Source organism: Cucurbita pepo, chromosome 8 (genome assembly GCF_057944985.1).
Source record: "Cucurbita pepo subsp. pepo isolate OVF chromosome 8, ASM5794498v1, whole genome shotgun sequence".
NCBI classification, from domain to species: domain Eukaryota; kingdom Viridiplantae; phylum Streptophyta; class Magnoliopsida; order Cucurbitales; family Cucurbitaceae; genus Cucurbita; species Cucurbita pepo.
Genome location: NC_141805.1, coordinates 5,246,140 through 5,318,228, shown reverse-complemented (window position 1 = coordinate 5,318,228; position 72,089 = coordinate 5,246,140). Strand labels below are relative to the sequence as shown.

At 37.2% G+C, this 72,089-nt stretch overlaps 3 protein-coding genes across 4 annotated transcripts; 1 reads left to right on the top strand and 2 right to left on the bottom strand.

The window, feature by feature from the left end:
• Nucleotides 1-30,127: 30,127 nt before the first annotated feature.
• LOC111784019 (CDPK-related kinase 7) lies at nucleotides 30,128-33,800 on the top strand. The gene is made up of 11 exons (XM_023664844.2): nucleotides 30,128-30,986; nucleotides 31,266-31,396; nucleotides 31,508-31,549; nucleotides 31,666-31,774; nucleotides 31,867-31,945; nucleotides 32,194-32,490; nucleotides 32,586-32,698; nucleotides 32,821-32,928; nucleotides 33,004-33,066; nucleotides 33,143-33,310; nucleotides 33,392-33,800. Exons 1-11 carry the CDS (start codon nucleotides 30,513-30,515, stop codon nucleotides 33,527-33,529), a joined length of 1,722 nt encoding a protein of 573 aa, XP_023520612.2. The 5' UTR covers nucleotides 30,128-30,512; the 3' UTR covers nucleotides 33,530-33,800.
• A 2,650-nt stretch (nucleotides 33,801-36,450) lies between these two features.
• Nucleotides 36,451-61,756, bottom strand: LOC111784017 (putative LRR receptor-like serine/threonine-protein kinase At1g56140). Of its 2 annotated transcripts, XM_023664836.2 has the most exons (24): nucleotides 61,429-61,756; nucleotides 61,121-61,349; nucleotides 60,815-60,886; nucleotides 60,633-60,704; nucleotides 60,458-60,529; nucleotides 60,100-60,171; nucleotides 54,570-54,641; nucleotides 54,392-54,463; nucleotides 44,970-45,041; nucleotides 44,774-44,845; nucleotides 44,603-44,674; nucleotides 43,596-43,667; nucleotides 43,446-43,511; nucleotides 43,217-43,285; nucleotides 43,048-43,092; nucleotides 42,869-42,933; nucleotides 42,266-42,654; nucleotides 41,792-41,987; nucleotides 41,525-41,704; nucleotides 41,187-41,305; nucleotides 40,710-40,920; nucleotides 40,389-40,620; nucleotides 40,145-40,295; nucleotides 36,451-36,992 (listed from the first exon to the last, which is right to left on the bottom strand). In XM_023664836.2, the coding sequence occupies exons 1-24, from the start codon at nucleotides 61,568-61,570 to the stop codon at nucleotides 36,669-36,671; spliced, it is 3,138 nt and encodes a 1,045-aa protein (XP_023520604.2). In that variant the 5' UTR covers nucleotides 61,571-61,756; the 3' UTR covers nucleotides 36,451-36,668. The 2 variants fall into 2 exon arrangements, with proteins under 2 accessions (XP_023520604.2, XP_023520602.2); XM_023664834.2 differs by having other exon boundaries at nucleotides 60,633-60,886; nucleotides 61,117-61,349; nucleotides 61,429-61,752.
• A 934-nt stretch (nucleotides 61,757-62,690) lies between these two features.
• Nucleotides 62,691-66,215, bottom strand: LOC111784024 (cytochrome c). Its single transcript, XM_023664846.2, has 3 exons — nucleotides 66,029-66,215; nucleotides 65,029-65,162; nucleotides 62,691-63,094 (listed from the first exon to the last, which is right to left on the bottom strand). The coding sequence occupies exons 1-3, from the start codon at nucleotides 66,138-66,140 to the stop codon at nucleotides 63,002-63,004; spliced, it is 339 nt and encodes a 112-aa protein (XP_023520614.1). The 5' UTR covers nucleotides 66,141-66,215; the 3' UTR covers nucleotides 62,691-63,001.
• Nucleotides 66,216-72,089: the final 5,874 nt, after the last annotated feature.

Below are 72,089 nucleotides of genomic sequence, written 5' to 3'. Positions count from 1 at the left end.
TGTAATCTATTCGGACTTTGAATAGCATCTTTGTAGTTGTTGGGAACTTCATCAATCACAGAAAAAGTATATGCTATCGTATCATCAAACCTTGCAAGTTTTCGAGTTTCTCTTAGTGGTCTATTCCTGGCGATAGACTCAGGTTCCTCCCCTCTCTCATTTACAAGATTTTGCTCCCCTGTTCTAAGACATCAGAGTCATTATCTACCTGCTCAATAGGTTCTTCAGGAGGAGCAACCATATCAAGAGAACACCTCATTATTCATCAAGGCATTTGAAACATCTTCAAATTCAAGATTAATGATTCCATGTAGTAGGGTGGTTACTAAAAAACTCGTAGGACTCCGACAAAGAATTCAATAGCAACAACGCCTTGTCTTCGTCATCAATAATAACATCCAGATTGAGCAAATCGGTGATGATTTTGTTAAAATCATCCAAATGCTCAGCCATTGAGATACCTTTCTTATAATCAAAGCGGAAAAGTTTCTTCTTCAAATGGAGTTTATTTTCCACACTCTTCTGCATATATTTCGCCTCAAGCTTATCCTATAGTTCTCTTGCCATGATCACCTTCATAAATGGATATTTCTAATCCTTACCAAGACAGGATCGAATAATTCCAAAAGCTTGTCTATTTAATTTCCTTCATTCTTCTTCTATCATATCTTCAGGTATCTCCTCTTCAAGAGAAGCATCAAGGACTTGCATAGCCAGCAAATTGCTAACTTCGCCGGGCCAAACACCAAAATTATTGGTTCCATCAAATTTCTCTACTTCAAGATTAGAACTCAAAATTCTCGATCCACGTCGTGATTTAATTCCAGATGACTCTGCCATTTGTAATAAGTAATCTGGATGAAAGTAGAAAAACACAATTCATGAAAATTGATTTTCAAGAAAATAAGCACGATTGTGAGTACGTCTAGTGGTCGATAAGGTCAAAACTTTCATAATACCCCAAAATACCACAATATAGCTCTGATACCACTTGTTGTGCGCCAAATGCTACAACTACAAAACTATATACCGATTGTTGTAGCGAAGGCGGAATGAATGTACTCACAACCACAATGAACGAAAATTACACAAAGAGACACCAAGATATTTACGTGGTTCGAAGAGAAGAAGATTCCCTACATCCACGGGTAGCAACCAATCACTAATAATCAAAGTATTACAAGTGAATACCTCACTCTCACACTACAAAGTCTCTCACCAAAATGTCACTCAAGAATACAATGTGACACACAAAACTCAATCAAACTTCGATATCAAATTTCCATATCATCAACCTCCTAGACAAACCCATTATATAGGGACAATTGTTTGAATCATCAAATGTTATGGAATTAAATATAGATTAATATTAAAATGGTTACAAAATTAATAACCAAATTAATAATATTCTTATTTAATCAAAGTTATAAATTGACGAGAGTTAAGAACTAAATTAAATAAAAAACTTGTAAGAGGACATCCCCAAAGGGGTTTTGAAGGATGTCCTGTACGCCCATAAAGCATCATCAAGCTTCACAGGCTAGTCTCCTGTTGGTTGTACCACTTTTTGTAAGATATTTTTTATTTCTTTGTTGGAGACCTCTCATTGGTTTGTGGATATAAGGTGTTACCACCCTATGTCTTAGATTGTACTTCTCTAAAAAGCTATTCATCAATCTATTTACAAAGTGTAATCCTTCATCACTGATTAATGTCCTTGGCACACCGAACTGAGTGAATATGTTCTTTTTAGAAACTGGAGTAAGGTCTTCCCATTGTTGTCTACAACTACTAGAATATATAAATTCCCATGAGAGGGTGGAAATGGTCTATAAATTCAATGCCTCATACATCAAAAAGCTCTACTTCTAAAATGAAAATTAGGGGTAACTCATGGATCCTAATCATGAATTAAATAAGTTTCATCGCATTGGGAGACTTAGTGTAATTACCCTACTTTTTCTTTTTAAAATAAGACGGCTACTACATGTATGTCGGGACCATTAAGTATGGAAAATCATTAAAAACATTTTACTACAAAAGTTTCCATGGACTTAAAAAGGTTCATAAATTCCTTTCAAACATGGTAATGACATAATTTAATAAGAAAAGAAAACATCCCTTATCAATTTCAGAAATAAAAATTATAACCTAAGTGTGGAAAATTAACAATTAAGGATTGATTCCTTGGCCTCTTCAACTAATGTTGTCACTCGTAGGCACTCGTAGGCATTGTCTTTACCTTAAAAAATTTAAATGTAGGTTGAGTATTTGTAAATACTCATCAAGTGAACCTTATTGGGGTCAAAAAAAAGAAAAAAAAGAAAAAAAAAATGTAATTACATGTGACGTGATTCATGGTGAAACCTATTTTTCGTCACTATTCCTTGAACTCTATTTTTTTCTGAGTAGTATTGGATGTATAGTACTTCTCTACGCATAGTTCATACATACGTGCATGAACCCACTAGATGAGTTAGTATACATACCCTTGTGGATTAGCGCATTAGCACATGCTTACAGTTCTAGAAGCCAACCTGTATTTAATATTTTTCCAATTAGTCTGTCAATTTTTGCCTAATTGGTCTTACAACGTTTTGTAGAAAGAAATCAAGGTCGGGTTAATAAAAAATTTTCAAAAACTTAATAAAAATATAATAAAAAATATATATAATTTAAAAGATTAGAAAAATTTTCTACTAACCTAGAGTCGTTACTATATGTATGATGCAACATTTTATACAGAAATATTCATTTAAAACGACTTTATAAAACAATGTCTAAACTTACGTGTTTAAAGAAAAGGTCTTAAAACATACCAAGAAAATATTAAAATAAACATAAGCAAATAAAAAAACAACAATGCCCTATTCTAATTTAAGATCTACGAAATTAAATTGACTACCTTATGTATGTGTCATGGTCTTTAATTGCGATGTCGCCGTCAACTGTACTGGGTGTCTTGTCTTTGCCTGAAATATAAAAGTAACACATGACTTGAGTATTTTAAGAAATAATCAGCAAGTGACTCCACTGTTAGGGTCAACAATAAGGCAAACACATACAATAATGATTAGGGACCTATCATTTAAAACCATCGTACTGTGGCCCTCCAGTCCAGATAAATTGGATGTGTAGTACTTTCCTATACATATGACCCACAGGTGCAAACATGGATCCACAAGGCAGGCTCGTACAACCCCTAGGCCTGCATACTCAGGCTAGTTTGTTGTAGCCGGATGTCCAGATGTACAACAAACCCTCGAATATCATGCAAGCATGATGATGATGTTTATGCGTCCGTACTCATCATCATAAAATGGGAAATAATCCGATGTAAATGAATATACAATATGCATGAGGTCCCTATACTTTTCATCTTAAATCATTCATGTGACATAACCCCCACACGTCTTTTACATATTACACTAAGTGACATGTATGCATAAGTTCTCGTACATTCATCATCTATACCATCATTTGGGGTTGTGTATTAGAAAATTATCCAAATAATGCAACATGACATCTCATACATGCACATCATCGTAACATGAAGTAGTATCGTCATAATACGTTATATCATCATCACACTTCTCATGTTATCATATCATAATGCATCATCATTCCAATGTATCATAACATCATAGTACATTATATCGTCGTAATATCGTACTGTCATCGTAACATATCATAATATCATATCAAATCACATCATCATAATATCATATAAACATACATGACACGTGTGAGGGCCATTGGATACGTGTCATCATACATAAGACAAGTCTTCTAACCTAACTGATAGTAGGGGCCACTTACTTGGTTAACCTTAGCCGATATTCTCTTTCCAACTTAGTGTTCTTTCGTCCAGTAAGTTTTTTTTCACTTATACCGAGGCTTTACCTATTTGAATATTTGCTCAATCACTTTAATGATTCAATTTCTTAACTTAATTTAACTTGAATCGACAAATGTGAGTTATATTGACCTTAAATCTGTTTTATAAGGTCAAATTCAGCTCCGGGAGGGTACAAAAACATGAAGTCGATATGAAAATTATTTAAACCGAGCCAAATAACAGCTTTTCAACTGCTGGAGGCGCTGGACTGAGTCGAAGCCGAGCCGAGTCACTGGAGCGGAAGGAACCACTAGGAGCAGGAGTGCGTGGCGGTCGTGGAAGTAGGTCGGGTCGTCCTGTCATGCGCAAGAGCACATTGCTGGGTCACGTAGTGTTGATGGGTCCTACAACGTATTACGCCACGAGTTGGTTCAGGGTTTGTACGTGGGCCGAGGATTATTCGGCCTTCGGTTGTGTCTGCTGGGACAAATGGACAGTTGGGCTGTTAGATGGGTATCTGACCCGGGTTCGAATCGATCATCTCGTTTGCCTGATTATCATACATTTCTTTGCCTCTTTTCTCTCTCTTCGTGAGGGATCCTGATGTCGCCTTCTCGTCGTTCCCACGTCCAAATCCTGGTTACCTCCAGTCTCTGTCCACTTCTTCTTCACACCCACAACATCATAGTACCCTAATGTACTTGAAATTGTGAGTTTTTCGATGTTATATCTTTGCCCGCGACGCGAATACCTCATAGACCAAATAAATTTTTTTTAAGCTTATTGTTCTATTCTCACCGATGATGGTTGTGTTACTCATTTGCGTGCCTCACTCTTCCTTTGTGTTGAATTCGAGTTTTCGAGAAAACTGGCGTTTGTGTTTGACTAGGTAAAATCGTTCATCTTTCGTCGTCTTCTCTCGGTGTCTCATGCTCTCCGATGGCATGGTAGTATTGAGTGGGTAGGGTGGGTTTGAGGGAAGTTTTAAAGGGGGAGTAGGGGCTTGGCCGGGGGACATTTCGTGATCCTCGCGAGAAATCTTAAGATATTTGTCACACACCTACCTTCTATAGGAGAGTTTTGAAGACAATCATGTTCATTATGCAATCTCTACTCTACATCTTAATCATAGTCTGAGGGTAAAACTTATTTTTTATTATTATTAATTTTTATGTAATCATGTATAAGAATGTCTGGTTTTCTCCTCTTACATCATAATTAATTGCATAATGTTTGTGTTAATCAACTTTGTCTTTAAGCTTCGTACTTTACATTGTGATTAAGAACACAGGACAAAAGTAAATAAAATAAAAAATATAATATAATATAATAGTAAAATGTTTGTGTACATTAAAAGCTAACCCATCACAATCATAGTTAAAACAAATCCCAATTACACTTTGGTGCTATCCAAATTTAATATATATAGGGGACAAGATTGGGATACATTTACTAATAAAACACAAAAGACCTCAACTATAAAGACAGATTGATGCCTTAGGCCGACTCTCTCGATGACCACGCAGTTTTTGAATTGTAAGGACTAGGACTCGATGACTCTAAAAAGACGGGCAAATTTTTTTGTGAAATAAAACAAAAGAAATTTCAAACACAATATACATTATATTATTATTATATCAAAATAGTTGTCCTACATTCGTAGTTAAAACACAAAATAAAGAATAGACACAAAATATTTAAAATAAAAGGATGTGGAGGACAAAGGGTGAGGTTTGTCTATGGAACCTGCTCCAGAGTACACTCTCATCAACTTTTTATTATTACCTGAAAATATGGAGTGAGTACAAAAATTCAATGAGTAGCCTATTTGAAGGCTTTTAATCGCATTTTTGATATGCTAATGTACCACACTTTTTCTTTTCTTATTTGGGTTTTTGTTGTAAGTACTTGGGCCAGATAGTTCTATTCTTGACTAGTGGCTTCTTATCATGATTTATGGTGAGGAGCTTGGTCCTTGGATTCTGAAACCTTGGTTTCAATCTAAGGGCCTTAATGCTATGGCTCTTGGTCTTTGTCCTTAGAACTTAGATCTTGATCTATATTTTAGTCCTTGATCGTTGTTTTATTCTTAGTTACTTTCTAGGTTCTTATTTTGTTCTTTGTTCGTTTTTTAAAGGTGTCATCTAGATGGTCACCTAGTAGTTGTTGTAGTAGGTAAACACCCCAACTGCCTGCAAAATCAATCTAACAACCTTGCATCATGTCTTCAAGTATCTAATTGAGCCTCTCTAGTTGACTATAAGCCAGAATGTGGAAAAGTTGTACAATCTCAACTTTGTCCTTGTCTGATACAAAGTGTATGGATGTCATCGATCCGTCAATGATTACCCAGATGACAGGATATCCTTTCCTAGTATCCGGTAACCCTAATATAAAATCTATTGCTACATTATCCAATTTCCACTACCGTATGTGTAACAACTGGAAATAAAAATTACCCATTTCCCCACTAATTCTCTGGGCTCTTCAAATAAAAAATAATAATTTAGATATTAAAACATCCTCCTCCTCATAAATCTCAACAAACCTCTAAACTTACAATAAATGGTTTATCGTTAAGATATTGTAGTGTTAGGCATATTTATATCTCAGAATAAAATTTAGGAATTAGAATTACGAGATGAATTAGGTGAACATCTTTAACGGAGTTAAACGCCTTGGCATAAATAGGAACAGAAGCAAGCTAATTTGGAGTTAGATACAACCTCGGCGAAAGTAATATACTCTCTTGTACTAACTAGGACTTATCTTGGTTTCTTAGCTTCTTGTATTGTGAGCTATAAGTTATGGGTTCATATTCTATCCTAGCATAGATTATAGTTATCTCAACTTGAATTTTGAGATTTTAAATCTCCCATGGTTACTAAAAATAAACCACCAAAAAAGCAAATAAAATAAAATATTAAAATACAGTAAAATGTAATTTGAAATAAAGACAAACAACACCGCTATTAAATAGAAAAATGGAAAAATCGATTTGGAATACAAATACAAAACGATAGACAAAGGGAAATGCTCCTCTACCTTGATCGATAGCCTACAAACACCTGAAAAGAAAGGAGAAATGAGTAAGTATAAAAATATTCGGTAAGCAACCAATTTTTAGGTTCTCATTGCATCCTTAACCTAGTAAATTACCACGACACTTTCTCTAAGTTCTAAGAAGTTTGGGCATAGTTTAACTATCTAGACTTCTAGGAAGGCCTTTCGAGCGATTCCCTTATATGTCACATACCCTGTCAAGGCCTAGTGTCGTTACCACCTACACCAGGGGCAACCATCATGTGTCTTTTACCTGTGTAGTCCTTGGTTTCCTTTTAGAATTGGTTTACAGCATCGATACGTCAACCTTGACTCGTCCCTACACTCAATAGAAGCACTCACCTTTGACAACTATTTATGTCGTCTCAAGTCTCTCTCTTAGATGGTTTACGGAGTCACGACATAAGCTTTGACCCGTCTCTACACTCAGTAGAAGTACTCACCTTGAAAACTACCCGTGTAGTCTCAAGTCTCTCTCTGAAATAAGTTCACAGAGTCACGGTGTCTGCCTTGACCAGTTTCTGCATTCAATATAATTACTCACCCTAAGTCATCTATCTATGTAGTCCCTAGTCTCTTCCAAGACTAGTTTACGAATTCGCGACAACAACCTTGATCCATTTCTACACTCAATAGAAGTACTCATTCTAAGCTAACTACCCCTCTAGTCCCAAGTCCCTCTTCAAAACCGATTTAATTAGATCACGGCGGCATCCTTATCCCGACTTACACACAATAGTAACTCAAGTGACCTTGGGATTCCGTTAAGCTTCCTTAATCATACTTAGATGTTTTGGAAGTTTATTAAGTCCTTAGTGGCATCTAGGTGGTTTAGTCCAGATCTCATATTTCCGGGACGTTCGAAGTTAGCGCCTTCATGTTATTCCAATCTCTAGGTGTATTCAAGTTTAGAACTTTGATCACCGCTCACGGTCCTAGGGTGCTTGGTCTACTAGAACGTTTTGACCTAGGTCAAAGTGAAAATTACTCTAGCTTTGGTTCCAAATCTTAGCTTGGTTTACTCATGCATGCTTTGTTAGGGAGATATTCCTATCGATTACCTAAAGCATGAAAAATATAATCTATTCACTTCATACATATTTATTAGGAAGATATTCCTATCATACACCTAATCATGGAAATCATACACTCAAGCTAGCTCCACATGGAGATAACATTCATCAATCGCCAAAAGCACAAATCACAATATCTCATCCTCCATTCTTTCACCGCAGAAAACATAGAAATCGACATGCATAAATTTCCAACCTGAGGGCATTTCGGTAAGTTTTCATACCATACATAAAAAAATATAACAAATGGTGGTCGAACATGAGAGAAAAGAGGGACTCACTTGGCTCACGCATAGGCCAGAGAAGCAGACACACTTGGATCCATGTGCGCGTGTTTCGCATGTAGGCGGGAGGGTTGGACGCAAGCCAGTCAGCGAGTTGGGTCAACCATTTGGTTTGAGTCGAGAGTTTATGGGTCACATGAAATGATGAGCCTTTAATTTTGGGTTCATGTAGGCATGTGTGATTTCTTACCAAATTTCATATTACTGAAACGTTGCCGAATCATATTTTAACACGTGACATTATCTTGACCAACAATGCAGCACCTCCCCTCACCTGACTCGTGTCCTCCAACAATTTGTCTCCCTCACACATTTTGTGTCACCGTTGTACTTTTTTAACCTTGTGGTTTCATGATTTGCTCATGACCAGCCTTCAGGAAAACTCAAGCCTCATATTCATTTTTCATCCAACTTTATGGCTTCATCAGACCTTAGGCAAGGTTTTTCTTTGTCCACTAAACATAACTTGTGCCAAACTTATTCAGCCACATACACATCCTTTACGTGCATGTTCAATCATCTGCGACACAACTGACTCGTCTCTACACGAGGCCAATTCATTTGGCTTATCCTTGGCTCTACTCGAGGCCAAGGTCTCTCCATGCAACATCGTTTCTCACCATCTAATCTTGGTTTCCAATTAACATGGCTCATATGTCTTGACGTTATCCTAAGTCACGGGGTGTCATCGACCATCATAGCTCACTCAGTCATGCCATCAAGAATGGGCACACGTATCGTTCATAATATCGAAACATCTAAAACATTCATCCATCTAGATTTTGTCGAGGTATTAGACCCTCTCATGTCCATGTCATGTCGTTTATGGACCCCATACCAGATAGCAGGTGTATGATCCAACCTCCGACACATGGACTGGAACGCAGTACCGACACACCCGTGTCGCCTAGTATTGTCCTTGAAAAACTCATTTCAAAGGAAGTCACCTAAGACACTCATCTCGCAACGCTCGTCCTCACTATGCCACACGTATGTGTCACAGAGTAGCTCGCTTAGGCCACAGGATCCAGGGGTGGTAAAGAGATAACATTAGTCTCTCTCATAGTAAATTTTGAGGTATTTCCAATCTTCCTAGACGTCATTTTGGCAAATTGTCATATGGTGCCGTGTGTCACCGTCATGCTCGTCCAGGGCATGTTGCCCATGGACGCATGCCCATGACAAGCCAACCCTTGTCATGTCTTTTCATTCTAGTGTTTTTCCTTTTGTAATTCTAGGGCGTATGACGCCTCAAAAATATCATGTCTAGGCCTGCCAGACTTAAAATGGCTCAGAATGTACTATAGGGGGATATGACTAGTTGTCAACTTCTCCCTACCCAAGGTTATATATGCTAAGCCGTTGTTATCTTTCTCTTGCTTGCCTATATAACGTCTCTTTCCAAAATCTCTCTTTCTAAAATCTCTCTCTCTCCTCGTTGTCTAAAACCTTCTTTTAAAACCGAGGCTAGAGGCTCGATCATACGTCTTTGGCCGTAGGCGACGCAAGAACAAATTGGCTTAAGCTCACTTGTCGCTGGAAAGTGAGTGCCGCACAATCGCTAGTCCACTGCCTTCGAAAGCGCGATTGTGTCAAATGGTATCAGAGCTTTGTTAGCTCCATAACGTCATAAAGACCAAGATCATGTCGACGTCAAAGTCGACACCCAAAGCACAAGCCGACCGGCTTACGCTAATAGAGGAGGAAATGCTGTTCCTCAAAGAAGTCCCTGACACGCTCCGGTTCCTAGAAAAGCGGGTGACCAAACTGAGCGAGAAAGTCGTAGAAGTCGATGCAATGGGCAACCACCTGGATGGGTTGCCAATCGCAGAACTGATGTTTCGAGTGACCTCGCTCGAAGAAAGAGTTGCTCCTACGAGCAGCCCAAAACCGTCTGGTAGACCGGATAGCTCTGTCGCACACAAAGAGGGACGTGGCGAAGAGTTCGACGTACTACAAAATACAATGATGAGTTTGTTCAATGGATTAGCCGATGAATTCAGAACAACAATCGATGACCTCCAAGACAGGATGGCCGCCATGAGCACTCGAATTGAAGTGACCAAGAAAGTCGTGGAGGGCGTCACGGCTGGGCAAACTAATGCAGGATCCAACAAACTAAGGTTCCCAGACCCTAGAGCCTTCAAAGGGAATCGGGACGCCAAAGAGTTGGAAAACTTCATCTTTGATGTCGAACAGTACTTCAAGGCCACGACGGCTTGTACCGACGACAAGAAGGTGACCGTAGCCGCGATGTATCTCATAGACGACGCCAAACTGTGGTGGCGTACGAAGGTGCAAGACATCGAGGATGGATTGTGCACCATCGACTCATGGGAGGACCTCAAGAGAGAGTTGAGGGAACAATTCCTCCCCGAAAACGCAGGACATATAGCAATGGAGAAAATAGTAGTCCTGAAACACACTGGAAACATACGGGACTACGTCAGACAGTTCTCAACCCTGATGCTAGATATCAGGGGCACAACAGAGAAGGACAAGGTGTTCTTCTTTATAAATGGGCTACAGCCGTGGGCCAAGACAAAGATACATGAGAATAGGGTCCAAACCCTAGCTGCCGCAATGGCCTGCGCCGAGAGACTCGTAGACTGTGGGAATGAAGCAGGATCCCAAAGAAGAATGACACCAGCCCCAAACAATGGGGGCAAAACATACAGGCCACCAGGTCATCGAAATGGAAGCCCCAACAGACCGAGTGGATGGACGGATAGACCTCCTCAGAACAACCAAGCGGGGACATCTCGAGGGCCTTACCATCAAAAGAACCACCCGACGACGCCTTTGCAATGCATACTGTGTAAAGGCCCCCACAAGGTATCCTACTGTCCTCATCGGGCCTCTCTCACTGCGCTCCAAGTGTCCATTCAAGAGAGCAATGAGGCAAGGGTCGAGACTATGCTAGACAAGAAAGAAGATCACGACAACCCCCAAATGGGCGCACTCAAATTCTTGTCAACCCTCCAACGGAAAGTTGAACCGAAGGAGATAAAGAGAAAGGGCTCATGTTCGTAGAAGCAACCATAAATTCTCGACCGAGCAAGAGCACTCTGATACTGTGGAGCAACCCACAACTTCATTGCCGATCAAGAAGTCCGAAGATTGGGACTCACCATAGGAAAGGACCCGGGGAAGATGAAAGCTGTCAACTCCGAGGCCTTGCCTATTGTGGGAGTTTCCAAAGGAGTCCCCTTCAAAATAGGGGATTGGACTGGAGAGCTAGACCTTGTCGTGGTTCGCATGGACGACTTCAACGTGGTACTTGGGATGGAGTTCCTCCTAGAACACAAGGTCATCCCAATGCCACTGGCCAAATGCTTGGTGATCACCGACCGCAACCACACAGTAATACCTGCAAGCATCAAGCAACCGGGTAATCTTCTAATGATCTCGGCCATACAGCTGAAAAGGGGACTCGCGCGAGAGGAACCTACGTTCATGGCCATACCACTAATGGAAGAAGCAACCACCGAAGAGACTGTCCCAGAGGAAATCAAGGAAGTACTAAACAGCTATACCGATATAATGCCAGAGAGTCTACCCCAAACACTACCACCTCGTCGAGGCATTGACCATGAAATCGAACTTCTCCCCGGGGTTAAACCGCCAGCAAAGAACGCATACCGGATGGCTCCGCCCGAGCTAGCCGAATTGAGGAAACAACTGGATGAGTTGCTGAAGGCGGGATTCATTCATCCGGCAAAGGCACCTTATGGAGCCCCCGTACTGTTCCAGAAGAAGAAGGATGAGACGTTGCGTCTGTGCATAGACTATAGAGCCTTAAACAAGGTGACTGTACGTAACAAATATCCTCTGCCAATAATATCCGACTTGTTCGACCAACTTCACGGGGCCAAGTACTTCACGAAGTTGGACTTGTGATCAGGGTATTATCAAGTACATATTGCCGAAGGGGACGAGCCCAAGACGACGTGCGTGAGAAGATATGGGGCCTTTGAATTCCTGGTAATGCCCTTTGGCTTGACGAATGCCCCAGCTACTTTCTGCACGTTGATGAACCAGGTTTTCTACGAATACCTAGATCAGTTCACATAGTATACCTCGACAACATCGTTGTTTACAGCACAACCCTCGAGGAACACAAAGTGCACTTGAAGCTGGTGTTTGACAAGCTACGGCAGAACCAACTGTATGTGAAGAAAGAGAAATGTGCCTTTGCACAAACATGCATCAACTTCCTTGGACATGTCATCAGATGTGGACAAATTAGTATGGATAGCGACAAGATAAAAACTATCCAAGACTGGAAGGTTTCTACTTCCGTATCTGAGTTGCGGTCCTTCTTAGGATTAGCCAACTGTTGAGTTATGGAGTCTGCTCCCTGTATTTATAGCTTGGTCAATGGCTATATCCGGTAAAGCTATATTTGGTAAAGCCATATATGGTAAAGCTATATCCGGTAAAGCTATATATGGTACATAGCTATATATAGTAGATGGTTAAATCTGGTAAAGCTATATTTAGTAGACTGAACCATATATATATCCCGTCCAGTAAAGCTTTGAAATGTACTTTTCTATTCTCTGTACTCTCTCTCTTGTTGTACATACCTGAAGTCATCAATACAAAATCCTTTTAGCCAGAGTTCTCCTTGCAATTTTTCTTTATCCTTTTTCTTTGTGTTCATCTAGATCGAGCGTGTGCGTTGTTGTGCGATCCTAACAACTGGTATCGATCCTAACAACTGGTATCAGAGCAAGGCAAAATTCACCACGATCTGTGAAGATGGAAAGTTCAAAGATTGAAATTGAGAAGTTCGATGGATCCGATTTCGGTTTCTGGAAGATGTAGATTGAAGATTATCTGTACCAGAAAGATCTTCACGAACCTCTGTTGGGGGTGAAGCCGGATACCATGACCACGAAATAGTGGAAGCTCAAGGATCGACAATCCTTAGGGATGATCCAGTTGACGCTATCCAGAAACGTGGCGTTTAACATCATCAAGGAGAAGACAACGTCAGATCTGATGAAGGCGCTGTCAAATATGTATGAAAAACCGTTGGCTATGAACAAGATGTATTTGATGCGTAGATTGTTCAATCTACAGATGTCTGAAGGTGGACGTGTTGCGGATCATATAAATGAATTCAATATGATCATAAGTCAACTGGGTTCGGTGGAAATTAATTTCGAAGATGAAATTAAAGCGTTGATTTTGATGTCATCCTTACCCGAGTCATGGGATACTGTTGTTGCCGCAATCAGCAGTTTCCGAGGATCTGATAAACTGAAGTTTGATGAAATTCGAGATGTAGTTCTCAGCGAAAGTATTCGTAAACGGGAAACTGGAGATTCATCAGGCAATGCTCTCAGTGTTGATCGAAGGGGAAGAAGCAAATCAAAGAGCTCAAACAAACATGGGCGTTCAAAATCAAAGAACCGAGGAAAATATCCAAACAAACCCAACGTAACGTGTTGGAGCTGTGGGGGAAAAGGACACTTTCGGACAGATTGTACAAAGCTAAAGAAGAAGCAGAATCATAAATCTGAAGATGATGATGATTCTATATACACAACAGAAGATGCTGAGAACGTTTTAATCCTTAGTATGGATAGCTCAGCTGAATCCTGGATTTTGGATTCAGGTGCATCGTTCCATTCGTCTCCAAGTAAGGAATTGTTTCGAAATTTCAAATCAGGAAATTTTGGGAAGGTGTATCTTGCCGACAATAAAACCTTGGAGATTGAAGGAAAGGGAGATGTCTCCATACAAACTCCAGCAGGAAATCAATGGACATTACAAGATGTCAGATACATTCCTGGTCTCAAGAAGAACCTGATCTCTATTGGTCAGTTGGATAGCACAGGCTATGCAGCAGAGTTTGGAAAGAGTTCCTGGAAGATTGTGAAGGGCGCCATGGTTGTTGCGCGTGGCACAAAATCCGGAACCTTATACACTACTGCAGAGTGTATAAACATGACTGCTGCTGCTGAGAGTGCTTTCAATTCAAGTCTATGGCACAATAGACTTGGACATATGAGCGTCAAAGGAATGAAGATGCTGACTGCGAAAGGAGCTTTAGAAGGCTTAAAATCTGTTGATATGGGTCTTTGTGAGAGCTGCGTTATGGGCAAACAGAAACAAGTTAGTTTCACAAAGGCTGCCAGAGAACCGAAGAAAGTGCGGTTGGAAATGGTCCATACAGACGTCTGGGGACCATCTCCAGTTTCATCACTTGGTGGATCAAGGTACTACGTCACCTTCATCGATGAGTTCAGCAGGAAGGTATGGGTTTACTTTCTGAAACACAAGTCAGATGTGTTTACCACCTTCAAGAAGTGGAAAGCTGAAGTTGAAAATCAGACCGGCTTGAAGATCAAATGCCTGAGGTCTGACAATGGAGGAGAGTACAACAAATCAGAGTTTATAACATTTTGTGCAGCTGAGGGAATTAGATTAATAAGAACAATTCCCGGTAAGGCAAGACAAAATGGTATTGCAGAAAGGATGAACAGAACCTTGAATGAGCGAGCAAGAAGCATGAGGATTCATTCTGGATTGCCAAAGACATTCTGGGCTGATGCTGTGAACACAACAGCATATTTGATTAATAGAGGGCCGTCAGAACCCTTGAAGTTCAAATTGCCCTATGGGCAGGAAAAGAACTCAAGTACTCTCACTTGAGAACCTTTGGCTGTACTGCGTATGTTCATGTTGATCCAGAGAAGAGAGATAAGCTTGATGCTAAGGCTGTGAAATGCTACTTCATAGGCTATGGCTCTAACATGTTCGGGTATAGGTTTTGGGATGAGAAAAATATGAAGATCCTAAGACACTGTGATGTGACCTTTGATGAAAATGTCATGTACAAGGACAGAGAGAAGATACACTCTGAGACTACGAAACAAGTGGGAGTTGAATTTGAGTGGCAAGAAAATTCACACAGTGATGGTACAACAGAAGCTCAAGAAACTCCTGATCCTATTGCTGAAGAACCAGACGTGGCTGATCCTATTGCTGAAGAACCAGACGTGGAGCAAGTTGCACCTGAGCAGGTGTTGAGAAGATCATCCAGAACTACCAGAGCACCAGATAGATATTCAACCTCATTACATTATCTGTTGCTGACTGACGAAGGAGAACCAGAGTCCTTTGATGAGGCCCTACAAGTGGAAGATTCAACTAAGTGGGAGCAAGCCATGGATGATGAGATGAGCTCACTTGAAAGGAATAATACGTGGGTGCTGACTGAGTTACCTACAGGAAAGAGAGCTTTGTTGAACAAATGGGTGTTCAAAATCAAGGTTGAACCAGATGGCAGAAGGAGGTTTAAGGCTCGGTTAGTAGTTAAAGGATATTCACAAAGAAAAGGCATTGATTATGCTGAGATCTTTTCTCCAGTTGTGAAATTAACTACTATCCGAATTCTACTGAGTATTGTTGCATCGGAGAATTTGCACCTTGAGCAAATGGATGTAAAAACGGCATTTTTACATGGAGATCTAGATGAGGAGATCTATATGCAATAACCCGAAGGATTTGCAGCTCCAAGCAAGGAGCACATGGTGTGTAAGCTCAATAAGAGCTTGTATGGACTGAAACAAGCACCGAGACAATGGTACAAGAAGTTTGACTCCTTCATGAGCAAGAGTGGTTTCCACAGAAGTGAAAAGGATCAGTGTTGCTATCTCAAGAAATACACTGATTCTTATGTGTTTCTACTCTTGTATGTGGATGATATACTAATTGCTGGATCAAGTATGAGGGAGATAAACCACCTGAAGGCAAGCTTGTCTTCAGTATTTGAGATGAAAGATTTAGGTGCAGCGAAGCAGATTCTTGGGATGAGGATTTCTCGAGATAGATCTGCTGGCACATTAAATCTATCCCAAGAGCAGTACATTGAGAAGGTGTTGTCCAAATTCAAGATGAATAATGCTAAACCCAGGACTACCCCTTGGCAAATCATATTAAATTGTCAAAGGGGCAATCTCCCAAGACAGTTGAGGAACGTGAGCACATGGCATCAGTTCCGTACGCTTCTGCAGTTGGGAGTTTGATGTATGCTATGGTCTGCACTAGACCTGACATAACACATGTAGTGGGAGTTGTTAGCAAGTACATGGCAAATCCAGGGAAGGAACATTGGGAAGCTGTGAAGTGGCTTCTGAGATATCTGAGAGGTACATCCAATACTACACTTTGTTATGGCAATGGCAAAGTAGTTCTGCAAGGTTTTGTGGATGCTGATTTGAATGGAGATGTAGACTCCAGCAAGAGCACATCTGGGTATATCTACACTATAGATGGAACAGCAGTGAGTTGGATGTCCAAGCTTCAGAAATGCGTTGCTCTTTCATCTATTGAAGCTGAGTACGTGGCCATAGCTGAAGCTGGAAAGGAGATGATATGGATGACAGACTATCTAAAAGAATTAGGCCGGAAGCAGTGCAAGAAGATCCTTTATACAGATAGTCAGAGTGCCATACAGTTGGTGAAAAACCCAGTCTATCATTCAAGGACAAAACACATTAGAAGACGGTACCATTTCACTCGCAGGTTAGTGGAAGAAGGCGATATGTATTTGGAGAAGATAGAGGGTGCAAAGAATCCAGCAGACATGTTGACAAAATGTGTTGATGTTGGAAAATTAAAGCTATGCAAAGCCCTAATTGGTATGGTGTAGGATCAGTCTCCAAGTGGGAGAATTGTTGAGTTATGGAGTCTGCTCCCTGTATTTATAGCTTGGTCAATGGCTATTTCCGGTAAAGCTATATTTGGTAAAGCCATATATGGTAAAGCTATATTCGGTAAAGCTATATATGGTACATAGCTATATATAGTAGATGGTTAAATCTGGTAAAGCTATATTTAGTAGACTGAACCATATATATATCCCGTCCAGTAAAGCTTTGAAATGTACTTTTCTATTCTCTGTACTCTCTCTCTTGTTGTACATACCTGAAGTCATCAATACAAAATCCTTTTAGCCAGAGTTCTCCTTGCAATTTTTCTTTATCCTTTTTCTTTGTGTTCATCTAGATCGAGCGTGTGCGTTGTTGTGCGATCCTAACAACTGGTATCGATCCTAACACCAACTACTATAGGCGGTTCGTCGAAGGGTTTTCACGACGAGCCGCCCCATTGACAGAGCTGTTGAAGACAGACCACTCTTGGTCGTGGTCGAATGATTGTCAAATGGCCTTTGAAAATCTGAAATCAACCATGACGAGGAGTCCTGTCCTCAGGTTGGTAGATGTCACAAAGCCATTTGAAATAGAAACCGATGCTTCCGACTTTGCTCTAGGTGGGGTCCTTATTCAAGAAGGCCACCCCATCGCTTACGAAAGTCGAAAGCTCAACGATGCCGAACGAAGATACACTGTCTCCGAGAAAGAAATGTTGGCTGTAGTCCATTGCCTTCGAGTCTGGAGACAGTATCTCTTGGGATCACAGTTCATAGTGAAGACGGATAACAGCGCCACTTGCCACTTTTTTGATCAACCAAAATTAACAGCAAAACAAGCCCGGTGGCAGGAGTCAGTCTCACAATTCCATTGCCTGAACCGGAGCGGCCGAATTCGACTTCAAGTTCGAACACAAAGCAGGAAAGAGTAATCAAGCAGCCGACGCACTGAGTCGGAAGGGCGAACATGCGGCCCTGTGCATGTTAGCCCATATTCATTCAAGTAAGATCGATGGATCGATGTGCGACATCATCAAGGAACATTTACTCAAAGACCCATCGGCCAAAGCCGTCGTCGAACTAGCTAAAGCTGGAAAAACACGACAGTTTTGGGTTGAGGGAGACCTTCTGTTGACCAAAGGAAACAGATTGTATGTCCCAAGAACGGGGGAACTGAAGAAGAAGCTCATTCAGGAATGTCACGATACCTTATGGGCCGAATACCCTGGGTGGCAAAGAACGTACGCCCTAATAAAGAAGGGGTACTTCTGGCCAAACATGCGAGACGACATCATGCAATACACCAAGACGTGCCTCATCTGTCAACAAGACAAAGTCGAGAAAGCCAAAGTCTCTGGACTCTTGGAACCTCTACCCGTGTCGACAAGACCTTGGGAAAGTGTATCTCTGGACTTCATAACACACCTCCCAAAAGTCGGGGAATATGACGCCATCTTGGCTATTGTAAACCGATTCTCGAAATATGCGACATTCATCCCCACTCCAAAATTATGCTCGGCAGAACTCACAGCCCAACTGTTTTTCAAACACGTTATAAAGCTATGGGGTATTCCGTCAAGCATCATTAGTGATAGAGATGGCAGATTCATTGGGACATTCTGGACTAAGTTATTCGCCTTCTTGGGAACAACCTTAAACATCTCCTCGAGTTATCACCCTCAAACCGATGGACAGACAGAACGGTTCAATTGCTTGCTCGAAGAATACTTACGTCACTTCGTCGACGCTCACCAGAAGAACTGGATACAACTGTTAGATGTCGCCCAATTTTGCTTCAATTGCCAAACAAGCTCGTCTACAGGGAAGAGTCCCTTCGAAATTGTAAGTGGACGACAACCGGCCTTACCCCATATTATTGATCATCCTTATGCAGGGAAAAATCCTCAAGCTCACAACTTTACAAGAGAATGGAAGCAGACGACAGATATAGCCCAGGCATATTTAGAGAAGACTTCCAAGCATATGAAAAAATGGGCGGACAAGAAACGTCGCCCCCTTCAATTCCGAGCAGGAGATCAAGTTCTTATCAAGTTGAGACCAGAACAGATCAGATTTCGCAGCCGAAAGGACCAGAGACTAGTTCGAAAATATGAAGGCCCGGTTGAAGTCCTCAAAAAGATTGGGGCTACCTCCTACCGAGTTGCACTACTCGCATGGATGAAAATCCACCCAGTAATTCATGTGAGCAACTTGAAGCCCTATCACTCTGACCTAGACGACGACCAACGGAATGCAACCACAAGACCGAGCATCGATCTGAAGCAGAAAGAAATGAAAGAAGTAGAAGAGATCCTAGCCGACAGGGTTAGGAAGATAGGAAGACCTGTACGGACGATTCGTGAATTCCTTGTCAAATGGAAGAATCTCCCTACAGAGGAAACAAGCTGGGAACGCGCCGAAGATCTGAACTCCGCCGCCACCCACATCGCCAGGTTTGAAAGTAGTCGGTTGACGGGGTCGTCAACCAATTAGGTGGGGGAGGATGTCACGGTCATGCTCGTCCAGGGCATGTTGCCCATGGCCGCATGCCCATGACAAGCCAACCCTTGTCATGTCTTTTCATTCTAGTGTTTTTTCTTTTGTAATTCTAGGGCGTATGACGCCTCAAAAATATCATGTCTAGGCCTTCCAGACTTAAAATGGCTCAGAATGTACTATAGGGGGATATGACTAGTTGTCAACTTCTCCCTACCCAAGGTTATATATGCCAAGCTGTTGTTATCTTTCTCTTGCTTGCCTATATAACGTCTCTTTCCAAAATCTCTCTTTCTAAAATCTCTCTCTCTCCTCGTTTTCTAAAACCTTCTTTTAAAACCGAGGCTAGAGGCTCGATCGTACGTCGCTTGGCCGTAGGCGACGCAAGAACAAATTGGCTTAAGCTCACTTGTCGCTGGAAAGTGAGTGCCGCACAATCGCTAGTCCGCTGCCTTCGAAAGCGCGATTGAGTCACCGTGGAGCATCCATCTAGTGTTCGTTGATACCAAATTTTGCAAGCATTCATATTCCATACAAACGGACTTGACTTCAAAACCACATGCGCAAATTCTCTCCAAAAATCCAACTTTTGAGCCCCTACCCGATCCTTCAACAAGCCTAACTGTGACACTCAAGTCTACTCATTGCCCCTTATCTTGTTTGTGTCTCGTCTTTTCTTCAATGCATACATTATATGGTGTATTGGATGATGCATTGTTCTCCTCGATCGCATCATGACATTTTTTATATTAGCCCTCGCATGGCTGGATGGTTGCCACTTGAGAGTTACCGTTTACTTGTCTTGACACGAGGATCACTGTCAAATCTTTTGATAATATGGTTGTGACATTCTCTACATTTTTAGCATAATTTCTTTGATTTTCATTCTTTTCTAATTTATTTGGATTTTCATAATTTTCTATATATATATATAGCTCAAATCAACTTATTCTTTTACTAAAACTATAGAGTTCTAATTCATATTTAAAAAAATATTTTTCTCATCATTTATAATAATTATAGAATAAAATAAATATGTCTATGTTCCATCTAAAATTTATAACTTATAGTTTCTTGACGTTTGTTAGATCTCGATTTTCGTTTTGATTGAATTCTGAGGGTCCTTCACAAGACCTATGCAAAATTTTCTGAAGAGTACCTCAGAACCTAATTCCAAAAAATCCTCTCTCATTTGTAGAAAAACCGAAATTAAAATTCAAAATTCTGACCTCTCGATCTATCTTGTTTCTTGACGGAATTGGACAATCCAATAGTCTAGACTTGATATCCCAACTCTAAGCAACTTTCATGAAGGGTTGTTACTAGAAAACACCTCATTGCGTTCGAATCTGAGTATGGACGATGGTTTCCTCTCTATAACTCTTTTCTTCTCTCTTCTTGATCATCATGATCATCATGATCATCATCATTATTATTATTATTTATTTTTTATTTAAGTTCTTGAGATTTTTCTTGAAGTTCATCTCTACAAATTTAGCCTCTCATCAAGACTCAAGTGCTACACAATAGTTCTTGCACTTTTTAAGCCCATTGCAAAAGGATGGGCTTTTAAAACTCATCCCTTTGTTTTATTTTCATTTTTGTTATTATTATTATTATTATTATTATTTTGTCTATTTGTATCATTCTTCCAGTTATTTATTTATTTTCTTTATTATTTTTCTAATATGATTATTTTCATTTTATTTATAATTGTTTTTCTTTTTAATTTTTCATATAAATTATTTGTTTGAGAATAATCATTAATATGGGTGGCTGAATAAACTTGAACCTCAAACCATAATATTTATAATATTCTCATTAATAGGTGACCATTAATTATCTAATCTAAAATCAATTAATGTACTGAAATTGTTAAAAGTAATTATCAAAATCTAAAAAATATTATTTATTTATTTTCATATCATTGCATATCTTAATTTATTTTATTTTTAATAATTCATCTTAGTTTATAAAATTATTATAATTAATTATTTAATTTTTAATAAGTCAATAATATTACTTAATATATATCTAATTTATTTTTACAAAAAAAGATTATCAAACGAATGAAAATTTTATTTTAACCCTAGTTAATTATTTTAAATTAAATAATGTAATAAAATTATCGATAATATTTTATTTATATGAAATTTTAATAACATTTTCCATGCAACATCAAACACAGATATTCTATTCGTGACATTATTTTATCACACATTCCATCATAAACAAAACTTTCAACCAAACGGCCACTTTTTCACACACTTGATTTGAACTCTTTTCAAATGTCTATTCCAAGGTAAGTTACAATGCTCACTGATGTTAACGCCCGTTGAGTTTAAGTGATTATTATTATGATCAACCAATTCTACTACGTTCGGAAGGAAAAATTCAAAGAGGACAACATCTGTTAGTCGTGGGCTTAAGCTGTTACAAATGGTATAAGAGCTAGACACTGAGCGATGTGCCAGCGAGAGCGCTGGACCCCCAAGTGGGTGGATTGTGAGTTCCCACATTGGTTGGAGAGGGGAATGAAGCATTCCTTATAAGGATGTGGAAACCTCGCCCTAGTGTATGCGTTTTAAAACCTTGAGGGGAAGCTCAGAAAGAAAAGCCTAAAGAGGACAATATCCACTAGCGGTGGACTTGGGTTATTACGGATGTTATTTATGTTAAGAATTATTGGTGTTTCACATTAGCTAATTAAGGGAAAGATCCTGAGTATATAAGAGATACTATTTCCATTAGTACGAGTCATTCTGAAGAAACTAAAAGAAAAATCATGAGAGCTCTTACTCAAAGTTAGACAGTATGATACCATTGGGGAAGGTCGTTGTTCCTATCTCTAATATCAGAGTCATGCCTTATTTTCACTTAGTTATATCAATTGAATCTTTAAATGTCGAACAAACAAGTTGTGAACCTCGAAGATATAGTTATAGTTGAAGATCATGGTACTACTTCAAAAAAGAAGAATTATCTAGATAGCGTTAATCGAATAGATATGAGTATTCAAATACGAAAATGAAACGAACAAAACCCTCGATCGTTGTTTGTATTGTATGATGCACAAAATTTATGGGAGACAAATGAATGGCACCTTTTTATTTCTTTTGTATAATTATTATGAGTAATGGGTTTAATTAAACGAGCAACGCATCGTGATTGGCGGAACCATTTTGGCTTTGGATTCTTGTGATTGGGAAAGCTGCGAATGGAAGGGTATTATAGTAATAACGACACTTTTTTTTTTTTTTTTTTTTTGACCAATTTGGTTTATCATCATTATATTTTTTTTTTCCTCTTTTTACTTTCCAAATTTTGTACTTCTTCACAAAATCTTTTTACTTTTATTCTATTCCATTTGCATTCCCCTACTCCCTTTATTCTCTCTCTAAAATACATTATATTCTATTCGGATGCCAAAGAATAAGAATTACTTTTTTTAGTGCTACAAAAAGGTCCGCTCAACGATTAAAATGAGAGTCACTTGATAACGACCTATCTTTACATGCATAGTTAAACAGTGGTCGGTGGATACTTAAATACAAAATGTTATAACTAAAAGATAATCTTGTACGGTTGAAACTAATAAAATTAAAATTCGTAGGATTATAAGTATTAAATAGTAAAATTTATTTTTGGAGATATATTCTGATTTTTAGGATTATTTTAAGGAATTATATATATATATATATATATATCTTCTTATTCACGAGTGTTGGATAAAAAGAAACATTATTCTTGTTTTCCTTTTTACCTAATAAATTCCTAAAACAATCTAACACCAATTAATTCTGGAACATAAAGAATCTAACACCAATTAATTTTTATTCCAATTTATTGGTATTTTTTTTTTTATCTTTTCTGAAAAATCAACTTTTATCTCCTTTTACTTCATTTTGCGGCTTTAATTATTCTCTTGCTTTTTATTTTTCTATTTTCTATTTTTTAAAAATAAAAAACATATATGTTTGATAATTGTTTATTATTTTTTAATTTTTTTTAAAAAAAATTAGAAATAAAAATATTGAGAGGGAAATATGTTAGAAATAAAATATTAGTTTATTTAGAGAGAAATATAAATAAAAAGATAAAAAAAAATTTAGAGAGTTAGTAAGGTTAAGAATAAAAGATATGTTAAAAAAAAAAAAGAAAAATAAATTAAAGAAAATTTTTATTGAGAATAAAATTAGGTTGATTAACTTTTCCGAGGATAAATTTATTGGAGAAAACTTTTTTGAAAAATGGAAAATATTTGATTTGAAATATGTAAGAAGAGAGAGAAATGAAGTAAATAAAATAAACATTGTAGAGAGAGAGAAAAAAATATATAAGAAGAGAGAAAAAGAGAAAAAATTGAGAAAAAAAAAACCCTCTTACAAAAATTTAAAACAAAATGATTATAAAATAAGTACGCTATATGCTATGTAATATATGGCATGAAGTCGTGGACGAAGAGTTCTGTTATCTAATTCAAAATAAGAGAGTTTTCACTTACAAGGACGTTTGCAAATGGATCAATGTAGCGTGGGGTGGTCGACTTCTAGCTCTTGCTTACTAGATAGAAGACATTGATTCTCTTTATACGGTTAGTTTAGTTAACAGTTATTCGAGTTCAATTCCCACTAGCAATATAACTTGATTGAAGAGCAAAATATGGATGAAAGAAAGATTATTTGAGGATAGATATGTAGGTTTTACTTGTATTTGTTGTAAAATTTAAATTTAATAAATAGTGAAGTGATTTCTAGCCAAAGGTGAAAATCTACCTTAACCCATTCACTCACCCAAAATGCCTCTTCAAGTAATTTGCTAGTTTAGAGAGGATTTGGGGCAATGTTAGCATATGACTTAACTTGGACTCGAGGTAAGAAACCCTCTTTTGTTAACTCTTATTTTAAACGTTTTCAAACGTTAGATATGTATTGTAACTAACACTAGGGTCCCGATCCAAATTAATTTCTCATTCTTTTAAGGGTCTTAGGAGCCGAATTTAAAGATAGGGTAGAGAGAAAAATGGTTTGAAAAATCACGGGAACTCACACAAATATAAAAGAAAATAATGATAAATGTGAGGAAAATGGTCAAAGTCAACTCTTGGGGGGTATTTTGGTAATTTCTACTTTCTTCCCTAAACATATATCTAAAAGTGGTTTAATTAGGGGTTAGTAAAAAAAAATAAATAAATAAAAGAGAAAGAAACTGAAAAACTTCTCTAACTAGCATTGAAAGTCCGATTTCGGGCAAGGTTCCTTCACAGAAGTTACTCGGACGCCCAAGGAGAACTATTCTAGACTCTTCGATCGTCCTAAACCATCATAAAATTGAGCAAGAACATGAGGTAAGTTTTTGAGTTTTTAGTTTCGATGTTCTTCAGACCTAGGAGATTCACGAAGAATTAGGTTCTGAAATTTCAGTATGATATTGTTTGAAAATTTTAACACATTTTGAATGGAGAAAGCTGGAATTGAACTACACCAGAAGGAGTTTTGGCGTTCGTCAAGAAACGGTAAGAATGTAGTTTCTGTCAATTTTGAATTACTCTCAGCGGTGCTGTGCAACTGACCTAACAAAAGATGCATGTCAACGAACGATTAGCATGCGCAATTCGTGGGTGACCAACCTGATCTGTTCGCCTGCATCTGAACCACTCTGCATTCGATTTGACCCGAACATGTTTTTCATGCTTTAGGTGAACGAACGATTAGAACATGTTCTTCATGCTTTAGGTGAACAATAGGAATGTCTCCCTAGTAAAGCATGTAGGAACCAAGTTAAGTTTAGGGTGTTAGAGCTAAAGTTGTTTTGAGTTAACTGAGGTCAGTACGTTTCCAGTAGATCAAGCACCAAGGGATCGTGAGCGGCAATTGAAGGTATATATCTTAGAGAACCCAGATGTTGGAATAGCCTTGTGGTGTTAGTCTCGAATGTCCTAGAAATGAGAGGCAAGAATTGAACCGCCTACACGACCAAAGAACCTAGTAAACCTCCATAGCAAGGAAGACTTAGAAATCTTAACAATCTTATTGGTAGAAGAATTGTGTAAGGGGAATCCTTTGAGATAATTTAAGTTACTTTTGTGTGTGAGGATGGATCAAGGTTGATGTCTCGATTCTATATACTGGTCCTGAGGACGAACTTGGGATCACATGGGTAGCTAACTCTACTATTACGTGTAAAAATTGGTCAAGGCTGACATTGTAGTTCCGTAAACTGGTTGTGAGGCACTGATCAAGGTAAACTGGAAGAGACTTGGGACTACAGACATAGAGGTGATGGTCTCTATTGCGTGTAGGAACAGGTCAAGATAGATGTCGAGATTCTATAAACCGGTCTTGAAAATGGACTTGGGACTACACAGGTAGATAACTAAATATGAAAGATTCTATTGCGTGTGGGACCGAGTCAAAACTAACATTGTGAAACCGATCATGAAGGGAGACTTGGGACCACACCGATAATTGACTTATCATAGATATTCTTGGAACTTCAAGACCTAGAAAAAAGCTCAGATAGCTATGTGATATGCCCGAGCTTCATTGATTTAGAGAAACGCTCGTACAAACATACTAGGAAAGGGATGCAATGAGAGTCTAAAGTAGGTTGCTTATTGAGTATTTTTATACTTACCCATTTTTTCCTTCTTTTTTTAGTTGAACACAGGTAGTGGTGAAGGCAACAGAGTGTTTGGGAGCTATTTTGTCATATAGGGGTTGAGGCATCAGTGTAGTCTGTATTTTCATGTGTTGTCATTTGTACACTTTTTGTATTTCGTACCCATTTTTCGTTTGTAAATAACTTGAACCGTACCCGTATTATATTTTTTTTTTGGATTTTGACAAAGGTGTTATATGTTTTTAATTCGCGCAAAACTTTATCTTATTTTTCGTGTTTTGCTTTCATTTATTTACCTTTTATCTGTCTTTTTAGTTACGGTTTGAGATTCGAAGACTCGAAACGCATTTCATTGTTTTATGCATTGATTTTTGACTTGTCATATTATTGTGCAAACTTCAAAGTGATCTTTTAAACGTTGTGGTACCTTTTAAAAGCATGCAAACCGAAGACAATATTTATCTATGTGCACAGGAATTGTAGTAATTACATATTTGTGTGCATGTAAAGTACATTAGAACATAAGGCAATTATACCTATATGTGTATGAGAACTATAACTATTATTTATTGGTGTGTATGAGATTTATATTGGATCATATGTTATAGCATGTTGGTAGTTACCTACCTCCAAGTATAGAAAATGTACAACTTCGTGATTACTTATTTATGTGCATGAGGATATGTACCTGTAACCATCCAAGTCCACCGCTAGCAGATGTTGTCTTTTTTGGGTTTTCCCTCTCGAGCTTCCCTAAAGGTTTTTAAAATGCGTATACCATAGGCAGATATTTTCCCCTTTAGGCTTCGCGTCAAGGATTTTAAAATGTGTATGCTAGGGAGAGGTTTCAACACCTTTATAAAGAATGTGGGATCTCACAACCCACTCCTCTTCGGGGCCCAGCGTCCTCAGTGACACTCGTTTCCATCTCTAATTGATGTGGGATCTCACAATCCACCCCCCTTTGGGGCCCAGTGTCCTCGCTGGCGCTCGTTCCTCTCTCCAATCAATGTGGGATCTCACAATCAACCTCCCTTCGGGGCCCAACGTCCTCACTAGCACACCGCTCAGTGTCCACCCTCCTTTGGGGCTCAACGTCCTCACTGGCACACCGCTTGGTGTCTAGCTCTAATACCATTGTAACAGCCTAAGTCCACTGCTAGTAGATATTGTCCTCTTTAGGCTTTCCTTTTCAAGTTTCCCCTCAACGTTTTCAAAACACATCTGCTAGAAAAAGGTTTCCACGCCCTTATAAAGAATATTTAGTTCCTTTCTCTAATCGATGTGGGATCTCACAATCCATTCCCTTTCGGGGTCCAGTGTCCTTGTTGGCACTCGTTCCCCTCTCCAATAAATGTGGGATCTCACAATCCACCCCTTTTTGAGGCCAACATCCTCACTGGCGCTCGTTTCTTTCTCCAATCGATGTAGGATCTCACAGTATCACTGTTTTGTGATTTTGCTTACAGCAACTACTCATATGTATGCATAAGAGTTAGCTAGTATGGATCAATTGATAGGTCTCTCGACTCCTTGATATTTTGTTGTCACAGTATGCACATCTATTCCCAAAAGAAATGTTACTTCATGGATTATTTTCAACACTCAATCTTTCTCTCTCTCTCTTTTTCTTTTTTTTTTATAGTTAGGGCAAGAACATGAAGAGATTGTAACGCGAGGGATTAGTTGTTGCCAAGAAAAATAGTCAAAGCTTTCTATTGATTTAATGTATTTGCATCGTGTATATTTTCATTCTTCCATTTTAAAATGACAGTATGCATATGGTAACCAACTCGGATCGTTACATTTGTGACCTACGCATCAAATTCTTTCCAAATTTATGTAAACAACATCAAAGAAACGTAACCCCGAAGGTATTTGGTATGTAAAGTTACCAACAATATGAAAAATGAAATAGTTGTAAATAAAAATAATTTAATTTGTGAAATAGTTTAATAAACGTTCAGAAATAAATGGTAGTATATGGAGTTTTTTTTATATATAATTTTCAAAATTATTCAATAATAGCTTTTAGATAAAAGAATGAATTTATTTTATAATTTTAATGGAATGATTGAATTAGAGAGTAATTTATAATATGCATATATATATATATATATATATATATATATCTATGTAATATATAATAAATTTTCAATTTTCTCTCTCTTATTTTATAAAAGTTGGTAAAGCTATTCCATGGGAATCCAATCCTTGGCATCTCCCAAAGCCACCTTTTTCTTTTTTTTTTTTTCTTCTATTTATGTCAATCTCATGCTCACCTCATCCCATGAGAATCAACCTTTTTGGTTCTTTTTTTTCTTCTTAATTTTCGTTAGAAAAATTGGATGTAATTCGTTATATGTTGTCATAAATGTAAGTTTATTTTAGGTTAGGAATCACGACCCTCCATAATGGTATGATATGCCTTTGCAACTATCCTAATATGAGTTTCATCGTCTTTAACGCATTGCCGTCGTCAACGAGTGTCTTGCCTTTACTTGATATATAAGAGTAGCACAAGGCTTGAGTATTTTAAAAAATACTCAGTGAGTGACCCTATTATTTGGGTTAAGAAATGCAAACACGTGCAACATGAACGAGACTTATCATTTAAAACCATATTCTCTTAGGTGGCTTTTCAATTCGAATCATTATATGTGTATTTACTACTCTACACACGACCCATATATGCGAATATAACAAACATATGACATGTGCAAGGCCACTAGATACGTGTCATCATACATAAGACAACTCTTCCAACCATGCCGATAGTAAAGTCACTTACTTAGTTGGCTTAGGCCGAAACTTAGAATTTTTACTATGGTAATTGGCTCACTTTATTTTACATAAAAATAATTTAAATTAATTAAACCTAATTTTGTATAAAATAATTTAAACTAATTATTCTAATTTTGGATAAAATAATTTAAAGTTTTAAGTCTAAAAATTTAAAATTTTAATTAAAGATATATAAAGTTTTGAGATGAAAATTAGTTTTGAAAATAAAATATTAAAAAAATATGTTAGAGAAGAAACGAGAAACTTAATTTTGTAGTAAACAATTTTGGAAATGTTGTTAGAAAATGAGAAACAAGAAAAAAATAGGAAGAATGAGCAATTGTTAGTTTAATTAACCCGCTAATCACAATTAAGAAACGTTGTTAAAGACAAAACACAATAATTGAATATAAAAATAATTTATTGATTTAGTTAATAGTAATGAGTATGTTTTTATTTGAGGAGTCAATAATTGAATTAAATATTTAATAATTAATTGACGTATTCGTCCATTATTAATTATTATAAAATCATTAATTTCCTTACATAATTGGATGGATTACAATCATGACAGTTGCTGATTAACCTGTATATTATTATTTTTTTTTATTATATTTTTACTCATTTTTTAAATACAACCAACACAACCTTTAATTCTTATTAATTCTAATCACACCAAAACGGTTCGTGATTTTGGACATCAAATATGATATATATGGTAAACCATAATTCATGTTTGCCTTGACAATCTCTTACAACATGACTACGTTACTTATTTCTTGTTTCCAATAATGAAGGCTATCTTTACTGACTAGACTCAACTCACGTGCTTTTTAACAACTTTTTTTGAGAAGCCACCTAATTTAGGATTACCTCAAATAAAACAGGTTTAATTTGGAATTGTTAAGGGATCGCTCTCATTCTAATATAGCTTGGGATGATTTGTGTGTAAGAAAAGGTGGTATTTTGTAATAATAAAATAATAAAGTTTAATTAAAAAGAAAAAGAAAAAGAAAAAGAAAAAGAAAAAAAAAAGGAAGCATTTATGTCAGTTTTTGTGATGAATAAAGACAGGCTGGAAGGATCCAAGCTGAACCCCACTCACTTCGATTATTGTATTGTGAATTATAATTATAAATAAATAATTATATTATATTTATATTTGGTTTGGTTTGGTTTGGTTTGGGTTGGTTTGGGTAACCCCCTCTGTTCTTTTCTTTCCCTTGTGGCCTCTGCTAAGCATCTTTCCCTTACTTTTGTTTTATCTTCTTTTTCCATTTTTTCCCTTCTCTTTTCATTTCTTTTCTTTCACTTCCTTCTTCTTCTTCTTCTTCTTCTTCTTCTTCTTCTTCTTCTTCTTCTTCTTCTTCTTCTTTAACGATTCTCTGCTCTTCTCCCTTCTTCACTCTTTCTAACATTCAAAATTCAACAAAAACAGAGCTTCTCTCTCTTTTTTCTAACCTATTCTCTTCCCACCATCATCATTCATCGGAATTGGATGAACCCCATTTTCTGATCGACTCTAAAATTCCCCTTTCTAATTGCAATTCCCCCAAGTTTTCTCACAATTCCAAATGCTAATCACAACATTGCAGTAGCGCCGCTTCTGGTAATCACTGAATCAAGGTTTTGTGTGTGTTTCTGTGTGTGTGTGTGTGTGTGTGTTCAAGTGGATCTCAGATTCCATGGGACTGTGTCATGGGAAGCCCATTGAAGATAACCCAAAACCCATTTCGGAAAATCTCGGTTCATCCATCCAAACTGAAACCTCCACAACCCCCACCACTTTCCCCTTCTACACCCCCAGTCCTCTGCCCAATCTCTTCAAGACCTCTTCTCCGGCCAACTCCAGCCTCTCCTCTACCCCTCTCCGCTTCTTCAAGCGTCCCTTTCCGCCGCCTTCTCCGGCTAAGCACATTCGGGCTCTCCTCGCCCGCCGTCATGGCTCCGTCAAGCCCAATGCCGCTTCTATCCCTGAAGGAAGTGAGTGCGATGTAGCCTTGGATAAGAACTTCGGCTACTCCAAGCACTTTGCTACCTACTATGACCTTGGCGATGAAGTGGGCCGCGGCCATTTTGGCTACACTTGCTCTGCCAGGGCGAAGAAGGGCTCTCTTAAAGGCCAACAAGTGGCTATCAAAATCATCCCCAAATCAAAGGTGATGATTCTACTTCTAAGTTGAGAATGTCTGTTCATCATCTTAATTATTGGATTAATGAATCTGGGTCGTTTATATTTAGAGTCATTTTATGGTGTCTCATGATTTTCTTGTGTAATGTGGGGAATTTTGAGGTTGAGCTCCTATATTCTGAGAGTTTTTGCTTTAATGAAATGTTCTTGGAGCCCTTTCTTCCATTTGCATTTAAGGTGCTTGTGTGTGTGCTTAACCCAATATCATGTTTCAATGAAAGTTGAATGAGAAGAACATAATGTGCAGATGACTACAGCAATAGCTATAGAGGATGTGAGAAGAGAAGTGAAAATACTGCGAGCTCTCACTGGACATAAGAACTTGGTGCAGTGCTACGATGCATACGAAGATGACGATAATGTCTACGTTGTCATGGAGTAAGTTTTAAAGGAATTAGTGGTCTAAAACTGTCTTATAAAGCAAGGGGAGAATGCTTTTTATTCATTTTCTCCACCCAACCATTTTGTTTTACTATGTTTGTTCTTCAGGTTATGTGAAGGAGGCGAACTTCTCGATCGGATACTTTCGAGGTAACCTTTTATCCGTGTATATTTCTAATCCAAACTTATAGGACGAGAGTCACTCTAGCTCCTTTGGTTCGATTATTTTTTGTTGCGACATTCATCGCATTTGTTTGAATTCGTAGGGGTGGCAAGTACTCAGAAGAAGATGCAAAAGTTATAATGGTTCAGATTTTGAGTGTCGTCGCCTACTGTCACCTTCAAGGTGTGGTTCACCGCGACCTGAAACCCGAGGTGAATGGCTAAAAGTTTTGATTATTTGCATTGTGTTTTTATTCATGGATTCTGTCATGTCTCAATAACCTTTGAACTAATTTTTGCCTCAGAATTTTCTTTTTAAGTCGAAGGAGGAGAGTTCCACTCTTAAGGCAATCGATTTCGGGCTTTCTGATTATGTTAAACCAGGTTTGAGCTCTGAACTATTGTTTTTACACAACTTCTGTGATATTCCACATCGGTTGAGGAGGAGAACGAAACACCCTTTATAAGGGTATGGAAACCTCTCGCTAGTAGACGTGTTTTAAAGCCTTAAGGGGGAAGCTCGAAAGGGAAAACCCAAAGAGGACAACATCTGTTAGCGGTGGGCCTGGGGCCGTTACAACTTCTTATTTGAAGGTGGAGATTTTAGTGGAACTATTTGGTTCTTTCTGCAGATGAGAGGTTAAATGACATTGTAGGAAGTGCGTATTACGTCGCTCCCGAAGTTTTACATAGATCGTATGGAACTGAGGCAGACATGTGGAGTATTGGTGTAATAGCTTACATTCTTTTGTGTGGAAGTCGACCGTTTTGGGCAAGAACAGAGTCGGGTATTTTTCGAGCTGTTCTAAAGGCAGATCCAAACTTTGATGAAGCCCCATGGCCTAGTTTATCTACTGATGCCATTGATTTTGTGAAGAGTCTGTTGAACAAGGACTACCGCAAGAGATTGACTGCAGCTCAGGCCCTGTGTATGTCTGTTAATCTCTTCTCGATTTCTCATCGACTTCTTGGCGCTGTTCCAAGGTTTTTTCGTTCAATCATAGGACAAATTTATTGTATGTAGGCCATCCATGGTTAGCTGATCAACAAGATATCAAGGTGCCATTGGATACAATTACTTACAAGCTTGTCATATCTTATATTTGCTCATCTTCACTGCGGAAATCAGCATTGGGCGTAAGTGTTATCACATTGTTTATGATTCCGAGTGGTTGTTTTTTTACCATTTTACCGTGTTCGTACACTTTTCGTCGTCGTTTTTCTTGTTCTTAAGATGGTGTTACATCAATTTTCCATAGGCTCTTGCAAAGACATTAAATGCTGCTCAACTAGGCTACCTTCAGAAACAATTTACACTGTTAGGACCGAACAAAAATGGGTTCATTTCGATGCAAAACTTCAAGACGGTTGAATCTTTTCCCGATATCGTACTCGAAAATAGGATTTCCAAGAACGTATTGTAATGGGTTTAAAAATTGCAGGCTTTGATCAAGAATTCAACAGAGGCAACAAAGGATTCCAGAGTTGTAGATTATGCCAACCTGGTAAAAGTTCTCTTTCCTTGAGAAGAAAGAATGAATGGTAGCAAGTGTTGATTATGTTCTTGAATGGCTCTGGCAGGTTAGTTCGGTTCAGTACAGAAAATTAGATTTTGAAGAATTTTGTGCAGCTTCCATAAGTATATATCAACTCGAGGCAATGGAGAACTGGGAGCAACATGCTCGCCATGCCTACGATCTATTTGATAAGGACGGGAACCGACCGATAATGATAGAGGAACTTGCCTCGGTATGCTCTCTGTGTATTCTATGCTATTCTTGTGATTAGAGTGGCATGTTTTGTGATATGAGTTACGTCGTCCTCTCATAGGAACTCGGTCTTAGTCCATCTGTACCGGTTCATGTGGTTCTCCAAGACTGGATTCGACACTCGGACGGGAAACTTAGCTTCCTGGGATTTGTGAGACTTTTACACGGTGTGTCTTCTCGCTCATTTCAAAAGGCATAAGACGATTTGGGATCGACTAACTCAGTGTTCTCTGCTCGACTTGACCGAAACGGGAAGTTGAAGGAATTGTATATGGTGGTGAATGAGAGAAGTGGTGAGGTTTTGTTGTAGGTATGCATATGCAAAGTTGTTTGTAGATTTTGGCAGTGATTGAAATAGAGGAAGATAATGTGATTTTACAAAGTTTTAGCTCAAGTTGGTCATCCAATCCTTTGTTAATGAAGTTTTAAAAGCATCCATTGTTAATTTACTCTCCACCATTATCATTCAATTGTATTGTATTGCACAATTTATGACTTGAACGACCTTACGTGTCCACCGACTTTTATAGCTGGTTTAATAAGCCTCGGGTCACATGCCAAAATGATGATTTGAATGATAATTGATGGTGAGTGTGAGCATATCTCGTGGTCGATGAGGTTAAGTCTTTCCCAGTACCTCCTCTGATATCAATTATTGTAGCGGAGGTGGAAGCGAGATTGATTGCAATCATACACCCATAAATAGAAATGAACAAAAAGAGGTAGAAGGGAGATTGATTGCAATCATACACCCATAAATAGAAATGAACAAAAAGACAAAGATTTGGAAGGGAGATTTCATACACCCATAAATAGAAATGAACAAAAAGACAAAGATTTAGGTGGTTTGTAGAAAAGAAATTTCCCTACCTCCACAGTTGGTAACTAATCACTGTACCAAAAGTGTTTACCAGTGTACTTCTTGCCCATACATGAATTCATGTATAAATATGGGAAAATGTACTAATATGAGAGATGAACCAAATGAATCCGATAGGTACATGAATAATCGAAGTGGGGAATGTATGACTATTCTCAACAAATACTTGAGTATTTGGTGGAGGTAATGTTAATTTTCGAGTTTGATCGAGAATTTGAGCTCATAGGTGAATGTTTTCCGAGCTCATAGGTGAACGTTTTCCTTTTTAATTTTAATGGATTGCTCGTAATAAGCTCTTCAACTTGTACGAAGGAACCAAGTTGAATCAAGGTTTGTAGAACAAATATATGAGAATAGAAAGACAATAGAAAAAACATTGAAAACTTTCGATTATGAAAATTTTAAAATAGAAAGTCAAGGAAGGAGGCAAACTACCCACGCCTTCGAACAATTACTCTATTTCTAAGTTGGTGTTCATTATTCAAGAGAGACAACAAATAAAAAATCTATTTATTTATATCGTACACATATGCTCAGAATTTCTGTACAAAGATTCTTAATATCTTCAGATGACATCTCATTTTCCTTGGGGAGGTAAAAGTTTTATTGAACATGGATTTAACGTACCACCCCTTCAAGAATGAAAAAGCCTGCTTTGAAAAAATCTCATCATGACTTTCTTTTGGGATAATTGCAAAATGAAAATCTTGAATTCCTCCATCTCCCAAGTTTATTTCCCTTTGTAGTTTTCACATGAAACCCTTGAACTCTAGGAAGTGATCGGGATAGGTTTGAGTGGACGCATTTGCATTTGGACGTGAATTGAATTTTTGATTGGACAAGTAGGTTAGGGACACTTTCAACTCTTAGTTTTTTCGTAGAACTACTGTTTGGCCATCACTTTTAAAGGTGTAGAAACAAGTTTGAAAGGAAATGGTGGACTATAATTTTCAAATTTAGAAGAAATCTGAAAGAGACCCAAAATGTAATCAATTATAACTTGTAATTGGATGCTCGACCTTGCTTGGTTCTTACTCCAAACCAATGTTCACACCATAATTGATAGAAGAACCCTTAGATTGATATTGAAACATCTAAAATTCTATTGAATTTCTTATGGAAATATCTTCTCTCATCATGGGCTCAATGACCTTCCATTTGAATGGTAGCCATTCGATCAATGTGAATATATCAAAGATTTTATTAAGACTACTCGAGCCGTCCAAATTTCTAGATTTAGGCGATGACATTTTTGTAATTAACTCAAACTTCAAGGGCATTTTTGTCATTTTAAGAATTATTATTATTATTTTTTTGTCATTTTGATTTTCAAAATCTGAAAGAAAAAAAAGAAAAAAAAAAAATGACTATTTACCCATTTTTCTTTTAACATTTCCTTTTCAATTTCTTTTCAAATCTTATACAACTTATTTTAAACTTTTAGTATGTGATATTTTAAAATCTTCGTATATTAATAGAATAAACTCTAGCTAAGAAGACATGAAGGTCGATGAACTGAGAAGAGATTTTCAATAGTTCTCAGTAGATTGAAGAAATTCAATAATGCTAAGATCAACTAAAAACATGCCGAGAGACCTGAAGTTAACCTCATTCTACATCATTGAGTTCGTGAAGAATCGATTGACAAAGATGTCAACCAATTGAGTGGGGGAAGATGTCACGATCATGCTTGTCCTCTTTTGCTTATTTTCCTGTTAGATAGGTTTTTATCATTCTTGTTATATCAATTCAGGGGTGTATGACTGATCACCAAAACCTTGTGTATCTTTGCTAAGGCTAAAATGCCTCAAAATATACTGGTTGCGACTAGTAATTAATTCTTCCTACCTACGTTATACTCCCCTAAATTGACCTAATAAGCTAAAATAGCAAAACTAAACTCAAAGATGTGCATACATCACATAATTCATATGATTTGTAAAAAAACCAAACCGTTAACAACAATGATAAACTTCCAACAACGAACCCACTCAATGTAGGGCTCCGATGCACAAATAAGTTAAGGGAAAATGTTATGTTGGAGTATTTAAAGAAAAAGGTTGGAGGAATTTGAAGTATAAACCATGTGAAAGATTGAGATCACGAGATTTTCGATCGAAAATCTCAGCAATTTTCCGAAAATGCAGTTTTGTTTTTTCGATCATAATCGAAACTCTTGTACGATTAGGGAGAGTTGTGTTCTTGCATACTAGAAATAGTCAAAACAAAGTAGCCTACCATACGAGGAAACTACAAACCACTATTATTGAACTTAGTTTGTCTTTCTTAGCCGACTTGAATAGCTTTTCTTTACAACTTGTCAGACGCAGAATTGACAACCACAGAATGGCTTACATTACACGACATAACTATACAAAAGGCCCTAAAGAGCCTTAAAATGTGTTCTCCTCAAATCTAATAGAGGGCAATAAATAGATGAGAGGCCTTAATTAAGCCTTCAATTATTAGCATGGATGCTAATACTCGAACTGCCCTGATGGGTAGTGTCCGAGGCTGTGGTTGTTGTAGTATCATTCGTAAATGTGCCTATATCATCAAAAGTCCAGTCAGTTAAGTATCCAGGCTTTGAAGGTACACTTGCCACTTCAATATCTCCACACAGCATTGCCACCACTCGTGACATCGATGGCCGACGACCTGAGGACGTTTGAGTGCACATAAGACCTACTCTCATCACCCGCTTAACTTCATCCTCATTGAATGTGGACAAATCAGAATCTACCAACTCAATTTCACGATTGTTTTCATACAGATACCAAGCCTACAAAGAAATAAGCAAGTAATATTTGAGAATAAATAAACTCATTTGTATTCAAACTCTTCATATATATACATAATCGCTACTAATCCCATCTTAAAAAACAAAATACGAACATAATTAATTACTAGTTCATGTATATATATAGCTTATATAAGAACTAAAGACAGGCTTCATTTGCAACATCCTACAAACATGTTTTCTTTAAAGCTCAAAATGTTCGGAACTTATTTTCACGGAGGCGCAAAGCCTGAGAAAAGAAAAACCATGCAAAAATATAAACAGACTGAATTTAGTAAATCCAACTCCATATATGTTAGGTTTAAATGCCAAAGTACAGGCAACTAAACATAAACAAGGTCTCTTTTCGTTACGATCAGACAATTTATGTCGAACTAATAGTCATTTCAAAGAAACGTGAAAGCAGTAACATCACCCATTTTTACATTAGCTTGGGCTATTACAGATGCCCATCAAGCCATGTGAGGGCCAAGATAGACAAGTGTCGTAATGCTACCAAAGAGGATGATGCATCATCTAACACACCATAGAAAGTGTGCATTGAAGCTAAGTCGAAACATAAACAAAGGCAAAAGGTAAAAACCGGCTCGAAGAAGAGTCAGGTAGGGCTCCAGGTCTTAAACTCGAAAGTTAAGGTTCTAATATGAGTTTTGTCATATGACTCTAGAGTTAAGTTTGTCTCTATGAACTATGAATGCTCGCCAAATTTGGTGTCTATTAGACACCCAATGGATGCTCCACAAGGTCGTATGACTGTTCACCAAAATCATATCTACTCCTACTAGAGCAAATATGCTCAAAATGTAATATCGGGGAAGGCATAATGTCAGCTCTCCACCACCCCTGATCCATGTGGCCTAAGTGAGCTACCCTGAGCCACATGCATGTGTCACAACGTGAGCAAGAATTGTAAGACAAATGTCTTGGACATCTTCCTTTAAAGTGAGTTTTTCAAGGATAGTGTCAGATGTCATGGTTGTACATTTTCAACCGCGCGGCGTCATGATCTTGACATGCTCACAACTAGCTTTGAGGGGAACCCAGCCCCATTTCATCTTTCGCCTGACTTTGTAGCTTTGTCAGACCTTAGGTGAGGTTTGTCTTCACCCACCAAACGCAACTTGTGCGGAATCCAAGTTTGTTCGAGCACACATGTCGTCTACGCATGCATGTACATTAATCTGCAACCCAACCGACTTGCCTCTTCACTAGGACAAGTCATTTGACTCGACCTTGCTTCTACTCAGGACCTTGCATCTCAATGTCATCTCGATTCTCAATTAACATGACCCACATGTCTTGACGTCATTCCAAATCATAGAGTGTCGTCAGCCATCACGACTCACTTGGTCATACCATCGAGAATGGGCCCACGTGTCATTCATAATATCGGAACATCCTGAACATCCATCTATCTGGGTTCTATCAAGGCATTGGACCCTCCTATGTCCATACCATATCGTTTACGGACTCCATACCGAATAGTGGATGTATGATCCAATCTCCAACACATGGGTTGGGGTGCAAATACCGACACACCTATGTCTTCCGATACTATCCTTGAAAAATCCATTTCAAGGAAATTGCCCTAGGCACTCGTCTGGCAACGCTCACCCTCATTGTGATACACATATGTGTCACAAGTTAGCTCGCTTGGGCTTGACCTAGGAGTGGTGGAGAACAAACACCTTGCATCTCCTTATAGTACATTTTGAGGCATTTTCAGTCAGGCGGGTGTAGACATGATTTTGGCGAATGAACATATGATGTCGTGAAACGTCTGTCCAGTGTCCGATTGACACCAAATTTGGCAAGCATTCATATTTCACATGGACGGACTTTGACTCCAGAACCGCATGCCCAAATTCCCTCCAGAACCCCAACTTTCAAGGTTAAAGCCCGGGGCCCTACTTGACCCTTCAACAAGCCTATCTTTGGCACTCTTCTCTACTCGTTGTCCCCGTCTTCTCTTTAACGCACACATTATATGGTGTGATGGATGATGCACCATCCTTGGTCGCAAACAAGGCTCATCGCTTCCAAATAGCCCAGCAAGGCTCACTTCTTCCAATTTAGGTTCAACCCGTGGAAGGATCTTCATGGAAAGCTTTTTCCTTGTATTGCAGAATTGCAGGCCCACGATTTCCATTTTGATTCTTCAACATACAAGAAAGGCCTTACCCACTATTTTTATTCACTTGAAGCACAACTTTTTCCTATTTCATTGCTCTTTCCATTCAACAAGCAATAAAGGCCCATAATCTAATATACCATATTTCAAGTAGGCATCAAATTTCAAGATTCAGATTTGAATTTTCAATAAGGGAGGAACCAAGAGCGCCGGAGGAAGAAAAAGAGGCGACAAAACTATGATCTCCAACTCCTTCAAGGCTGGACTCCAATTTCTAGATGGAAGAACTAGACGGTAGGAAAGACCGCTACGAAAAGCGCACTAGCGTAGATGCTTTGATCTACCTAGTTGTCGTCCCCAAATACCTTGCTTATGTGGTTTTGAAATTGGCCAGGAATGTAACGCGTGATAACAAGAAAAATAAGATAAACTCTAGACATGTTCTTCTAGCTGCGAAGAACGACGAGAAACTCAAAATTGCTTCAAGAAGTCACCATTGCTAACGATGGATTTCTTCCAAACATCAATCGATTCTCTTTCAGTGAGTACTAGAGGGGCAAACAACGCTCGTGGAAGTACTCCAAGAGGAGTGAGCACGAGAGAGACAACCAATAATCGTGGAAGTGCTCCAAGAGGAGTGAGGATGAGAGAGGAAAGCAACACTCGTGAAAGTGCTCCAAGGGCCATATGCATGAGTCATATTCTCTCAAAGCTTCAATGACAAATGTCCTAGCAAATGGATTTCACAACTTACTGTTTCATGAGTTAGTATCCAACCCGAGAATAAATTATATCTATTACACCTTGATATAAGGAATATTTGTGTATTCCCATTAAACCATTAAATAAGAAAAGTAGTTGACCTCCCATTCTTACATGGGCTATATTCTTTTTTAACGAGATATAAACTTTTTCAAACAAGTGTTTTCGTAAGAGGGTTGTGCACCTTTATTTTCATGGAAGCTTCTGATGGAAAGAAGGGAAAAAGATATAGCATTCTTACCCATTCAAGTAGAAAAACTCTGTCCTCCTCCAAGCCTGGGGCCGAATTTGGCCTACCGCTAACAATTTCAAGAGCCACAACACCAAAACTAAAGACATCAGCCTTCTCAGTTAGATGACCACGCATGGCATACTCAGGTGCAAGATATCCACTGCATTGGTAAACATTAATGCTCTACTTTAGTACAACTATTTTAAAGTAATAACTTTCATGGGGTGGGGAACTTATCTCAATGAAATATTACATTGTTCCAGCAACAAGGGTGCTCATATGAGTCTTTTTGTCATCATAAAGCTTCGCTAACCCAAAATCTGAAATTTTGGGGTTGAGATCAGCATCAAGTAGAATGTTACTGGCTTTAATATCTCTATGAACAATTCGAAGTCTCGATTCCTCATGAAGATAAGTTAGGCCTCTCGCGACACCCATGCATATATCAAATCGTTTTGGCCAATCAAGAACGAAAGTTCGTTTTCCTATCTCACAAAAGCCAGCAAACATTACCACTTTTGTATATCAAATTAAATTAAAAAGAAAGAAAAACACAATTAGTTTGTTAGTTTACCAAATAATGCTTGGTCGAGACTCTTTTTCTCCAGGTACTCATAAACAAGGAGACGTTTTTGACCCTCAATGCAACAACCATACAACTTCACAAGGTTGCGATGTTGCACGGCAGATATTGTAGAAATCTCAGCCAAAAACTGGTTTCTTCCTTGGTCAGATTTTATTGAAAGTTGCTTTACAGCGATTACTCTTCCATCATTTAGAATTCCCTAAAAGAAAGAAGAAAACAACACAACCATGAGAAGACATGAGCATAGTCCGAAGACCTTTTTAAGAAATGAAATATTTTAGGAATCACGACTCTCCACAATGGTATGATATTGTCCACTTCGAGCATAAGCACTCATGGCTTTGCTTTGGGCTTCCCCAAAAGGCCTCATGCCAATGGAGATGTATTCCTTACCTATAAACCCATGATCATTCCCTAAATTAGCCAATGTGGGACTCCCTCACAACAATCCTCAAGAAAATATACCTTGGTAACCGGTCCAAAACCTCCTTCTCCGAGTTTGTTGGATGAACTAAAATCCTCTGTAGCATTCCTGAGTTCAGAATAACTAAAAGTATGCGGTCTTTCATCAATTCCAAAGAGCTCTGCAGGTAAAGAATATAGGTTATTGATTGTGCAACTAAACATATTTGTTATATAAAGCACTTTTTAGAAAATGTAATAATAAAAATATTTTCATTGAACATACTTTTTTAAAAGTGCTTAGATTAGAAGGTATTACAAACAAACCCTTTTTTCAAAAGTGCTTCTAGAAAAAGTGACTCAAAGGCAAAGACTAATTTGATGTAGTAAGCTTTAACCACCTTCATCTTCCAAGGAGCGTCCTTTCCTTCTTTGAAAAAGAATGAAAATTGTGAAAACTAGAAAGCAAACAAATCCTACACCAACAACAATCCCCACTATTCGAATGGCTTCATTCTTGTGACTACCAGTCCCCTTTATTTCATTGGTTCCATTCTTCACATTATTTACAGGTTCAGAATCTGCAAAAAGCTCTCCATTTAATTGAAAAGTACATCATAACAAGCTTTGCAAAAATAATAGACATGAATGGTCTCATTACTCATTACCTAGACTTGCACTGATTCCTGAAATAGAAGGTCCATAAGTACCTTCGTCAGGTATGCAGCAAGTACCTTTCCCAGCCCAAAAAAGATGAATTTCCATGTAGTTTTCTGAAACTTGTGCCTTAAATATCTTTGTAACAGCACGAAAAGACCCACCTGCCTCATTTTGAATATTAAAATCTTTGAAAACCCGGTTCCCCTGAAAACAATGATCTTAAACTCAAACAAGATGGAATAATAGATCAAAGCAAACGACAATCAGATTCTAAAGGAGTTATAGATGATAGAAGTTAAACTAGATTCATGATACATATACATGAACTTATAAATTATAGAAACATGAATTCCAAAATAGAAGTTCTATTGCTAAAGCATATTATTAGTATGTACCTCTAGTTCTATTGCTAAAGCCAGTAGGAGACGCCTCATAACATCCATCTAAAATAAACTTAAATCGTCAAAAACAAAAGAGATAACCTGAATATTTATATCAAAGACACGCCTCCCAAGGCTGCTCCATGTAGATGAATCTGCGAAAGCATGTTCTGCGAAGTGAAGCTTCACAGTGTAGTTCCCATTTTTAAGCTCTAGACCATAAAATCTTAACGACGAAGTAGATAATTCTTGTGTCTGAAAAAGGTCTGAATCATTTGTATTTGCAATTGGATGTTCCGTGTCATTGTATCTGTTATATTGACTAGAGTTTCTGTTGATCTCAGGAAAGTATCCAACATCACTAACAGCCCAGGTTTCTGAGTCACTAACATAGTATGAAGCCATACCATCAATCTCAATTTCCCTTTCATACACAACCTGAGAGGAACTCACAAATTTTGGACCCCCACAGTTGATCCCAAAACTAGAATCTATAATATGCATAAGAAAGATTATGAGAAGATATCCGTCCATTAAACAAAACAATAAAACCGTATGAAGATGATGTAGACTAGCTAAGGAACTCAATGAAAAGTAGAGAAGTATTTCCACAATTATATATTAAAAGAACAAAAACAAGTCTCAATTAGTTCGTCCCCTCCTTTGTAACAAACAAGAGAAACACATATTTGTCATTTAACTCACAGAGTCCAGAAGCTTGATTACAAGAAAATTCTCGTCGAAGACAGTTCAAACCAGTAGGGAAATGGCTGAAAGCAAGAGAAAAATGTACTAAGACAAGCAATACTGCAAGATATTCAATAGTTTAATTGGCAGTTGGTACACATGAAAATTAAAGATAGTACAGAAACTCATTGAATTACCCAGTATTTGATGTTCCAAACGTGAAGTTGTTGGCAACTAAATTTCTGCAAATCATTCCCAACAAAAATTATATTCTTAACTCCATTCCATCCAAATTTTTAAGAACACGTTAAAGAATGTGCATTCGCATGATTGTAAAGAAAAATAAACGAGTAGCATCTAAATTACAAACGCTTGGCTGAATCCTCATCGACCCAGTCAGGAAAGCTACCCGATAAACCATTGTATGATAAGTCTCTACAAGCATCATGTGGAAGGTGTAAGTGCATAAGACAAACGTTAATGGCCGTAATAAATAGATGCACTAATCAAGACAATCATTCGACTTCAATTGGAAAGTGTTTCAAATGGACAACCGATTCTGTGATTACTGAAATCAACAATTATAAGAACTTACATGCTAAGAAGATAACCAGGCTTTTCTAAAGGTAGCGTACCAGTTAACTTGTTATTTCCAAGAAACCTGGAAAAAAGACCAATAATACACCAATCAATACAACAGAAAACATGGACAAATTTACATGTTCATGCAAGAAAGATGTATTACAAGTATCTTAGCGAATTCAACTTGAAAAGTGACTTTGGAATCTCTCCCCATAACTCGTTAAAGCTTAAGTCTCTGCAAGGAAAATAAGACCGATGTTAAAATATTATCAAAGGAAAAATATAAAAAGATCACAAAAATAAATATAAAAATAAAGAATATGACCCTCTCATGGTTCAAAACAACCCATGAAAATAAAAGTAACAAAAAAAAGGCATAATAGACTAGTAAAAACATGACTCAAATTTTCTATATACAGGGTTCTGGTTGAGGATTGTTGGGAGGGATTCCCACATTGACTAATTTAGGGAATGATCCTGAGTTTATAATCAAGGAATACATCTCCATTGGTATAAGACTTTCTGGAGAAACCCAAAGCAAAGTCATGAGAGCTTATGCTCAAAGTGGATAATATCATACCATTGTGGAGAGTCGTGATTCCTACTATGGTATCAGAGTCATACCCTTAACTTAGTCATGTCAATAGAATCCTCAAGTGTCGAACAAAGGGTGTACTTTGTTCGAGGACTCCAGAGAAAGGAGTCGAGCCTCGATTAAGGGGAGTCTATTCGAGGGCTCCATAGGCCTCATGGGAGACTCTATAGTGTATTTTGTTCGAGGGGAGAATTGTTGAGGATTGTTAGGAGGGAGTCCCACATTGACTAATTTAGGGAACGATCATGGGTGTAAGGAATACATCTCCATTGGTATGAGATCTTTTGGGGAAGCCTAAAACAAAGCCATGAGAGCTTATGTTCAAAGTGGACAATATCATACCATTGTGGAGATTCGTGATTCCTAACCGTTCTATCCCATTTCAAAATTTGGTTACCACGTCAGCATTCTGATAAAAAAAAAAAAAGGACAAAATCCCTTGAGGTTATCGCAGAACAGAAACAACCTATTCAAAATATTTAAGCTCAGTTGGTTTGCAAGCAAGCATACCCAACCAACCTCATTACCAGCAAAACAGGCACTTATACATCAATTTATTAACAATTAATTCTTACAGCAGGTTCAATTCTTTGAACTCTTCAATGTACGTAGGAATTTTATCTGATATGTTATTATTTCTCAATACTCTGCAAAAATAAAAAGAACACTATCATGTTCAGAAGATTGCAAGAAAATTCCACATAAGGAAATCAAGAGCAATCTAATAAAGGTTGGTGTTAACTTACAAGGTCTTCAAAGATGTCATTTTCCTGATAAATTCTAGGGACGATCTCCCATTTGATAAATCACCAATTCTCCTTCATGAAGGGTCATTTTATATTTCATTCATTTAAATTACAATTAGCTTCTTATATACATAAAATGTTGAACTAGGGATAATGCAAAAAATAAACAAAAATTTAGAAACTATTGAACACTCACAACTCATTCATAGCTGTCAATTTTGAAAATGTCGGGGGTATGGGACCCATGAAAGAGTTTCCTTGAAACCTCCTGCAATAGCAAGTTGATCATATATATGATGAGCTTATTGTAAAGCAAAGAAATCTTATGGAATACCATCAGGTCTTTAGAACAAGAGCAGTTTTTAGTAGTTCTTCGACTGTTTAGAGTATAGGCTAGGCAGCTTAGGAGGATTTGGAATCTTAAACTAGCCCATGTTTGGGGTGAAAGCTTGCAAAGCTCAAGTTGGACTTGGCAAACCCAGGCACTGTTCATCCCTAACCAACACCCAAGTGAAGGATGAGAACACTTAAAATAGTGTTAGTGAAAGATTGAGTTATTGAATGGTTGATGAGAAGATTGAATTTCGGAGAGCAAGAATGCTCTATATATATAGAGAATACAAAAAGATATTTAGAAAATCTACCTAAAAATCGGTAGAAAATCCAGTAACAAACCAGTAAAAAAATCAAAAACTAAATCAAATCAAAACTAAATCTAACTCCTAACTTGAGATTTAGTTAGATACTAACTGACAGCCATCTAAACAAATACTTGATCTTTAACACTCCTCCTTGTTTAGATGTTGTGAACTCCAATCTTTTTTCTGAGCACCCATCTTGCTCCAATTATCTTTCTGTTTAGAGGTCGATCAACCAACTCCCAGATTTTGTTTTTCTCGATCAGCGAAAGCTCCTCCTCTGACAGGTGCATCATCAACCAAAGCATCTTGTCGTTCATCTTCAGACTCTTTGTCGTTCATCCTCAGACTCTTCTAACATGCTACCAAAGGTTAATTTGTTTGGTGCATTAGAAATCTGATTCACCTTCGTCAGTTCTTCCCAATTCCATTGTTCATTTTCAGCAAAATGAATATCTCGGCTCACAATAACACGACTAGTATGTGGTTGAAAAACTCTATAACCTTTGGATATAGTGCTATACCCAACAAAGATGCCAACTTCTGACTTTTTGTCAAGCTTATCACACTTGACCTGTGGAATGTAAGTGAAGCAAAGACACCCAAATACTCCAAGGAACTTTAAAAAAGGTTTGTAACCATACCAAACTTCAAATGGTGTCAAGTCCTTCACAGCTTTTGTTGAAATTCGATTTTGCAAGCACATAATAGTGTTTGCTGCTTTTCCCCAAAAACGTTTTGGAAGGTCCTTCTCATGAAGCATGCATCTCGTCATCTCCATTATGAATCTATTCCTCCTTTCACTGACGTCATTCTGTTGAGGAGTATATGGTGCTGTCAATTGATGTTCAATTCCAACCTCTTCACAAAACCTGTTAAAAGTTTCTAAAGTGTACTCCTTGCTATTATCTGATCTTATAGTCTGAATTAAGCATGCACTTTCATTCTTAACTTTGGCTTTGAATTTCCAAAATACACCCGCAACTTCTGACTTTTGCTTCAGCAAGAATATCCAACACATTCTTGTTAGATCATTAATAAAAGCAATGTAATAAAGATTACCATTTAATGATGGTGTTCGCTGAGGACCACAAAGATCAGTATGAACCAGTTGCAGCTTTTTCGAGCCTCTCCATGCCTGTTAGGAGGCATGTCATCATCAATGTCAATGAGTTCTTCTACCAGCTTCTTTGACTGCATCTGAAGCAAACCTCGATGATGAAAGTGCCCAAGTCTTTTGTGCCAAGTCCCAGTGGCACTAGCTCTGGATATAAAGGCCGTCGGATTTAGAGCAAAGCTTTTTCCTTTCATTTTGACGTTGAACAAGTCTTTGCCACTAGCATCTTTGATCAAGCACCGCTTATTCTCAAACAACACTTTATAGCCTTTATTAATTAACTGACCAACGCTCAACAGATTTTGATCAATTTTAGGTACAAATAAAACATCTGGAATAAATTTTGTACCTTCATAACTTGTTATAGCTACGGTGCCTTTCCCCTTGACTTCCAAGTGTTCATCATTGCCAATCCTCACTCTCTTGACTTCAATGTCTCTTAATTCCTTAAAAAACTCCTTGTCATATGTCATATGATTTGTGCACCCACTGTCAATCAACCAGCTCTTGCTCGATTCTTTGCCTGAGGAAGAAGTGACCATAAACAATTGATCTTCTTCTTCTTCATGATCAACTACCTGTGCATCTACTTCTTTCACCTGATCTTTGGCTTTGCAGATCACAGCTTCATGTCCAAGTTGATTGCATTTGGAGCAGAAGACGTCAGGTCTTCTCCAACACTTGTATGGCGAATGACCTTTTTTCTCACAATGGCGGCAAGGTGGATAGGATTTTTTGAAACCTCCTCCTTTTGTCTTCTGATAATTGGCAGATGGATCTCCATTCATCCATTGATTTTTGAAATTTTTGTTGTTTTTATACCTGCTGCTGTCTTGATGCTTAACAAGTAAGGCACCTTCAAGAGTTCTGTAAGAGAAATCTTTGACAGGTCTTTGGTATTCTCCAGAGTAGTAATGGTGGCTTCAAACTTCTCTGGAACAGTGACTAGCAGCTTTTCAACGATCCTGGAATCATTTAATACAGAACCAAGCAATCTCACCTTGTTGGCGATGCTGAGAAGTCTGTCAGAGTACTCTTTCATCGACTCTGACTCCTTCATCTTCTGCAACTCGAAATCCCTAATCAAATTCAAGATTTTCATTCCACGAATCCTCTCATCTCCTTCATATTCGGCTTTGAGATAATCCCAGATTTCCTTTGCTGTTTTTAGGGACATTATTCGCATAAAGATCATTTGAGATACAACGGCAAATAGGCAAGCTTTCACCTTTGATTTCCTTGTCTTCTTTTCCATCTGTAATTTGATTTGTGCTACAGTAGGATTTGCTGGAAGCGGAGGGACCTCGTAATCCTCTTCTATTGCTTCCCAAAGATCCAAGGCCTCCAAATAAGTCTCCATACGAACTGCCCACATTTGATAATTGTCTCCATCGAAGACTGGTGGTACAACAGCTGAAAAACTTGATTCTCCTCCCATTTTGATCTCATAGATCCCTTAAGAAGATAGCTCTGATACCAATTGTTAGTGAAAGACCGAGTTATTGAATGGTTGATGAGAAGATTGAATTTCGGAGAGCAAGAATGCTCTCTCTATATAGAGAGAATACAAAAAGATATTTAGAAAATCTACCTAAAAATCTGTAGAAAATCTGGTAACAAACCTAAACAAATCAAAAACTAAATCAAATCAAAACTAAATCTAACTCCTAACTCGAGATTTAGTTAGATACTAACAACAATCTAAACAAATACGTGATCTTTAACAAAAAGGGCTAGAGCTCCCACAACCTTACCAATATCCAAAATGATCCAATATTCTCCCACAATCTGACCAATACCCAAAAGGATTTGGTTTGAGAGAAATAAGCGGTTTCAAAGAGAAGTCGTCTGGTCAGAAGATATTTGGGTTCTATTTAGAACTATGCTACCATTTGGTTTTTTTTTTTTTAAAGTAAGAGAAAATTTCATTGATGTTTTAAAATTTACCAAAGGGGTGTGCTATCCATGATATTTACAAAAAATAAAATCTCTCAATTTCCAATGAGGAAGGTATGACTATAGAAAGCAAAAGTATTAGATAAAAGCGGTTTACTGCCGAATTAGGAAAGGGAGGACCCTTTTAGGACGACAGCACCCTTGCTATAATTTTGCATAGTCCACTCGTAATACTTATAGGATGAAAGTACATGCATACATTTTCTTTGAGATCAAATAGATGTATGTTTCATTTAAGTTGTCATTGATAATTCCATTCTGAAAAAAGTATTGGAACACTCTCATGATGTCGGTTCTCAGATTGTTCCAACATTTTTTTTAAAAATCTCGAGTAAAATCATCTGATTCGGGAGTTTTGACGAAGTCTAGGAATTGTATCACCTTCCCTACCTCTTCTACAATGAAAGCAACCTCGAGGGAAGTTGCTTGTTGTTGGTCAATTGGGCTACAATCAAGATCGTGGGAAAATTCAATGAGGGCATCGTTCTTTGCATATAAGGACGTGTAAAGGACACAAATTTTGACATAACTTCATCTTCATTTACTAAACTTCTACATTGTATTGATAGAATTTCCATGATGATACCTTTTCGTTACTTTCGTTTCTTTAATGCCATGATACAATGGAAAATTTTGAAGTTTATGTCACCATTCTCTGGCCATTGTTTTTAACATTTCCTTTGCTGCCAACGAGATTAGTTCTGCTTTAATGAGCATATTATGTGTGTGTTGAACTACTATGATAGAGTCCGTTTCCTCAGAGAACTCCATTTTAAGCATTCCGCTGTATTCTTTCCAATCTTCTTATTTTATGATCTCATTGGAAATCATATAAAAACAATTCCTATTTAATATAGCGATTTGGGCAAGTTCAGTAAGGAGTTGGTTTTTTTCTTTTTGTGTGGCAATACAATCAAAAACCTCATTGTTCCATTTCTTCAAGACTTCTTTTAGCCTTCAAAGTTCGTTGATGAAACCGTGCCCCAACCATCCTCAGAGGAGCGTGTTCTTCCACTAGTATTCTACCATGGGCAAAAATTCAAAGTGACTCATTCACATTTTCTCGAAATAGAAGGGCGAGGGGCCCATTTATAACAATCCATGGAAAGTGCAATGGGATAATGATCAATGTAAGTCTACTCAATCTTCGGACACCGGTGTTACTAAATTTTCCTAGGAGACATTTTGTAGCTAGAAATTTGTCGATGAGTGTCAAGGTGGGTAGGGATCTATTGTGTGATTAGGTATAGAGATCATTACTGAGAGGAAGGTCATTAAGTTCACCTTCTCTTATGACGTTATTGAATTGTCTCATGCCTTTGGTGACTTTTCCATTGGATTTTTCATTTGTCCACTGAGAAATATTGAAGTTGTTCACCAGAAGTCAATTCTCTATGGCAAGATAGGTCATGTAATTCCTGTTAGCAGAGATGTCTTTCTTGATATCTACCAAATCTACCGGGGCCATAGATCTTTGTAAACCAAAAAATTTAATCATTGACCAATGTAATATGTGTGGTTAGGGTGTAAGGACATTAAATGACTTCAGAGATGATCAGAGTTAGGTCATACCACGTTATTAAGATCCTCCCGATGTTTCTGAGACATCCAAAGATGTCCAACCAATGTCTAGGACTCCAAAGGGAATTAACCATCTAGCAATCAACTGAATTCAATTTTGTTTCTTGAAAAATGACCATATAGTGGGGATTGTATTTGAGGAGAAAGGCCTTGATGAGGGCTCTCTTTTGCCCATCTAAGGGTGTGGAAACATCTCCCTAGCAGATGCATTTTAAAAACCGTGAGGCTGACAGCGATACATTACGGGCCAAAACAGACAATATCTGCTAGCAGTGGGTTTAAGTTGTTACACATCTAATTGTAACATCTAGATTTCTCATAATTACTAGTCAATTTGCTATGTTTCTTGACTGTAGTGGCCTTCTTTTTCCTAGATGAAATATTCATGAGGCATACGTGGTGTTTTTTTAGCCCTGGTTCCAAGATTGGATGGTCGTTGATAGCATGAGTTTTACCAATATCGAGTTGACTTCTTCTACCTCTGCTACCTCTGCTTCATTCTGGTTTTCCTGGAGAAAAGTGGCAAGCTCTGTATTTGCAAAGACAATCTTCGGCGGCGGGAGAGAGAGATTCAGCACATTCGCAGTGTTAAGAAAAGAGAGAAAACTGGAAAGATCAGAAGAATTGGGAGAAATCTCACACTCTATTGGAGAATGAAATTGGCTATTATATAGCGTTATAGAATACACGGAAAACAAGAAAATCTAAATCAAATCTAATTCAAATAACTATATCAAATCTAAATCAAACTTAACAATTCCTCCCTTAAACCGAACACAAACCCTAATCAGTTTATATCTATGTCACAACAGACTCCCAATAGTCCTCTTTCCATTTTACTCCAACCTTCTTTCAACCCTCAAGTAACTTCATCAATTCTCATGTGCCATTTCTGTTTATTGCTTCCATTTCCGATCCATGACTTATTGCTTCCATTTCCGATCCATGACTTATTGCTTCCATTTCCAGATCCATGACTTGCCTCCATTTCTCACTCTTCAATGGGTATTCAAAGCTTACAGGATCAGTAGTGATAAACATGGCCAAGTGAGCTTCATTATCTTCTTCAAGAAGATCTTCTCCTGTTGCATAGTCTCTCATCCAGACGGGTGGTCTCCTATTCCTCCCCTTATTCGAGCTAGGAAAGCTTGCTTCAGCCAAAGAAGGAGAGCTTGCTTCAGCCAAAGAGCCAGAGGAAATATTTTCGTCTGCAGTATTTTCCTCTGCAGCTTCTATATCAGATTCGCTCCCTTCTTCATTTTCATCAAACACATCTGCTGCCTCCTCTTGCTCACCCCATTCCAAATCGCACATAACGAATTCTTCATAGGTCTTATCCCAGTCCCAACTCTTATCTTCCTTGAATACAACATCCCTACTTATTATGATCCTTTGTGAAGTTGGATCACAGAGTTTGTAAGCCTTTAACTCTTCACTAACTCCCAGCAAAACACAACTCAAACTCTTATCATCCAGCTTAGTTCTTTTACTGTCAGGCACATGAACATGAGAGATGCATCCAAGAACTCTAAAATGCTCAACTGAAGGTTTGACTCCACTCCAAGCTTCTTCCGGAGTTTTATTTTTGACAGCCAATGTTGGACTTCGATTCAGTACATGCACAGTCCAGTTGATTGCTTCAGGCCAGAAACTTTTCGGAATTTTCTTTTCTGAAATCATACTACGAACCATATTCATAATAGTTTTATTTTTTCGTTCCGCAACTCCGTTCTACTGTGGTGTGTATGCAGCTGTCAGTTGTCTTTGTATACCATTTACATCACAAAAATTGGTGAATTCTTGTGATGTAAACTCTCCTCCTCGATCAGTTTGCAAGGCTTTAATAAATGAGTCTATTTCCTTCTGAACATGAATCTTAAAGTTTCTAAATACAGCGAAGGCTTCTGATTTTTCTATTAAGAAATAAACTCATGTTTTTCTGCTGAAGTCATCTGTGAAAGTAATCATATACCTTTTCTTGCTGTTTGAGATGGGTTTGATCGGTCCACAAATATCAGCATGCACCAATTGGAGAATTTGTGAAGCTCGCCATGTGCTCCTTTTTGGAAACGAGTGCCTTTGTTGCTTACCCACTAGACAATTTTTACATAGTCTCAATGGAGACTTGAGCTGTGGTAAACGATCCACCTCTTCTTTTGCTGAAGAGTCTTTAATCCGTCCATATCTACAGTGCCAAAGTTGCTCAATATCTTCTGTGATTGTATTGAAACAAGTGGATGCTAAAGGTTGCGATATAGCATGCAATACGAACATTCAATTCAAAGACATCTTTGTCTCCATGATTAAGCCTCTCTCAGGATGAAACACCTTGCACGTTCCATTTTGAAACAAATTGGTAAGCACCTTTGCTTGCAATTTCCCAATACTCAACACATTATTCTTCAGCTCTGGCACATACAACACTCCTGTGATTATCTGTATGATTCCGTTCACTTGCTGCCGTACATTACCCATTCTGTTACAACCATACTTGAGTTGTTGCCCAGCTTCACAGAATCTCTGAAACTTTCATCAAAATCTGAAACATATTCCTTCTTCCCACACATATGATTGCTACATCCCGAGTCAAGGAACAACATATCTTCTCTATTAGCCTTATTCATATTCACGTAAACCATCAGCAACATCTCTTCTTGAGTCTCTGCATAGTTTGTCTCCTTCTCCTTGCTTTGACATTCCCATTGAAAATGTCCTAGCTTGTGACACTTATAGCACTCCACTGTGGCCCGCCCTGTTGAAGTTTTGTCTGTCTCGTCCCCTTCCTCTGCCTCTAAAACTTCCACGACCTTGACCCCTTCCTCCAAATTGTTCACCATGAGTGATCTTCAAAGCGTGTTCTTCTTCAACATGAGAACTCATGCATTGTTCATGCACAAGCAGGCTGCTTTGCAACTCATCAATGGTTAAGATGGTTGTATCCTTGGACTCCTCAATGTTACACACAATATAATCTCAGAATCTTTTCATCTACTTCAACATCTCCTTTGTTCTCACCATTTAGTTTCATCTTGTTGGCTATGCTAAGGGTCCGAGCAAAGTACTCATCCACAGATTCTCTTGCCTTCATGTGAAGCATTTCAAACTCCGAAGAGCTTGCAAATGTGCATGTTTTACCCATGTCGAACCTTGATATTTTTGCTTCGTAGAATCCCATATGTTCTTTGTTGTATCCTTGTTGAGGATTGTCTCCAAGATCGAACGATCTAATGCTTGAAATAGACAATTCTTTGCTTTCAAATCTTTTAACTTCTGATCTTCAATGTGCTTCTTCTGGGTATCTGTGAAAACGATGTTTGCTGCAGGAATCCCATTCTCCACCAAATCCCAGTACTCCTTTGAATGCAAAAAGTTTTCCATGAGCATCGCCCAATGATCGTAGTACCCATCAAATTTCGGAATTGCAGGCTGCACAAATGAACTCCCCATGGACATACTTTTATTATGACACATAGAAGACTGCTACTCCTATTTTTAACTTGGCTAAGTTTAGGGCATGGCTCTAATACCAAAGGTTAAAAACAAAGATAAAACTGTAAAGATCAGAAGAATTGGAAGAAATCTCACACTCTATTGAAGAATGAAATTGACTATTATATAGCGTACAGAATACACAGAAAACAAGAAAATCTAAATCAAATAACTAAATCAAATAGCTAAATCAAATGTAAATCACCTAACACGCAGTAAGGGATGCGGAGCTGTGGAGAGGAGAAGAGAACTAGATGTATATTCGTCATCGAGAATTTTATTCTAGGGACGAGGAAGGTTTTTTGGTTCTTTATGATGATGGCATGTTTTCCTTGTTATGCTATCACAATTTGTGGATCGGAAATAAGAAGTGGTATAGTAGATGGGATTGTGGAGGTTGACGAAAAATGGGGTGGGGGGCTAGTGGCCTTTAGATTATGTGAGCAAGGTGGACTTTCATTTATGGAGGTGGGTTAGACGAATGGGAAATATTTGGCTCCACGAGGCATGGTCGATGGGGTTGATCGGGAGCTGGGTTTGGCTAAGGGGTTGAGCTATTTTTGTACGAGTGGGCCTCAAAAGTTAGGGGTGATCCATGGTGTTTCAACGAGGTGGGCCACAAGCATCTCATGTGTTTCAACGTTTCAATATCCCAACGAGAGGGAGATTCTTTTTATTTTAATCCATCCTCAATATGAGTGAACCATTGGATTGTTCTATTATAACAAGTGTTATACCCCTCCAAAGAACGAAAGAAATAATAGATTCTCTCACTCTCTAGTTTTTTACTGTTTAGAACAGGTGGGTGGGAATAAGCATAAGAAAGTATTGTATTACAAAGTAGTGAGCTTTGACCAGTCCCCAATGAACCCAGGTATTTTGCCGGTAAGTTCATTGTCCGATGCCCATCTGTCCATAAGAAGAAGAAAAAGAAAACAGAAACCATTGTGATGCATAGTGGGTTCTAAAAATTCTTAATCGATTATGTAACCACAAAGCTGGACAATGCTCTTACACTGTCCGCAAATTCGTTAGATTTGAAAATGTTGTGGGAATATCGCCTTGCACTCCAGAGCTATCAAAGTACCTTTAAGGTAAACATAGTCTAACCCATCATGAATGATCAGTGCAAGTAGATAATCAAAACTAACAAGTTTAACACATCTTTAATTATTAATACAAAATGAGAGAATATTCAACTATCCTTTTACACAACTCTATTATTGAAAAGATTATTATTATATCTTGTTGAGGATTATTGGGAGTGAGTCCCACATTGGTTAATTTAGTGGAAGATCATGGGTTTATAAGTGAGGAATACTATTTCCATTGATACGAGGCCTTTTGGGGAAGCCCAAAGCAAAGCCATGAGAGCTTATGCTCAAAGTGGACAATATCATACCATTGTAGAGAGTCGTGATTCCTAACACTTGTTTCATTCAATTATTTATACATTATTCTTTAGCTTCCCCTGTAATATATTTTTAATGGTTTAGTAATTTCCTTTTATATCTTTTTAATATAGATGGTATGTTATGTGTATGTTTATTATTTATATTTATGATTTTTATTTCCGTATTGGAAGACCGTCTTTCTTTTATGCAAGAGGAACTTGTATTTCAAAATCTTCTAATACAAGAGAATGTGAAAAGAAATACATGAAGATTATTTTCTTCCAAAATTTGAGATCGTACTTAATCTGGTCTCTAGAAACCTTAGTCATTACCTAAGGCTTTAGCCACCGCTACTGTCGGAACTCTAGCCATTGTTTGAAATGGCACACTCTACATCCGACAAGTCTCATCTGAAACAAGTGTGCCACAAGGCAAGTCAGTTCATTTGAGTTTGCAAGGTTTTCGTTTGCATTGGCTCGTTCCTTTGTAGTCGTCGTGAGTTTTTTTTTTTTTTTTTTTTTTTTTTTTTTTTTTTTGTGTGCAAATATTGCAGTGGCGTCCTACATCACTAAGGGCTTTGACATACAAAGCTTCCAAAACCTTTTTATTTAATTTATAGTGATGTTTGTGTGCTTCTAAAATTTGGCCTTGGGAAAAGTTTATTAACTATATTTGTTTATCTTGGTTTATTTAATGGAAAATTTTAGGTGAAATAAAGTTTTACAATGCGTTTGAAACTCAACTTCAACCTAAGATTTTTATCTCACTCAACTTCAAACAAAAAACTTCATAGCAGGTAAGCAAGGTAAGCAAGCTAAGTTATCCATTACCTGTTCCTAATGGTCCTTAGATTAATATATCAATAGATTTTGCTTTAGGTTTATCTAGGACTAGGAACAGTAGTAATAGCATCTTTATTGTGGTCAAACGATTTAGTAAAATGACTCATTTTATTTCTTGTCACAGAAGCAAAACATACTATTGACTTGGTATGGTATTTCTAAAAACATAGTTAGTGATACTGATTAGTGATACTAATGTTAAATTTTTAAGCCACTTTTGGCCTGTTTCGTAGGGTAAGTTGGAAACTATATAAAGCTAGTATATTCAACTTCTTATCATTCTCAAACTAATGATCAAACCAAGGTGGTTAAGAGAACCTTGACAACTATTCTTAGGACTATTCTTTAGCGGTTATGATCAATTCGATAGAAAAGAAGGAATAGTGTCTATTTTTCGTTGGGGGTTTCCTGGAAAAAATCGTCGAATCTTCCTCCAATTCCTTATGGAAGACATTCAGTCCATCAGAATAGAAGTTAAAGAGGGTATTTATGCACGTCGTATCCTTTATATGGAAATCAAAGGCCAAGGGGACATTCCCTTGACTCGTACCGATCAGAATTTGACCCACATTCCCTTGACTCGTACCAATCAGAATTTGACCCCACAAGAAATTGAGCAAAAGGCTGCCGGATAAGAATCTTAAGACTTGGGAGGATTGTTTCCCATTTACAAAATTTGCAAATAATAGGGTTGTTTGTAGCACTACCAAATACACTCCCTTTGAAATCGTTTATGGTTGTAATTATTTAACCTCTATTGATTTGTTACCCTACATGTTACGCAAAGTTGAACTTCAAGATGGAGATACACCAGATGTATTTTAACTTACCTTTATTGAACTCATAGTTAAATTAAGTTAAAACTATGGAACTTAGTTCATGTACGGTTCCTAGACAGTACATTTCTTTATTATATTATTTTAATTGTAATTTCAATTTTTATTTACCATTTAAACTAGTTTTTAAACGGGAGTTAAAGGTTGTCCGATAACTCAAATATGTTACCATATTTCATCATTAACGGTCATTCTAACGTGGAGGTTATGAGTGTATTATGACAAACATAAGCTACCGTCGAAGATTAGCCTTAAGTTGGAGATATTTGTGTAACTCAGTGAGTTAGTATCCAAACTGCAAATGAACCGTCCAAGAATTAGCCTTAAGTTGGAGATATTTGTGTAACTCAGTGAGTTAGTATTCAAACTGCAAATGAACCGTCCAAGAATTAGCCTTAAGTTGGAGATATTTGTGTAACTCAGTGAGTTAGTATCCAAACTGCAAATGAACCGTCCAAGAATTAGCCTTAAGTTGGAGATATTTGTGTAACTCAGTGAGTTAGTATCCAAACTGCAAATGAATGATATCTATTATTCAAGGGAGTGCGGAAGGGTATTTTTGTAATCCTATTAAATTAGGAGAGTGTTAACTCCTTAAGCAATGTAATTCTCTAAAAAATTATATAAAAAAACAATAGTCTAGTTTCTATTCTAATTTAGAAAATCTGATTAGAACCAAAATCCTAACTCAATTGATAAAACCTTCATCGTGATAAAGTTTCATTTTGAGCTTACGTAGCTGCCGATCAAGTTTCCTTTGAAGCCTTCATAGATAATCGTGACCAAATTTCATTAAGTCTGCATATTTGGAGTCCCACATTGCAGATAAAGAAGTAGATGACATCATAAGTAATCCTCCTTTGGGAAAATCCTCTACTTCTTCAAGCAAATCGCTAATCGGTAAAGAAAAAGTAAAAAAATAAAATCCAGCAAGCCGCAAATTACCCAGATGATCCAAGAGTGCTGTCTTCAGAAAATAATCCTGGGTAAATAAATGCAGATAATTCTTGGTAGCAGCCCACTTTCCGCATTCTTCACATCAACGAGCCCACATCAGTAAATTCAATGCCCAAACCCACTGTTTTTCAAATCCAAAATCCAATATTAAACATAAACTTAGTATCTCCCAATAGTAAACTTGAAAACTTTTCCACTATTTCATCCCTTCAACAAGCCACGGTCATTTCAAGCACCATCACCATCACTTCAACCATCACTATTCCACAAGCCCATCCCATTCAATGAAGGATTTTTAGATCGTGGCTTGGATAAATTTTATCTGAGACTAAATTTCTCTCCAGATTAAAATCCACCATCATGTCATAAAAATCTCAGATCGTTCTTTCAATCATCATCACAAAGTAACAAACTCCGAGATTCATATTTATATTCAATAATGGAAGGAACTAAAGGCGTCAGAGGAAGAAACGAAGGTGATCAAAACTAAGATCTCGCTGGACTCCAATTCCTAGATGGAAAAATAGGACTGTACCTCAAGAAAAGTTGTTATTGGAAAGCCTACTGTCGTAGATTATGAGTCTACCCCTACTGCCGCAGAGTTACCAACCAAACCATACAATCCAAGAGGAGAGAGCACAAGAACTCCAAGAGGAGAGAGCACAAGAGAGGCAAGTGATGCCTGTGGAAATGCTCTAAAAAAAGTGAGCATGAGAGAGGTCAACAACCCTCATGGAAGTGCTCGAGAAGGATTGAGCACAAGAGAGCGAGTAACGCCTGTGTAAGTGCTCCCACGGAAGTGAGCACGAGAGAGACAAACAACGCCTGTGAAAGTGTTCCAAGGAAATAGTATGCATGAGCTCTTGACTTCAATTGACTTATGTACTTACAAAAGAACTTCATAGCTTTTATTACTTCATGAGTTAGTATCCAAGCCAAGAATGAATAATATCTGTTACTCAACCTGAGGGGGAGTGTCCAAGAATTAGCCTACCTGAGGGGGAGTGTCCAAGAATTAGCCTTAAGTTAGAAGATATTTATGTAAATCATGAATTACTATTCAAGTTAAGAATGAATGATATCTATGTCCATGAATATTTTTGTAATCTCATTAAATAACTGAACTAGTTAAGCTTCCTAAGAATTATTTAGATTTAGTTAGAGTTTATTTAGATTTAGTATCTATTACCAAATATGTAAGCATTTATTTAGATATACTATTAACAAATATCTAGGGCATTTACATTATTTAGATGATCCAGCAATTTAGATTTAATTAACCTTTCTCCCATATAAAAGTTACATGTAGTTCTCTAAAAACTAAATAAGCAAAAAAATAGCAGTCTAATTTAAACTTCCAACCGCTACCATATTTTATCATTAACTAGTCATTTTAACATAGAAATTACGGGTATATTTAACTCACATAAGTTAAGGATGACAATGTTAAAATATCATCACTAGCTCAATAATTGTACGAGCCCATTGTCTATAAATTTTAGGAAAATGATTTAGGTATTTTGGGAATAAAGACATTAAGTATTTTAGAAAAAGAATTAAAGTATTTTGAAAAGTTAGATATTTTAGGAATAAATTGTAATACCTTTCCAACCTACCAAGGTTTTATCCCAAGAAATCACAAGCAAATAGTGTAGTAGTGTATACAGGGTGCCTCGTAAACTCTTCTCGATTGGTCTTGATAAGAGTGTGAGTGTTTCAATTGGTCTTGATAAAGAATGCGAGTGTTTCCTCAAAGAGTTGTGTTCTACGTAAATTCTTCTTTCTTTTTTGCTTTGTTGAGAATTAAGTTTTTCATTTTCCAAATTCTAGGATTCTAGAACTTGCACAATAGAGTTATTCAAGTGGTATTGATCAAACTTTTGTGAAATGATTCGAATCTGAGTTTAGAAACAAGTTTTCTTTACTCTTAATTTTGATCATTAAGGTAATTCATTCCAAAACTTTCCCTTGAGTTGATTGTTTATCGTTTATGGAGTTCTTAGATATTTTATATTTAAAGGTCTCATTCTTCAACCAGATTGTTAAACCGAATTCCCAAAGTTACAAAGCAGTACCCAAATACAAATACAAATACAAATAAAAAAAAAAAAAAAAAAAAAAAAAAAAAACATAAGATATTAATATATTGCAATATCAAAAGGAAATTACAAGATATTTAACTAAATTCTTTAATATTAATTAATAAACCCTGTCAGATAAATCCCAATATTATCAAATAAATGAACCAATCAATTTATCAGCAAGCTTGTTCTATTTAGTTTCTTACCATATTATTGGGGCGTGTTTATGTTTTTTTTTTTTTTTTTTTTTTTTTATCCATTTTGTTCTTTGTGAAGCTCTAAAGTATTAGTCTCTTGTCATTTATTTAATGAAAAGTTTCGTTCTTGTAAAAAAAAAATTAAAAAATGGATGCATTCCTTTTCTTTGTTTTTTCTAATCACATTTAACAGGATTTTCATGTAAAAAACTACATAAAAGTAAATTATGAAGCTTACAGTTCCTCTAGCATAAAAAGCTTTCCAAGCTCTAATGGTAATGGACCGGAGAAATTGTTAGTCCCAAAGGCCCTACAGTTTCAAGAAAAGAACAAAAGCTAAATAAATTCAAAAAGAAATATGCCCGCACGACAAGCTATAATGATGATTCGCATCCATGGTTCCTTGAAAGTTTCTCTATGAATCTCCAATTTGAATACTTTTTAATAACCAGGAATTTTATGTACTTAAGAGAAGAAACCGAACTTCAAGCATGTAATGATGGTTGTAATTTTTCATAAATTGAATGAAAGGTTCATTTTCTTTTTCAAAAACTAGAACAGATATCTTACAGAGTAGATGAAAAATGAAAACTTACAAGAATCTCAGATTGGAAAGAAGTCCAAGTTCCTTCGGAAGTTCCCCTGATAATTTATTAATGTGAATGATCCTAAACAAAAAATTTGACATGGATTAGGAAAAGGAAGAAACCTTTTGACAATAAAATCTTTGTTGTCTATAGAGGTATCTAAATCAATATCATATTGGCTTACAAGGTACTCAATTGCGTTAGTTTACCAACAGACGGCGATAATGGCCCAGACAATAAATTTTTCTCCAAATTCCTGGGAGAAATTAAGAGAATATCGGTTAACTTCACAGCATATATGATACACCAGCAATAGAAAATAAATGAAGGAGCAACACCAAGGAAAGCATTAGGAAGAAAGCAGACAGATAGATGAGGGATTTCAAAATCCATAGCTCGGGTGGGAATACACCAGCAATATCCAATGAAGAAACCTTCCTGCAAGGTTATATGCACAAAATGAGCAGAGAATGTCAAAATGCACCCAACACATCAGTGTTTCCAAACAAATTTCAAGCAATTCCAGAGCAGTTTCCAGATTTGAAGGTTTAGATTCTACCATGGCATGTCCTTGTTTAATGAATTAGTAATTGTGCAGGCTATGAAAAAGTTAGAACAAAAATAGGAGGTGGTGGAGGTGGAGAAAATGATGGAAATGGGAGGCGTACATACAGGTGGGTAATGAGGCAAGTAGATGCGTTGTTGAAGGAGCAATTGCATTTGATAAAGGGGTTGTATTTTGGATCCTCGATGTTTATTCTGGTGTCCACAGCGCTACCAGTGCATAGGTTCCCGCTGATATTCCACCTCTCGATTAGATCGGGATTTCCCGTCCCGACAATACTTGTATTCTGCTTCGCCGATATATTCCATTGTCGAAATATGGAGTTCAGAGCTCGCGCTGCGTACATAACTAATCTCAGAAATCCATGCCATCAAAGCAATAAAACCTAGCAATAAAAAAGAATCGAGTCTTCTACTTAATGCTACCAACGCTACAACTTCGTCTCTCCTTCTCGCGTTCCCCTGGCAACCACCCCCGCCGCCCTCCGTTTCATCTCCGTCGCTTAGGTTTGGCCCGTTCGTAGTAGTAGTGGTGCAAAGTGTGACGATCATACTCATCTAAGGCATGTTAACCATAACCGCATGCCCATGAGAGGCCTAATCCTTTATATCTTTTCATATCATACTATTTTACTTCCTTCCCAGATGTGAGGGCCTTAAACATCACCGCTTGCACCTCCGAGCAGTGTTCAAATCCTTGTTGTATTTTTGGGATATTTTGGAATCTGATTTCTTACCATTTGTTTTCTCGTGTTTTGTGTTCTAATTATTAAATCTGAATTGAGTTTGGGTACGGAAAGAGAATTATGAAACTTAATTAAATAAACAGAATCAAACATGGAGCGTGAAAAGAAGAGAGAGAGAGAGAGAGAGAGAGAGAGAGAGAGAGAGAGAGAACCTTGTGCAGGATCGGTGATAGTTTGTGGTGCCGCGTGGAGGAGTAGGTGGTTGAAGAAGAGCAACAAAGCTAACGCCCACGCCGCCATGGATTCTCATATGCATTCACTTCAACTTCAACTATAAACGCTACACTCTTGAAGAATCCCAATTTCCAAACGATGTAAGTCAACTTCGTCAACTCCAAATAAATTATTAAAAGTAGAATAATCAACAAATGTCAACAAATGATAAAGAAATACCAGTCGCTCTCGCTCCCCTCTCGAGAAAGAATCAATGAAGTTGGGTCTGAATCAGTGTGGGGGCAGCAAATGAGTCTCTCCTATTTGGCCAGTTGGAGAGGACCACTCATGAGTTGCCCACGGGAAGATTGGGACATTTGGGTACATTTTATTTTTCTATCAAATAAATAAAATACTTCATATTTACCGTTAATTTCTGTTTAAAACAAATTTGTTCTCCCCTTTAAATTTTCACTTGTGTAATTATGAGATATATTTTTATATACAAAAAACTGAAGTTATTATGGAAATAAATAAACCTCTTGTTACCATTATCATGTTCATTCAACAAAAAATATATTTCAATAAAATAATAATTTTATATTTATTTAAACTAATATGTAATATATTTTATTTCAACACATTCTGCGGAAGAAACATAAGCATAAATAACAATCAAATACTTTTGTTTATTTCGTTCTTAATTGAAGAATAAATAAATAAATAAATAAAACCCAGAAATGTTGAAGTTCATCGTAATATAATGCATTGAAAATAGGTAGTCTCTAACAAGTGTGACATTTATTATGAGAAAATAAGTTGGCAGAACCGGGTTGGCCAAAAAAATTGTAGCAGTTATGTTCACATAACAATAATGTAAGCTACAAATGGGGTGAACTCTGCAAATGAGTGTAGCGAGGAAGGGAAGAATTTTTTAATGAAAAAGAAAAAAAAAAGTGTGTGTGTGTGACCACCTCCAACTTTTCATCTAAGGTTCCTCTCCTCTCAATGTTCTTATTTTAACGATGATGGGGAAAACTGATAGCAAAAAATTGTAGATTGGAAGAAGCATCAACCATATATTATGCAATTAAGCAGTTGCTTCCTTCAGATAAGCAATAAGGTCGGCACGATCCTGCGGTTTCTTCAGCCCTGGGAAAACCATCTTTGTTCCAGGAATATACTGTACAATGGATACACACATCCCCCAACTATTTGTTAGAATATTTACCATCTCCTAAAACTTTGAAAGAGACACAAGTGATCATTGATCAAAGAAGGACAAACAAAATTCATAAACCAAGCTCAGTATTCTTTTCATTCCTCCAAATTTACAATTACCTTCACATTCCTCTATAAACCATAGCAATCATAAGCGCTAGAGTTAATGCAGATTCCACACAAAGAGGATGCATTTTCAAAAAAGATGATTGGAGGGTTTGTAAATTAGTTGGATGGGCAAATTTGGAGGTTTCCTTCCTGAAGTTTGAAAAATGGTGATGTTCCCAAAAGTTTTTCCAGAAAGGTAAGACAATTTCATAAGGGATGAAACACAAAATTAACATCAAGAAAGAACTACAAAGATAACAATGGTTCAGAAAGCTTGGTCTGTTCGAAAGAATTTATGCACACTTCATCGCACCTTGGTGAATATTTGAGAAGCAATTACAAAAGTAGTTGAATATTCACATTACAAAATAATTATTCAAAAAGATTACACGGTTGACAACGGTAGTAAACTACTTACTGTACTGGCTGATTACAAAAGAAAAATATTATGATATTTTTACCAAATTTAATATAGAAATGAATTTTCTATACAAAAAATGGTAAACATGTAAACTATTTAAATTTCTTATAAATCCCAAACCAAAACAAAAAAGATGAACATAGGTTACACAAACTAAACCCCATTTATCAGCACAATTCAAATAGTATACTGACCCCTGTTTCTTAAAATAAACTCCCAACACAAGCTTTAACATATCCAAACTTAAGAATCATAACCTAACAAACATGGTTCAATGATAAAACAAGTATAACATGGGATTTTATTCGCCATAACCAGAAGATTTGTTCCTTTCCTTTCAAGCCAACAAATAGGCAAAAAATAAACCATCAAACATTGTGGCCATAAAGCCATCACTATTAGAAAGATGACCATCAAGGAATAAAGAAAACGGTTTTAAGTGCTGAAAATGAGGGTGTTCATAGACACAGTGAGATCATAAGGGACATTATCAAAGGATTTGAGTGAATGTTAACACTTCAACTCAAAAGTTCCCATAGAGAATTTCACTTGCTTTGGAAATTTTGAATTTTTCATTTTATAGCCAAACTGAGAAGAATAGACTGGGATTTTCCAAACTTCCTTTGTTAATTATGTCATTGAAACTTGAGGGCAAATGAAGATTTCCATTGAGAGGAAGCCCTAAGCAAGGGTTCAGGACGAACTTTGTTAAGCTGCAAGAGGAAGCGACGAGAGCAAGGGAAGACACATAACTAATGCCTAAATGGATTTACCACGACGATACATTGGGACCAGAGTGTTCCTAATAGCATCGATGCCAAAAAAGTTAATCATGTCACAAAAGATAGATTTAAGGGCAAGTGATTTTCCCAAAGGAGACTTGTAAAGGAATCGAGGGAAATTGTGGAAATCAATCATGTTTCAAGAAACTATTAACGTGCTTGTCTGAAGCATATTCAGATATAAGAGGCAATTTTTGTATGTTTTATTTTTGCTTAAATTATGATTGAAACTCCAAGTGAAGGGAGATTTGTGACGCAAATGGTGGTTGACCATTCTTCAAAACTTTTGGCTATTATTGTAGAAAAGGAATGTACATATTTTTATAGTTCAGGCTACTTGTAAGATGGAAAAAGACGAACATGTTGATCAAAGTTACAAAAAACATTTCAGCACTTGGGGATCAGTTGAAGAGGCATTATGAAGAAAAGGGCTAGTAAGGAACACGGCAAGCCTATTTAGGTGAATTCACAGTAATATCAATGAATCAACAATTAGAACATCTGGAGGACAACGCAGGGAAATAAACTAGCTTCAAATCAAATACTACAAAAGGCCACAAGTGTTGAGAAATAGACGGGAGTTACCTTCTTGGGGTTAAGCAAGTAGTCATACAAGGTCTTTTCTTCCCATATCACGGCCATATTCTTGTTGGCAGCAGAATAAGAGTATCCAGCAGTTGTGCCAGATTGCCGTCCAAATAGCCCATTCAAATTGGGACCTGCAAGATTCCAAGTGCCATTGCTCGTCTTAGAGTCTACTTACATATGAATATAGAAAGGCTGATTTCTCCTCATGAAAAAGCGAAAGGGAGGGATGAAAATCTACTCCAAATAAAAAATAAAAAAGTCAAAACATTACGCAACAATAAGCTTCGTACATCCACAACTCAAAACCTAATGAAACCCAATTGAAACAGAATAAAAGTAACTGCAGATCTAACACAACTTCCGTAAAATAGCACAAAAACTGGAGCTAAAAAACTAATAGCAAAAATAAAAAGTAAGAAGCCATGTACTATTGACTAAAATCAATTGTTCACCTTAATCATGATTTCTACTCACCAAGGCCAACGCCATAAAAAAAAAAAAAAAAAAAAAAAAAAAAAAAAAAAAAAAAAACGTACTAATTTATCATTACCAAGTTAATGAATAATTAGTAAGTTATAAAAAAAATACTGTATTAAATGATTTTTTTCTAAAAAAAAAATCCATATATTTGTTATTAGTTTCATAAAAGTAAACGCTTCCCAAGTATTTCCAAAATCATTTCACCAAGTCAAATTTCCATAAAAAAAAAATAATAATAATAAATAGCATGTTCCTGGTAGGCGGTTTCGTCTCGGGCAAGGACAATGAATCCATGGAAAAATTTGATGAAGGCCAATACTAGGTATTAGTTTCCTAGAGTATATTGGGGGAAAACAGAGAAAACGATCAGATCGATTCAACCGTAGCAAAACTCAGCATGAATCCTCAAAGATGGACTAACATGTTCAGAATACTAATAGAGACTTCGAGATCTCTAACCTCCGATCTCGAATCGCAAGAAACCCAAACATATAAATAAGAAATGATAATCTCTAACCTTGCTTGTGACCAGCACCCTTGTCGACAGTGTGGCACTGAGCGCATTTGGTCTTGAAAATCTTCTCTCCAGCTTTGGAATTGCCGGGAGGGGCTTCGTCAAAGCTGGCCATGGCGTTGGAATGAGATGTTGTTCAGATCTGAGGGCTAGGGCTCGCAATGTTTCTCGTGGTCTCCATACGCTGCATCCTTTTATACCAACGCACCGCATAGGGCCTTAATTGTCTTCTTCCAGTTCTCTAAATTTATTATTATTTATTTATTTATTTTTCTTATTTGCTTTTAGGTCGGCATTACAGCCATTGGTCACCGCACATTTTATAATAATACCTGGTAAGAATTGTCTGCGTTGCCTTCCCTACCGTTGATTTTACGCCAAAACTTTCTTCCTTTCTTTTTTACAAAATTGCACCAACGACCCCTCTAACTATCTCAATTTTCACATTAGCCCTTTTCAATTTTTAATTTTACTAATTAACCTCGAATTGTTGTTAATTTTAAAATATACATATTCGCTCACATTTTTAAGTAATTTTATATTGTTTATTGTCCAACCACTCTTAAAAATTATATTACAATTATATATATGTATAATTTATTGTATATACGTATATTTATTTTATTTGTATGTATATGAAGTGATTCTGCTTGGGTTATGCCCTTTACGAGAACATATGAGTCCCTCTCTATATGTACCAAAATCTATTAGGATCGCGCTCTAATGAATGAGCTCACTTATTAGGTCACTCCTAGCATGTATATGGTGTGATTATACTAAGGTTATGCTCTGATAATTGCAAGTTCACTCCTTCCATATATATGATGCGATTTTACAAGGGTCGTGCCCTATCGATTTTGAGGTCACTTTTTGCATGTATATAATGTGATTCTACTAAGATCGTGCTCTATATGAGGGTAACTCCCTGTATGTCCTAGATCTTCTAGGATCGTACCCCAATGGTATGACGTATGCAAGGTCACTCCTTGTAGGTACGAGATATAATTCTACTAAGGTCATGTCCTAATGATATGAGTTCACATGTGTGATCATTTCATTTATGTATATGATATGATTATATTAGGAATGTACCCTATACGATACAAGTACATATATGGTTTCATTTCCTATATGTGTTAGATTCTCTTATGATCGTGACATGATGATATGAACCCACATGTGAGGTCACTCCTTACATGTATATGAAATAATCTACTAGAGTCATATCTTACATGATACAAGTCGACATGACAGGGTCACTCTCTACTTGTAAATGAAATTAATGATTTATTGGAGTCGTCCACTATAAATATTGGGTCACTTTCCATATGATTGAGTTGATATGAGTAAGATTTAAAGTTGAATAAGCTAAGAAGCTAAGAGGTCACACTCAAAAGTTTATTGAAGGATGAATTTAGTATTAACATATTTTAAGCCAAATATAGTTTAATCATAAATATGAAAATAAGATTATTTGGTGAGTATATTTATGCCGACTCTTTTTGTTCCGAGAGATAGTGAACTTATATAGTTCATGACGGTTGAGAATATTTACTAAAATCATCACATCTAAATGATAGTGAAATTGTAATAGAATGTTAAACTGTAATAGAATATGGTATCTATGATAAACTGTAATAGAATGTTAAATATCTTTAACCGCAGTTACTTCACCTATGCTCAACTCTCAACTCTCGACTCTCGAAATGAGGATAGAGGAGATATGGTTTCTATCACTAAATTTGATTTTGGTTTATGTAGTTTAGGCAGTTATTATTACTTGGAATCTAATAAGGTAAAACATCCAACTCATTATTCATATGCTCGGTTTGTAATCCCATGATTGAAATTGCCGAAGTCATGCCCAATCGTACACAAATATTTGATTAAAACATTCGTCGTACTAGGTACCTTGTTCTTAGCTATGTAGCCAATCTTGAAGTGATACACATCCATGATATTTATTATGTGTAGTTGATTGATTGTGTACACAATTGGGTTATTTCCGTTCTATCTAATTGAATTTTCTAGTCATGGCTAAATCATTCACATATAGGAAGATCTATTGTTTCATCTTTTTCATAGTTATGCAATAATGACTTTAGTTCATGAGAGGGCAAGTGCTAGTATATTCAAATTATAAATATTGGTTTGGAAGGATGTCGACTAGATAAATGAGGAACCTTTATTGGATTTTGACTCGATTTTAAGTATGCCCCCAAAAATTTTGTCTAATGTCACACATCTTTGAACGGGATCCTTAGTTTAGGAGTTTATTTTTTTTTACAGGGTTTCATCGAATGGAGTTCTCTCGGTGGAGAAGGTTTCATATGTGGATATTTTATTGCTTACAGGTCTCTATTGAAGAACTTGATTTCAATCTCACTATTCGTATAAAATAAATAAATAAATAAATATTAGGCGGTCGTTGGCGACTTGCAAGAATACCAGCGAGTGCTGGAATTCTCGCATCTCACTCGGACACACGCTCTCCCCACCTCTACGGAATGCCAAATATCCTCACGAGTAGCAAGAGAGAAATACAAAGAGAGAATGAGAGAGAGAGAATGCGGAAAACACCGATGAGGCCACACACACGAATCTGACGTTGAACAAGTTGTACACCAAGTTCTCCAAGTGTGAATTTTGGCTGCGACAAGTCTTGTTCTTGGGACATGTGGAATCAAAGAATGAAATTTACGTAGACCCTGTTGGGTTTTATATCCTAAAACTCATAGTTTGTAAACAAAAAACATATTCTATTTTCACTAAAGTTATTATTGTTGTTTATTCAGTAAAAATTGTTATTGAATAAAGTGAACTTTACGATCATTAATCTAAATCCAATAAACTAAGAACACTCTGGTTATAGTATGATTACTTGAACTATATGTAGAGACATAAGAGTAGATCAAGTTCAAGTGTATAGTCAAAATGATCTATAGTATAAGGATAAGGCTGAGTACCTTATGCTGGGGACACTATGGATGCGGCCCACTTTTGTATATGATATAAACAATGTGATCACTAAATTGTACATGTGGAGACATGTGAGTGGGGGCGTCCTATGCAATGAGTATTGCATAAGATCGGACCATGAAGAAAACCACTCTCACTTTATAAAGTCGTTTACTGTTGAGACTGATTTTCTTTTCATTCGATAACCTAGGTAACTCGGTTTTAATCCTGAGCTAACCATGAACTCCTGCTTATCAGATTTATCCTTAGATTTGCACGGGTAAGACTGGGTGAATGGCTGGGGACGTGGGGTGCAAGACGAAACTCTAGTTCGCCAACTCAATAGGCCTCCCATTTCAAGGGTAAGACTGGGTGAATGGTTGGGGACGTGGGGTGCAAGACGGAATTCACTCCTACCCACTTCTAGGGATAGAAGAGAGGTAGTTCCCTTAAGCACTGACTTCAGGTCTTGAACAAGGGGCCCCACCCTCTCATTAGCCTGAGAGGGATTCAATTTACTGGTTGGACCACAAACCAATTGTTCATTAGAGGATCAGTGAGACATAAGGAACAAGAAGTAACTTTAGGGGTAAAACGATAAATTGACCCAGCTCTAGTTACGAACAACCTGTGAAGGATCGACTTACTAATCATGGTTATATCAAATGGATAGAAATATATCTATAGTGAGGGGAGTGCAACTACTAGGCTATAGTGGAGTGTCCTAGTAGTTAATGAATGTTGGTTAACAAGGTTAATGAGTTTAACCGGTTAATCTTGGATCGTTGGAGCCCATGATCTAGAGGTCCATTAGGTCCCTCTGCTAGCTCATATCGGACTAAACCATAGAACAGTGTGACGAGTGAGTTCGAAGTGTTCGAATTCAAATTAGGGAATATGCGCTACATATATACGATATATTTAACCGCATTTTTTGTTTTATTTACGAATTAAACAAAAAGAGAGAATCTGAGATATTTAAATAAGATTTAAATATCTTAATCAATTATGTGTGATTGGGATTGACATTTGAATTAATATTAAATATTAATTAAATAGTTTAATTAATCATTTAATGTTACTTTAATTTGAAATTCATTATTCAAATTAACTGTTGAATTAAAATGAAGAAAGTAAAAAGGTTGACTTCATTTAATGGAAAATTCCATGTTAGTGGAATTTTGAGGTGTCAAAATTTGGTTTAACCAAACTTGCATGCTTGCCAAATAAACTCCACAAGTTGGAATTTTGAGTGTCAAAATTTGGTTAACTCAAACATACATGCTTGCCACATAATCCCAAACATTTGAGTGGAATTTTAAGTGTCAAAATTTGGTGATCTCAAATTTGCATGAACATGCAAACATGACTATTTAAATAGAGTGATATGGTATATGAAAGGTCTTCTTCTTGGTGAAAAACCTTGAGAAAAAAACCTCTCACAAACACTCTCTTCATATGTACAAAATCCCTCCCAAGTTTAGTCACTCACCAGATTCCACAATCCCGTTCTAAGGCCGGAGGATAGTGGAGAAGACACTAGTGGTGGTTCAAAACCTGTTCGAGAGGAAAAAGGAGTTTGAACTACAAAAGGTTAGTATCTAAACTCATTAAGTTTTAATACTTATGAACATGCTAGTTATTTACTATAATTGATGTTCTAAAAGTGCCTAAGATCCAAATTGCTTCCCCATGTGTTATATTAACACCATCAGACCCTACCAAAATCGAAGTAGTTACAAAGTGGGAACACCCAACTTCAGTTACAGAGGTGTAAAGTTTTCTGGGATTAGCGGGTTATTATCAGATTCGTATAGGACTTTGTTAAGATTGCCTCACCACTTGCATAGTTGACGAGGATGGTCATACCATTTAGGTGGAGTGATGTGGGTGAAGCAAGCTTCCAAGACCTAAAGAAAAGGTTGGTAACAGCCCCAGTACTCATGGTACCAGAGAGTTTAGAAGGGTACATGATCTATAGTGATGATTCTAAAAAAGGACTAGGATGTGGGTTGATGCACCACGACAAGGTTGTTGCATATGCATCCCATTAGTTAAAGGAATATGAGAAAAATTATTCCACACACGACCTAGAGTTGGCCGCGGAAGTGTTTTCATTAAAATTTTGGCGACACTACTTGTATGGAGAAAAGACCAAAATTTACACCAACCACAAGAGTTTGAAATGTTTCTTCACCTAGAAAGAGCTGAACATGAGACAATGGAGGTGGTTGAAGCGGGTGAAGGATTATGACATAGACATTTAGTATCACATTGGAAAAGCAAATATGGTCGCTGATGCCCTAAGTCTAAAGACGGCACACTTATCGACCCTCATTACTAGAGAGGTATGAGTTTAAAGAGATTTTGTGTGAGCTAACATAGCGGTAGTGATTGAGGGAGTCATAGCACAGATGGCTTGACTCACAGTACAACTCACACTCAGATAGAGGATTATTGATTTTCAACAAGAGAACCCTAGCCCTACATAAGATTTTGAGTCAGCTAGTAGAGGATCTAGTGGACGGGTTCTCAAAATCCTTAGATGACGAACTATTATGTCAGGGACGCCTATGTATCCTAGCAATAGAAGAATTAAGGAAGGAGATATTGATGGAGGCTCATAACTCGCCATTTGCTATGCATCCAGGTGGTACTAAGATGTACCAAGATTTAAAACAACATTTTTGGTGGAAGAGTATGAAGGACGTAGTAGAGTTTGTAAGCAAGTGCCTAGTATGCCAACAGGTAAACGCTCTAGACAAAAGACGACAAGAATGTTACAACCCCTGAGTATACCAGAGTGGAAGTGGAAAAATATAGCCATGGACTTCATAGTAGGAGTACTCAGAATGCTAAAAGGCTACATGGTAATTTGGGTAATTATCGACAGATTGACAAAGTCGGCACACCTACCAGGCAATTCTCTTTTGTAACAAAGTTGGAAAAAATTAATCTTAAGCACTTAGTTTTTCAATTCTTTTTTTGTAGTTGTTGCTTAAAAAAAAAAAAAAAAAAAAAAAAACATCTCATGAATATTTATAGTAGAGAAATTACTAACTAGTTTCCTAAACTTTCTCCTCAAGTTAAGAACCACTATCGATCT

Coding starts and splice junctions, on each gene's coding strand:
- LOC111784017 (XM_023664834.2), bottom strand. CDS start 61,570: ATGAGTATGATCGTCACACTTTGCACCACTACTACTACGAACGGGCCA. Junction 61,350..61,428: donor TGTAGCGTTGGTAGCATTAA/GTAGAAGACTCG, acceptor TTATGTACGCAG/CGCGAGCTCTGAACTCCATA. Junction 41,988..42,265: donor TCTTTGATATAAATATTCAG/GTTATCTCTTTT, acceptor CATTGTTTTCAG/GGGAACCGGGTTTTCAAAGA.
- LOC111784024 (XM_023664846.2), bottom strand. CDS start 66,140: ATGGCCAGCTTTGACGAAGCCCCTCCCGGCAATTCCAAAGCTGGAGAG. Junction 65,163..66,028: donor GGGTGCTGGTCACAAGCAAG/GTTAGAGATTAT, acceptor GGAATCTTGCAG/GTCCCAATTTGAATGGGCTA. Junction 63,095..65,028: donor ACTTGCTTAACCCCAAGAAG/GTAACTCCCGTC, acceptor TCCATTGTACAG/TATATTCCTGGAACAAAGAT.
- LOC111784019 (XM_023664844.2), top strand. CDS start 30,513: ATGGGACTGTGTCATGGGAAGCCCATTGAAGATAACCCAAAACCCATT. Junction 30,987..31,265: donor AAATCATCCCCAAATCAAAG/GTGATGATTCTA, acceptor CATAATGTGCAG/ATGACTACAGCAATAGCTAT. Junction 33,067..33,142: donor TTGTAGATTATGCCAACCTG/GTAAAAGTTCTC, acceptor TGGCTCTGGCAG/GTTAGTTCGGTTCAGTACAG.